We start from the raw sequence: 72,089 nt of genomic DNA on the forward strand, positions 1-72,089 counted from the left end.
ACTTTTTGTTACACAGTGGAACTTTGATTCATTTCAGTTGGACCAATCGAAAATTCGCCTTATCTCAACATAACAATCATAAAACACACTCGAGAAAGCTAAATTGAGTACTCACATATCAGCACACTCGTGACTTGAGGTAACTAAATTAGTAAGCAACTTGAGAATAATTGGGTAATTAGGTTTGATTCATTAAGTTCTAATCGAACAAGTTTTATCTTGGAAATGAGTTTTGTTTCTGGACCATTGGGACACTTCAGTTGTCCACCTTTCCACCGAAGGCTCACTCTGGTCCAGCTGAACCTCGATTTTCTTTGTTTCCTATGCCAAGATAGGACAGCTCTACTCTTGTTCAATCAAGTGTCGGAAATTGCGAATAGCAATTTCCCGCTGCTAAATTTCACCACCTTCCAGCGCTTGTAATTCGCTCGTTCTGATTTTATTTTTATGAGATTTTCAGTTGTCGCGAGAAAGTTGAGCATGACATGTGCAATTCGAGTTTTTGAAAAATTCAATTTGACCCCAAAATCATGTTGTTCGTATCGCTTAAGGTCAAACTTCCAAATATGACCGACTGGCACACATAACCAGCCCCCCTTCTAACCTCCCCCCTCTTTAGCCCCCCCACTTAAGCCGAAATTTAGCTTAAGCGCCGGGTGCTAAACCTCTTGAGAGAAAACCGTAGAACCTGTTTCCAGACTCTGCTTGAGTAAAGACGTTCTTCAAAACTGTGGGGTTCGGCTTATCCAATTTCACACTTATATCCTATAAAGTAATGTGGATTTTAACGATACCCGTTCTGAGCAACTTGAGAACACCCCTGCGCGTCCTCATCTGGTTGATCTGGTTACGTGCTGGCTGTCTCCAGTGTCATACACCTGTCACCAGCACCATTTTCCCACTTGGCTGGTCACCTGTTCCAGTCAAGTCTCCTAGTGGTTCAGCTAAGTTCCCTTGAACCACTTTCCTACTCGGCTGGTCACCTCTTCCAGTCAAGTCTCCTAGTTGTCCAGCTAAGTTGCAAGCTATCTGAAAACCCTTAACAACGCCCCACACTCGGGCACCTTTTTGAATTGCTAATTTAATCGAAACGATCGGTCTTGTAAAAACAAAATGGGTATACTATTTAATTAATATAAAGGTTTGATCCAACTGATCTGGTGTCAAAGTCACTGTCTTTTTTCGTTTTATGGTTTTTGTTTCTTTTTCTATTCTTTTTTGTTTTTGTTTCGTTTTTTGTCTTTTTGCTCGTGTTTTTGTCCCCCTAGTTACCCCCTTACTCGGTTAGCTAAGCTTCGTTCGGAGAGCGTACCAGGGAGTTTTCTTCGAGTTTTCCCAAAAAGCTATCACGGTACAACCGGAAGGTCTACACGTTCCCGCTGAACCGTACCACTGGTACTCTAGAATGGGCATGTATCCCGGAGCTGTGTCAAGTGGGTTCGACTCCGTAGTCATGATGTCGTAAAATCACCCAGGAGAGCCATAAAAACACAATGTAACAGTCGCCTACTTAAGTCAAATATGAGGTTAGAGAAAAATAGGCCCTATAACTATTGGCTCAAGAGTTAGGGATACTATTTCTTGTGTTTTTCCACCTCGAACGGTCGGCGCCAATTCGGTTCACTTGCGCTATGAGACTAGAATCCTTGTTACAGCTTGAAGGCCACTACCAAAACACCCCCACTCTATAAAAAAAGAACGTCCCCATATATAGGTCTCAAAATACCCAAAATACATGAACGCCGTTAAAAACAGGGTCGAACAGTCAGTACAATTACTTTTTATTAGACAGAGGAACTTTGATCCATTTCAGATGGATCAACCTGAAACTGGCCTTACCTCAACATAACAATCATAAAACACACTCGAGAAAGCAAAATTGAGTACTCACATATCAGCACACTCGCGACTTGAGGTAACTAAATTAACGAGCAACTTGAGAATAATTGGGGAATTAAGTTTGATTCAATAAGTTCTAATCGATCAAGTTTTATCTTGGGAAATGAGTTTTGTTTCTGAACCATTGGGACACTTCATTTGTCCACCTTTCCACCGAAGGTTCACTCTGGCCCAGCTGAATCTCGATGTTCTTTGTTTCCTATGTCAAGATAGGACAGCCCTACTCTTGTTCAATTAAGTGTCGGAAGTTGCAAATAGCAATTTCCCGCTGTTAAATATAACCACTTTCCCGCGCTTGTAATTCGATCGTTCTGATTTTTTGCTTCTGAGATTTTCAGTTTTCGCGAGAAAGTTGAGCTTGACATGTGCAATTCGAATTTTTGAAAAATTGAATTTGACCCCAAAATCATGTTCGCATCGCTCAAGGTCAAACTTCCAAATATGACCGACTGGCACATTAACGGCGTTCGTGTATTTTGGGTATTTAGAGACCTAAGAAGAAGAAGAAGAAGAAGAAGAAGAAGAAGAAGAAGAAAAAGAAGAACAAAAAGATACTTTATTAGTGAATGATACTACAAATAGAAGTGAAATTTTGAGTTTGCGTAAATCAAATTTTGAGTTAAATTGTTAATGTTCAGGAACGACATGTATTGCAACGGCGTTGTTGCAACAGAAAGTGCATGGGTTGTCGAGATTGAAGGTTGATTGAAGTTGCTGTTAAAGGAAATTGAAGAGTAGAGTCTTGGTTTGTGAGACTGTAGTTGTAGAGTTGATGTCGGCTTTTGCTAAAAAACTATTGACGCTATGAATTATTCTTTGGAAAAAGCTCCCAAGAGAACAGAATTTGCGGGTAAGAGGTACAGAGAATACCATTCTCTGACTGGATCTGTTTCCGGGTCTCGATTCACTAACAGTAACAAATTATTAATATCGAAGTCGTAAAAGTTATGTAACAGTTTGAAGAAGAGAAGACTATCAGTAAAAATAGTTTGATAGCAAATAGGCAGTATGTTTAATATCACAAGACTGTCAGTATAATTAGTGGAACCAATTATCCACTTTATTGCCTTTTTCTGGAATTTTTCCAAATCACGTAGTTTTGATAAATTTGGGTACTAAATACAAGAGTTATAAAGTAAAACGGACCTCACACAACAAATATACTTTTGAAGCTTAGTTTTAACAGGTGAGTTTAAAGGAACATTACGCTTTAAATCATGAAAACACTTTGAGGCTTTACCAAGTTTTGCAGAAACATGGTGATTCCAAGACAAAGTAGGCGAGATATAAATACCCAAGTCTTTGATATGATCAACAGAGCACATTTCTGACCCGTTAAGATAAAGGTTGAAAATAAAGCTATTGTTTGAAATGAATTTAGTTTTGTCGGGATGAAAATCAAGACCGCTTTGGGTTGCCCAGGTCTCTACCAAATCTAAATCCGACTGAAAGTTGTCATGACAGTTGTCTCGTTAAAGCTGTTTCAGGTCATCAGCAAATAAAGACGGTGAGGAATACTCGACAACATCCGGGAGGTCATTAATATAAATAAGGAATAAAAGTGGTTCTAAAATGCTTCCTTGTGGTACACCGCTAGAAATGTATCCTTCGTAAGAAAGAATATTGTTAATACGTACCTTTGTGGGCGATTGGAAAGATAAGATTAAATTAACATGATAAAATTTTCGTCAAAACCAAAAGAAGACAGCTTGTTCAGCAACTGTTTATGTGACACAGAGTCAAAAGCCTTTTGAATGTCAAAATATACAGGACAGAAATTCTCATTGGCATCAGTACATTTGTAAATATTTTCAACATATTCCAACAATTGTGTAAACGTGCTGCGCTTTTTAACAAAGCCATGCTGTCTACGAGAAAGTTTGTGTCGAACATTAGAATAAATGAAATTAAAAAGCAGTTTTTCCAAGCAAAGCGATAAGCGCGGTAAAATACTAATTCCACGATAATTTGTAATGTCAGATTTTGGCCCGGACTTATGAAAAGGCATGATAACCGCCTCTTTCCAAAAATTGGGCCAAATACAACAGGTAACAATTTGACTGAATAGAATATATACCATAGGCGTGAGTGCATCAGCATTCAATTTGAGAACAAATGATGGAATGCCATCAGCTGCAACTGCTGTGGTATCTGGTACCTTCTTAAGTAACTTATTTACATCACTTTCACCAAACGATAATTCGCACAAGTTAATGGAAGTATTATGAGAACAACCATTATACGTAAACGTTTCGCTTTTGTACACAGAACAGAAAAAGTTATTAAACAAATCGGCTTTGGTGTTATCAGTAGAAGCACATGAGGCTCCCAAATTAAAAACAGAAGGAATTGGTGTGCTGCCAGAAAGTTTGTGAAGTAACTTGAAACAGTCGTTAGTATCAAGTGAATGAAAAGAAGACAGTAATGTAATTTTGTCTAGCTCAATCGAGTTACTCAAATCTCGTTGAAGATCAGACAACAATGTTGAATAGAACAAATTGAATTTCGCCAATTTACGCTTCTCAGTAGAGACTTTGTTACTGAGATGTACGGTATGGCTAGAAAAATAGAATGGTAACATAGATCTTTTCTTGCGTTTCAGGCAAATTGAAGTCTGAACCGACTTTATTATAGCATCATACCACGCAAGATAAAAATCAGTAGGAATCATTTGAAAATAAACATGGAAAAGGCAATCAAGTATAACTAAAGAATTCATGAAAACATCGACGTTAAAAGCGTTTTTAGAATAAATTGGAATGTAATTAGGTAAATCAGAAACGATGCTTTCAGAATAAGACACATGGAAAATAACTGTAACAGGATAATGATCGGATGTAAAATAGTCTGGTTGCTCATTCACTGAGCACAGCTCAGGTCGATTTGAAACAAAAATATCTAGTGTGTTGCCGCTAATATGCGTCGGCTCAGTCACCAGTTGGACACAATTCAATGAATCGAAATTGTCGATCACAGCCTGTGAACTAACGGTAGTGGCAGAGTGTGATATCCAACACGCGTCTGGCATATTGAAATCACCAAAAATAGAAATAATACCACAGGGAAATCATGCAGAAACTTTGAAGTGTATAACTCCAGACACTGAGATAAATGTATGGATGATACTCTATAATTTGATGTGGCGGGGGGATTATATACCGATAAGATAAAGGTTTGAGGATCTGTACTTAAGACAGTGCCGCAAGCAAAATCAAAATCAGGTAAAGTGCAGTCCCAAGTCGCCAGGTTCAAACCATCACGCACAAGTATTGCAACTCCGCCGCGATTGCCATTTATTCGGGCAGCTTGTGAATTTGTGTAATAACTTGTATCAGGTAAAATATTTGTGTCATTGGAGCTTAACCAAGTTTCGCATAAACACAAAACATCAGGAGACATGATATGTAAAAGTTTGATACAGGATAAACGTTTGTCAAGGCTGACCAAACTACGAGCATTCCAAGATACAACTGTTACACTGGTCAGTCATGCAGTAATATCCACGACAATGTCTTTGTGAAAGAGTTGTAAATTCCGAATTTTCAGATCTTGCTTTGGAGTTCCGCTATTGATTAATTCCCAGCGTTTCTTGAGAATTGGTTTTTCCAATGCAAGTTCATCACTTGTTAGAGACTTCGATATAAACACTGATGTGCGAAATTCTTTGAGAAGTTGTGCTTTTTCAGAACTTTGCTAGCAGTCCATTCATTGGAAAATTTCAGCAAAACAGACCGTGGTTTTGTATTAGTGGATTTGAAATGCCACGTGATGATCAGCTGACCCGCACTTTGCACATGATCTACGTTTGTCCATGTCATCTCTGGGCTTGTACCATGACGACCGTTGTGGTTGACTCCCCCCAAGTTCCTGTTCTCTGAGTACGAATACTTTTTGGGTTTCATCAGCATGTACTCCCTTGACTTTTGTCTAAACTCTTCTGGAGTCGGTGCATTATGATTCGACAGTGTATAGTACGTTGCCAACATTGTTCTCAAGTCGTCACTTTTTACCCAATCAATGAACTTCGAGGCAATGCTAAAGTTCCTTCTGTTTGTCGACTCCTCAGGATCACTCCTTTGTCTCAAGCTCTCAAGATCATCCACGAACCGATCAATTGATTCATCGTCCCTTTGCCTTCTCTTTTCAAATCTCATCATCGCTAGGTGACCCTTAATGCCTGACCCGAATCGATTCAAAAATATCTCAAAGATCTTGTCCGCAGTGTCGCGTTCCTCTTCCTTCTTTGCAACTGCTCATTTTACCGCTGCGCCTTCTAGGTTGCTCAGTATCGCCGTGCAGACCTGCCTCTCGTCGTTCAAGTTGTCTTGCTCCAGATGTAGTCTCATGACTTCCACCCACGTGTCGATGCATCCATCTGAGACATCTTTGAATTCTTTCGGCTTCTTGAAGGTTTTCCTTGATTTGCCACCTCATCTTTCACTCGAGTCGGTGTTTCTCGTGGCGAACGCGTCTAATATCCTATTCATCATCTCCCAGGTGCTAGCCCACGTCATGGCATCTGGTCCTACGTTTTTGTTCGTCGTTGATTCCCCGTGGACCACTCGTCGTATTTGCTGTTCCACTCTTCATAATTGTCTTGCCCCCTCCCCCCCCCCGGTGCTGTGCTTGCTGCATCCCGGGTTAACGGTAACGGTGTTGACTCCCGTTTGTTCCGTTGTGGTTCCACGAAATCGACTCTGTTGCCTTGTGTTGGTTTTGTTACCAGATTGTCTTGTGTTAGAAAGTTTTTCAAGATGACATCCAGTTTGGACTGTATGGCACACGAACTCTCCGCCTGGTCTCTACTCATTGTGTCCATCCTCGTCTCCAGACTCTCTAGCTTACTGTTCACGGTGTCATACCGCTGCTTCATTTCTTACATGTCTTTTACGATGTTCTTCTAGCGGTCTTTGCCAGTGTCCTCTTTTATCTGACATCTGCTGAAGCTTTTCCTCCGTCGCCGTTGCCAGATTAAAGTAATTGTCCAGATACTCGTTTTTGTTGTATCTCAATTCTTTCTTTATCACTTCTCGGTCCTCCTCACTGCACTTCAATTTTTTGTCGATTTGATCTAACTTTGCCATTAAGTCGCCCAATTGTTCTTCAGCATTCGGCATCGGTGTTGACTCCGTCGTTTCCTTCACCCCATCAACACTCTGATCTGGTGTCTCAAGATCAATTTCGTCTTGTTTTCTTTTGTGCTTCTTGTGTTGACCATGCTCACTGAAAAGTACTTTCTTGTTACTCTTGGTCCAACGGTGTTGCCTTTCGTTGCGACGAGTTATGATTTGTCTTTGACTCTATAACCCTTCTTTCCGCTATCGGTACCCTACTTCGCCTCATGATTTTTATTTACAATTAATGCTATTTACAATAATATTATTTACAAAATTCTATTCTATGGATAAAATTTAAAAAAAAAAACGTTCCTATTCCTTTTCAAATCGTGATCTTAATAGAATGGATTATTCGCGAAACTTTGCTTTTATTGATAGCTATTTCGCACTCTCCCAGGACCTTTTAGAACCGTCACACCAAATTCTTGTACCGTCCCAAGACTTCTCTTAACTGTCCCAAGACTACTGTCCCAAGACTTCTCTTAACTGTCCCAAGACTACTGTCCTAAGACTGCACTGTCCCAAGACTTCCTCGGTATTGTCCCAAGACTGTTCTGCACTGCAACCAAGTGTCTGGACAGTAGGTTTTCTTCTTCTTCGTTTTCGGGACTCTTGGACTACTGTACTGTGTACCTCCACTTGAGCTGTTGTAAAAATTGTTCCCAAAAAAAAACAATCTTATTGGCCAAAAGTTTCAAATACTGATGCCCCTGTATTTATCTCCCTTTTATTGAAAGTTGAAACCCAATTTGTTCCAGGTACCTTGTGATCACCTGTTCGCTAAAAAACCGACAAAAAATTTTACAAAAACTTAAAAATTTAAACAGAAAAAATTAATAAAAACAGAGAGATGAACCCACCTAAAATTCAAAGGTGACAGATGTCAACCTTTACTCGAAAAACGCCTGGTACCTGATTGCCACGCGTTTCCCTCCCCCCTGTTAATGATCTTATAGAGTATTTTCTTTCCGTGTCTTCTTCCGTGCCCCCCACTCGATCCGATCAGGGTACCTACCTTAATTCAACCTTAAACTCGGGTATCCTCTTCTTATAATTCAAGCATGTAAGATTCTAATAGATCTTCATCGCATGTTATCATTGTTTTCGTATAGATGTTTATCCCATCTATATTTAGCATCACCTCGTGCGGACCATAAGCTTCTGTGTACCTGTTGTCAACTCGGACTGCCTTGCTACTCCCTCTTATAAGTAGGGCTCGTACTGCTCTAGAAGTCGTTTGTGGACTTATACCACTCAAGTAGTCGGCGTACACATCAATGTGCATTATTGTCTGGTCTCTCGGTTCGCTCAAGTTTCTGGTCACTTGTGAGACTGTAGTTGTAGAGTTGATGTCGACTTTTGCTAAAAAACTATTGACGCTATGAATTATTCTTTGGAAAAAGCTCCCAAGAGAACAGAATTTGCGGGTAAGAGGTACAGAGAATACCATTCTCTGACTGGATCTGTTTCCGGGTCTCGATTCACTAACAGTAACAAATTATTAATATCGAAGTCGTAAAAGTTATGTAACAGTTTGAAGAAGAGAAGACTATCAGTAAAAATAGTTTGATAGCAAATAGGCAGTATGTTTAATATCACAAGACTGTCAGTATAATTAGTGGAACCAATTATCCACTTTATTGCCTTTTTCTGGAATTTTTCCAAATCACGTAGTTTTGATAAATTTGGGTACTAAATACAAGAGTTATAAAGTAAAACGGACCTCACACAACAAATATACTTTTGAAGCTTAGTTTTAACAGGTGAGTTTAAAGGAACATTACGCTTTAAATCATGAAAACACTTTGAGGCTTTACCAAGTTTTGCAGAAACATGGTGATTCCAAGACAAAGTAGGCGAGATATAAATACCCAAGTCTTTGATATGATCAACAGAGCACATTTCTGACCCGTTAAGATAAAGGTTGAAAATAAAGCTATTGTTTGAAATGAATTTAGTTTTGTCGGGATGAAAATCAAGACCGCTTTGGGTTGCCCAGGTCTCTACCAAATCTAAATCCGACTGAAAGTTGTCATGACAGTTGTCTCGTTAAAGCTGTTTCAGGTCATCAGCAAATAAAGACGGTGAGGAATACTCGACAACATCCGGGAGGTCATTAATATAAATAAGGAATAAAAGTGGTTCTAAAATGCTTCCTTGTGGTACACCGCTAGAAATGTATCCTTCGTAAGAAAGAATATTGTTAATACGTACCTTTGTGGGCGATTGGAAAGATAAGATTAAATTAACATGATAAAATTTTCGTCAAAACCAAAAGAAGACAGCTTGTTCAGCAACTGTTTATGTGACACAGAGTCAAAAGCCTTTTGAATGTCAAAATATACAGGACAGAAATTCTTATTGGCATCAGTACATATTCCAACAATTGTGTAAACGTGCTGCGCTTTTTAACAAAGCCATGCTGTCTACGAGAAAGTTTGTGTCGAACATTAGAATAAATGAAATTAAAAAGCAGTTTTTCCAAGCAAAGCGATAAGCGCGGTAAAATACTAATTCCACGATAATTTGTAATGTCAGATTTTGGCCCGGACTTATGAAAAGGCATGATAACCGCTTCTTTCCAAAAATTGGGCCAAATACAACAGGTAACAATTTGACTGAATAGAATATATACCATAGGCGTGAGTGCATCAGCATTCAATTTGAGAACAAATGATGGAATGCCATCAGCTGCAACTGCTGTGGTATCTGGTACCTTCTTAAGTAACTTATTTACATCACTTTCACCAAACGATAATTCGCACAAGTTAATGGAAGTATTATGAGAACAACCATTATACGTAAACGTTTCGCTTTTGTACACAGAACAGAAAAAGTTATTAAACAAATCGGCTTTGGTGTTATCAGTAGAAGCACATGAGGCTCCCAATTTAAAAACAGAAGGACTTGGTGTGCTGCCAGAAAGTTTGTGAAGTAACTTGAAACAGTCGTTAGTATCAAGTGAATGAAAAGAAGACAGTAATGTAATTTTGTCTAGCTCAATCGAGTTACTCAAATCTCGTTGAAGATCAGACAACAATGTCGAATAGAACAAATTGAATTTCGCCAATTTACGCTTCTCAGTAGAGACTTTGTTACTGAGATGTACGGTATGGCTAGAAAAATAGAATGGTAACATAGATCTTTTCTTGCGTTTCAGGCAAATTGAAGTCTGAACCGACTTTATTATAGCATCATACCACGCAAGATAAAAATCAGTAGGAATCATTTGAAAATAAACATGGAAAAGGCAATCAAGTATAACTAAAGAATTCATGAAAACATCGACGTTAAAAGCGTTTTTAGAATAAATTGGAATGTAATTAGGTAAATCAGAAACGATGCTTTCAGAATAAGACACATGGAAAATAACTGTAACAGGATAATGATCGGATGTAAAATAGTCTGGTTGCTCATTCACTGAGCACAGCTCAGGTCGATTTGAAACAAAAATATCTAGTGTGTTGCCGCTAATATGCGTCGGCTCAGTCACCAGTTGGACACAATTCAATGAATCGAAATTGTCGATCACAGCCTGTGAACTAACGGTAGTGGCAGAGTGTGATATCCAACACGCGTCTGGCATATTGAAATCACCAAAAATAGAAATAATACCACAGGGAAATCATGCAGAAACTTTGAAGTGTATAACTCCAGACACTGAGATAAATGTATGGATGATACTCTATAATTTGATGTGGCGGGGGGATTATATACCGATAAGATAAAGGTTTGAGGATCTGTACTTAAGACAGTGCCGCAAGCAAAATCAAAATCAAGTAAAGTGCAGTCCCAAGTCGCCAGGTTCAAACCATCACGCACAAGTATTGCAACTCCGCCGCGATTGCCATTTATTCGGGCAGCTTGTAAATTTGTGTAATAACTTGTATCAGGTAAAATATTTGTGTCATTGGAGCTTAACCAAGTTTCGCATAAACACAAAACATCAGGAGACATGATATGTAAAAGTTTGATACAGGATAAACGTTTGTCAAGGCTGACCAAACTACGAGCATTCCAAGATACAACTGTTACACTGGTCAGTCATGCAGTAATATCCACGACAATGTCTTTGTGAAAGAGTTGTAAATTCCGAATTTTCAGATCTTGCTTTGGAGTTCCGCTATTGATTAATTCCCAGCGTTTCTTGAGAATTGGTTTTTCCAATGCAATTTCATCACTTGTTAGAGACTTCGATATAAACACTGATGTGCGAAATTCTTTGAGAAGTTGTGCTTTTTCAGAACTTTACTAGCAGTCCATTCATTGGAAAATTTCACCAAAACAGACCGTGGTTTTGTATTAGTGGATTTGAAATGCCACGTGATGATCAGCTGACCCGCACTTTGAACATGATCTACGTTTGTCCATGTCATCTCTGGGCTTGTACCATGACGACCGTTGTGGTTGACTCCCCCAAGTTCCTGTTCTCTGAGTACGAGTACTTTTTGGGTTTCATCAGCATGTACTCCCTTGACTTTTGTCTAATCTCTTCTGGAGTCGGTGCATTATGATTCGACAGTGTATAGTACGTTGCCAACATTGTTCTCAAGTCGTCACTTTTTACCCAATCAATGAACTTCGAGGCAATGCTAAAGTTCCTTCTGTTTGTCGATTCCTCAGGATCACTCCTTTGTCTCAAGCTCTCAAGATCATCCACGAACCGATCAATTGATTCATCGTCCCTTTGCCTTCTCTTTTCAAATCTCATCATCGCGTGGTGACCCTTAATGCCTGACCCGAATCGATTCAATAATATCTCAAAGATCTTGTCCGCAGTGTCGCGTTCCTCTTCCTTCTTTGCAACTACTCATTTTAACGCTGCGCCTTCTAGGTTGCTCAGTATCGCCGTGCAGACCTGCCTCTCGTCGTTCAAGTTGTCTTGCTCCAGATGTAGTCTCATGACTTCCACCCACGTGTCGATGCATCCATCTGAGACATCTTTGAATTCTTTCGGCTTCTTGAAGGTTTTCCTTGATTTGCCACCTCATCTTTCATTCGAGTCGGTGTTTCTCGTGGCGAACGCGTCTAATATCCTATTCATCATCTCCCAGGTGCTAGCATCTGGTCATGGCATCTGGTCCTACGTTTTTGTTCGTCGTTGATTCCCCGTGGACCACTCGTCGTATTTGCTGTTCCACTCCTCATAATTGTCTTGAGGTTCCACGAAATCGACTCTGTTGCCTTGTGTTCGATTTGTTACCAGATTGTCTTGTGTTAGAGAGTTTCTCAAGATGACATCCAGTTTGGACTGTATGGCACACGAACTCTCCGCCTGGTCTCTACTCACTGTGTCCATCCTCGTCTCCAGACTCTCTAGCTTACTGTTCACGGTGTCATACCGCTGCTTCATTTCTTAGATGTCTTTTACGATGTTCTTCTCGCGGTCTTTGCCAGTGTCCTCTTTTATCTGACATCTGCTGGAGTTTTTCCTCCGTCGCCGTTGCCAGATTAAAGTAATTGTCCAGATACTCGTTTTTGTTGTATCTCAATTCTTTCTTTATCACTTCTCGGTCCTCCTCACTGCACTTCAATTTTTTGTCGATTTGATCTAACTTTGCCATTAAGTCGCCCAGTTGTTCTTCAGCATTCGGCATCGGTGTTGACTCCGTCGTTTCCTTCACCCCATCAACACTCTGATCTGGTGTCTCAAGATCAATTTCGTCTTGTTTTCTTTTGTGCTTCTTGTGTTGACCATGCTCACTGAAAAGTTCTTTCTTGTTACTCTTGGTCCAACCGTGTTGCCTTTCGTTGCGACGAGTTATGATTTGTCTTTGACTCTATAACCCTTCTTTCCGCTATCGGTACCCTACTTCGCCTCATGATTTTTATTTACAATTAATGCTATTTGCAATATTATTATTTACAAAATTCTATTCTATGGATAAAATTTAAAAAAAAAACGTTCCTATTCCTTTTCAATTCGTGATCGTAATAGAATGGATTATTCGCGAAACTCTGCTTTTATTGATAGCTATTTCGCACTCTCCCAGGACCTTTTAGAACCGTCACACCAAATTCTTGTACCGTCCCAAGACTTCTCTTAACTGTCCCAAGACTACTGTCCCAAGACTTCTCCTAACTGTCCCAAGACTACTGTCCTAAGACTGCACTGTCCCAAGACTTCTTCGGTATTGTCCCAAGACTGTTCTGCACTGCAACCAAGTGTCTGGACAGTAGGTTTTCTTCTTCTTCGTTGTCGGGACTCTTGAACTACTGTACTGTGTACCTCCACTTGAGCTGTAGTAAAAATTGTTCCCAAAAAAACCAATCTTAATGGCCAAAAGTTTCAAATACTGATCCCCCTGTATTTATCTCCCTTTTATTGCAAGTTGAAAACCAAATTGTTGCAGGTACCTTGTGATCACCTGTTCGCTAAAAAACCGATAAAAATTTTTACAAAAACTTAAAAATTTAAACAGAAAAAAATAATAAAAACAGAGAGATGAACCCACCTAAAATTCAAAGGTGACAGATGTCAACCTTTACTCGAAAAACGCCTGGTACCTGATTGCCACGCGTTTCCCTCCCCCCTGTTAATGATCTTATAGAGTATTTTATTTCCGTGTCTTCTTCCGTGCCCCCCACTCGATCCGATCAGGGTACCTACCTTAATTCAACCTTAAACTCGGGTATCCTCTTCTTATAATTCAAGCATACAAGATTCTAATAGATCTTCATCGCATGTTATCATTGTTTTCGTATAGATGTTTATCCCATCTATACTTAGCATCACCTCGTGCGGACCATAAGCTTCTGTGTACCTGTTGTCAACTCGGACTGCCTTGCTACTCCCTCTTGTAAGTAGGGCTCGTACTGCTCTAGAAGTCGTTTGTGGACTTATACCACTCAAGTAGTCGGCGTACACATCAATGAGCATTATTGTCTGGTCGCTCGGTTCGCTCAAGTTTCTGGTCACCTCATGGCCGCCCACGGTGATTATCGACATTATTCTAGCCCCGATTATCGTTATGCCGAATGGTTTTCCCGTCACCATTTTCACGGTGTTGCAGTTTCCGCTCTTTGTCGACCCCGCTACAGCCTCTGATGTTGACTTCGAGCAAGCCAATGCCTCATTGAATTTCTGTCTATCGATTTCCTGTTTTAGTCGTTGTTCTATTTCTTTTGCCGCCACATCCTGCTTCACCTTGTTGATAGCTTCCGCCGCCGCTTTCTCATAATTTATCTAGAGTGTTCCTGGCTGTTGCTTCTAATGCACTATTAACTTGCGTTACAGCTTTCACTGTTTTCGTTGGCAGTTCCGTGCTCGGTGCTCCTAAGTTTTTAGATTCAAACTCGTTTTGTCTATTCCGCTGATTCTGCACCGCCGCTAATGCCAATTTATGTTTGGGGTGACTCTGGTCCTTGACCGCCTCCCAAATCAAGGGACAACCATTCTGAAGTGCCCTTCCTGATTGCAGAAGAAGCATCTTGCACCTATCTTGATGATTAGGCCACTATAGTACTCGTGTTCCTCCATCTGGCTCATGTCTTCCTCATCTGGTGCGTATCCCAGACTCTTCATGCCCTGTTTATATGTTGTGCAGTCAGCCACGTGATGATCAGCTGACCCGCAGTTCGCGCATGATCTACGTTTGTCCATGTCATCTCTAGGCTTGTACCATGACGACCTTTGAGGTTGACTCCCCCCTTGAGTATTCCTGTTATCTGTATATGAGTATTTCTTGGGTTTCATTAGCATGTACTCTCTCGACTTCTGTCTCATCTCTTCTGGGGTCGGTGCGCTATCTTTCGACAATGTGTAGTATGTTGCTAACATTGTTCTCAAGTCATCACTCTTTACCCCATCAATGAACTTCGAGGCGATGCTAAAGTTTCTTCTGTTTGTCGACTCTTCAGGGTCACTCCTTCTTCTCAAGCTCTCAAGGTCATCTAGGAACCGATCAATCGATTCATTGTCCCTTTGCCTTCTCTTTTCAAATCGCATCATCGCTTGGTGACCCTTCATGCCCGACCCAAATCGATTCAACAATATTTCGAAGATTTTATCCGCGGTGTCGCGTTCTTCTTCTTTCTTTGCAACCACGCATTTCAATGCCGTGCTTCTAAGTTGCTGAGTATCGCTGTGCATGCTTGTCTTTCATCATTCAAATTGTCTTGTTCTAAATGTAATCTCATAACTTCTACCCAAGTGTCAATGCATCCTTCCGAATCGTCCTTGAATTCTTTCGGTTTTTTAAATGTTTTCCTGGACTTGCCCCATCCTCTATCACTCGAGTCAGTGTTCCTCGTGGCGAAGGCTTCTAGGGTCCTGTTCATCATCTCCCAAGTGCTTGCCCACGTCATGGCATCTGGACCTGGGTTGCTGTGAGCTGTGGAGTCCCCTGGACCACTCGTTGTATTTGCTGTTCCATTCTTCATAATTGTTTTGGCAGCTACTGGTGCTGTGTTCGCCGCCCGGGTTAAAGGCAACGGTGTCGATTGCCGTTTGTTCCGTTGTGGTTCCACGAAGTCAACTCTGTTGCCTTGCGAGCGATCCGCTGCCGGCTTGTCTTGTGACGTAGAGTTTCTCAAGATTGCATCCAATTTCGCCTGTATTGCACATGAACTTTCAGCCTGGGTCCTGCTCATTGCTTCCATCCTCGTTTCAAGACTCCCCAACTGGTTGTTGACATCATCATATCAGTTTTTCTTTTGTTGCAGATCTTTTTTGATGTTCTTCTCTCGTTCTTCGCCAGTGGCATTTACCTCATCTGACATCTGTTGAATCTTTTCCTCAGTTGCCTGGCCAGGTTGAAATAGCTATCCAGGTACTCGTGTTTGTTGTATCTTAATTCTTTTCTTATTACTTCTCTATCCTCCTCGCTGTGCTTCAATTTCTTGTCGATCTGCTCTAGCTTTGCCATCAAATCGCCCAGCTCAAGAGAAGTTGTTTCATGGTCCACTGTTGCCCTGTTGTTGTCTGCTTTATCCTGTCTGGCTTGTTCTTTGCTTTGGTCGGCGTCTGTCGTCTTCGTGAGAACTGTCCCAAATATTCGTGCTCTTTCAGTTTTCGGTTCTTCAGCTGTGTTGTCCCTCGACTTCATTCCAACCATCATCGCCAACTTTTTCGTAAAAGACGTTTTCTTTACTTGAGAGTCGTCTTTCACCGTTTCTGGCGTGTTGCCTGTTGTGTTTTCCAAAGCGTCTATTGGCGAGAACTCCATGGTGTTTGGATTCTGATCTTCCACATTAGGCATCGGTGTTGACTCCGTCGTTTTCTTCTCCACCTCATCTACGCTCTGGTCTGGTGTCTCTAGATCGATCTCAATCGCAGGCTCAGTCTGTTTTTCTTTAGCACCGTCTTTCGTCTTGTTTTCAGTGTTTGGGGTGACTCTGGTCCTTGACCGCCTCCCAAATCAAGGGACAACCATTCTGAAGTGCCCTTCCTGATTGCAGAAGAAGCATCTTGCACCTATCTTGATGATTAGGCCACTATAGTACTCGTGTTCCTCCATCTGGCTCATGTCTTCCTCATCTGGTGCGTATCCCAGACTCTTCATGCCCTGTTTATATGTTGTGCAGTCAGCCACGTGATGATCAGCTGACCCGCAGTTCGCGCATGATCTACGTTTGTCCATGTCATCTCTAGGCTTGTACCATGACGACCTTTGAGGTTGACTCCCCCCTTGAGTATTCCTGTTATCTGTATATGAGTATTTCTTGGGTTTCATTAGCATGTACTCTCTCGACTTCTGTCTCATCTCTTCTGGGGTCGGTGCGCTATCTTTCGACAATGTGTAGTATGTTGCTAACATTGTTCTCAAGTCATCACTCTTTACCCCATCAATGAACTTCGAGGCGATGCTAAAGTTTCTTCTGTTTGTCGACTCTTCAGGGTCACTCCTTCTTCTCAAGCTCTCAAGGTCATCTAGGAACCGATCAATCGATTCATTGTCCCTTTGCCTTCTCTTTTCAAATCGCATCATCGCTTGGTGACCCTTCATGCCCGACCCAAATCGATTCAACAATATTTCGAAGATTTTATCCGCGGTGTCGCGTTCTTCTTCTTTCTTTGCAACCACGCATTTCAATGCCGTGCTTCTAAGTTGCTGAGTATCGCTGTGCATGCTTGTCTTTCATCATTCAAATTGTCTTGTTCTAAATGTAATCTCATAACTTCTACCCAAGTGTCAATGCATCCTTCCGAATCGTCCTTGAATTCTTTCGGTTTTTTAAATGTTTTCCTGGACTTGCCCCATCCTCTATCACTCGAGTCAGTGTTCCTCGTGGCGAAGGCTTCTAGGGTCCTGTTCATCATCTCCCAAGTGCTTGCCCACGTCATGGCATCTGGACCTGGGTTGCTGTGAGCTGTGGAGTCCCCTGGACCACTCGTTGTATTTGCTGTTCCATTCTTCATAATTGTTTTGGCAGCTACTGGTGCTGTGTTCGCCGCCCGGGTTAAAGGCAACGGTGTCGATTGCCGTTTGTTCCGTTGTGGTTCCACGAAGTCAACTCTGTTGCCTTGCGAGCGATCCGCTGCCGGCTTGTCTTGTGACGTAGAGTTTCTCAAGATTGCATCCAATTTCGCCTGTATTGCACATGAACTTTCAGCCTGGGTCCTGCTCATTGCTTCCATCCTCGTTTCAAGACTCCCCAACTGGTTGTTGACATCATCATATCAGTTTTTCTTTTGTTGCAGATCTTTTTTGATGTTCTTCTCTCGTTCTTCGCCAGTGGCATTTACCTCATCTGACATCTGTTGAATCTTTTCCTCAGTTGCCTGGCCAGGTTGAAATAGCTATCCAGGTACTCGTGTTTGTTGTATCTTAATTCTTTTCTTATTACTTCTCTATCCTCCTCGCTGTGCTTCAATTTCTTGTCGATCTGCTCTAGCTTTGCCATCAAATCGCCCAGCTCAAGAGAAGTTGTTTCATGGTCCACTGTTGCCCTGTTGTTGTCTGCTTTATCCTGTCTGGCTTGTTCTTTGCTTTGGTCGGCGTCTGTCGTCTTCGTGAGAACTGTCCCAAATATTCGTGCTCTTTCAGTTTTCGGTTCTTCAGCTGTGTTGTCCCTCGACTTCATTCCAACCATCATCGCCAACTTTTTCGTAAAAGACGTTTTCTTTACTTGAGAGTCGTCTTTCACCGTTTCTGGCGTGTTGCCTGTTGTGTTTTCCAAAGCGTCTATTGGCGAGAACTCCATGGTGTTTGGATTCTGATCTTCCACATTAGGCATCGGTGTTGACTCCGTCGTTTTCTTCTCCACCTCATCTACGCTCTGGTCTGGTGTCTCTAGATCGATCTCAATCGCAGGCTCAGTCTGTTTTTCTTTAGCACCGTCTTTCGTCTTGTTTTCAGTACTACTCTTCGTGCTGACCATGCTAACTGAAAAGTTCCTCTTTGTTATCTTTGGGCCCATTGATGTCATTCTACGTAGCGACGAGTTATACTTCGTCTTTGATTCAGTTGATCTTTTTTCAGCCACCGGTACCTTACTCCGTCTCATTATTTTTATTTACAATTGTTCCTATTTACAATATTACTATATACACAATTATATTCTAAGAATAAAATCTCTTGCTAAAAAATTATTGAAAGGAAATATACAAAGTGATAAAAACAATGTTCCCAGTTCTCTTTCAAATCTTTTGAAAAACCTTCTTTATTTCTGATCACAACCGTACCGGGTTCCGACTAGTCTTATTCTGTTTAGTTCTGTTTTAAAACTCTTATTGTAGCTTTACCCCAATTTTTATACCGTTCCAAGACTTCCAGTTACTGTCCCTACTCTTCTTTGTATCGTCCCAGGCTTTCTTTTTTCTGTCCCAAGACTGTTCGGTACCGTCCCAGTACTTCTTGTTAGTGTCCCAAGACCGTTCGGTACCGTCCCAGTACTTCTTGTTAGTGTCCCAAGACCCCTGTCCCAAGAGTACTGTCCCAAGAGTACTGTCCCAAGACTACTGTCCCAAGACTGTCCCAAGAGTACTGTCCCAAGGGTACTGTCCCAAGACTACTGTCCCAAGACTAGTGTCCCAAGAGTACTGTCCCAAGGGTAGTGTCCCAAGACTAGTGTCCCAAGACTACTGTCCCAAGACTCCTGTCCCAAGACTACTGTCCCAAGACTACTGTCCCAAGACTACTGTCCCAAGACTCCTGTCCCAAGACTACTGTCCCAAGACTACTGTCCCAAGACTACTGTCCCAAGACTACTACTGTCCCAAGACTACTGTCCCAAGACTAGTGTCCCAAGAGTACTGTCCCATGGGTAGTGTCCCAAGTCTAGTGGTCTAGTGTCCCAAGACTAGTGTCCCAAGACTACTGTCCCAAGGGTAGTGTCGCAAGACTACTGTCCCAAGACTAGTGTCCTAAGACTACTATCCCAAGACCACTGTCCGAAGACCACTGTCCCAAGACCACTGTCCCAAGACCGTACCGTCCCAAGACTATACCGTCCCAAGACTATATTGTCCCAAGACCGTACCGTCCCAAGGCTGTACTGTCCCAAGACTGTACCAAGACTGCTCTGGCCCAAGACTGTCCCAAGACTGCACCGTCCCAAAACTGTCCCAAGACTATACTGTCCCAAGACCGTACCAAGTCTTATTCTGTTTAATTCTGTTTTAAAACTCTTATTGTAGCTTTACCCCAATTTTTATACCATTCCAAGACTTCCAGTTACTGTCCCTACTCTTCTTTGTACCGTCCCAGGCTTTCTTTCTACTGTCCCAAGACTGTTCGGTACCGTCCCAGTACTTCTTGTTAGTGTCCCAAGACCGTTCGGTACCGTCCCAGTACTTCTTGTTAGTGCCCCAAGACCCCTGTCCCAAGAGTACTGTCCCAAGAGTATTGTCCCAAGACTACTGTCCCAAGACTGTCCCAAGAGTACTGTCCCAAGGGTATTGTCCCAAGACTACTGTCCCAAGACTAGTGTCCCAAGAGTACTGTCCCAAGGGTAGTGTCCCAAGACTAGTGTCCCAAGACTACTGTCCCAAGACTACTGTCCCCAGACTACTGTCCCAAGACTACTGTCCCAAGACTAGTGTCCCAAGAGTACTGTCCCAAGGGTAGTGTCCCATGTCTAGTGTCCCAAGACTAGTGTCCCAAGACTACTGTCCCAAGACTACTGTCCCAAGACTACTGTCCCAAGACTAGTGTCCCAAGACTACTATCCCAAGACCACTGTCCCAAGACCACTGTCCCAAGACCGTACCGTCCCAAGACTATACCGTCCCAAGACTATACTGTCCCAATACCGTACCGTCCCAAGGCTGTACTGTTGTACTGTCCCAAGACTGTACCAAGACTGCTCTGGCCCAAGACTGTCCCAAGACTGCACCGTCCCAAGACTGTCCCAAGACTATACTGTCCCAAGACCGTACCAAGACTGCACCGTTCCGAGACCGTCCCCAGACTGCACTGTCCCAAGACTTCTTTGGTATTGTCCCAAGACTTGTCACCAAGTGTCTGAGCGGTGGGACTTCTTTTTCTTCGTTGTAGGGACTTCTTGAATCACTGTACCTTGTACCACCACTTGAGCTCTAGTAAAAATTTTCCCAAAAAACCCTCTCTTAATGGCCAAATGCTTCAAATATTGACCCCCCTGTAATTAACTCCTTTTCGATGTTTCAAGCAACTTGAAACCAAAACTTGTACGCAGGTATCTTGTGATCACCATTTCGTTTAAAAACCAAACACAAATTCTTACCAAAAAATTTAAACCAGAAAAAGCAATAAGAACAGAGAGATGAACCCACCTAAAATTCAAAGGTGACAGATGTCTACCTTCTATCGAAAAAATGTCTGGTACCTAATTGCCACGCGTTTTCCTCCCCCTACTAACGATCTTATTGGGTATCACAAAAAATTGTCTATGTCCGTTCCCCCTAGCGATCCGACCAGGGTACCTACCTTAACTCGATGTTAAATTTGGATATCCACCTATTATGACCAACGCGTGTAAATATCTAATGTAACTAAATCAACGATGTCGATTAATTAGTTACTCTAATTTCCTCCCTTTTTACAATTTGCAACCACCAACCTCTAACCTAACCAGCCCCCCTTCTAACCTCCCCCCTCTTTAGCCCCCTTCTTAAACCTAAAATTACCTTAAGCGCCGGGTGCTAAACCTCTCGAGAGAAAACCGTAGAACTGTCTCCAGGCCTGCTTGTGTAAAAACGTTCCTCAAAACCGCGGGATTTCGCTGATCCAATTTTACACTTATCTCCTATAATGTAATGTGGATTTTAACGATACCCGTTTTGACCAACTTGAGAACTCGAGAACAGCCAAATCCTCCTTGACCACTTTCCCACTCGGCTGGTCACCTCTTCCATTCAAGACTCCTATTGGTTCAGCCCAAATCCTCCTGAACCACTTCCCCACTCGGCTGGTCACCTCTTCCAATCAAGTCTCCTATTTGTCCAGCTAAATTCCAAGCTATCTGAAAACACTTAACAACGCCCCACACTCGGGCACTTTATTGAGGTTGCTGGGTTAAATTGCTAGATAGATCGTAATGATCGAACTTATAAAACAGTATGGGTATACCATTTAATTAATAAAGGTTTGATCCAACTAATCTGGTGTCAAAGTCACTGTCTTTTTTCGTTTTATGGTTTTTGTTCCTTTATCTATTCTTTTTCGGTTTTTGTTTCGCTTTTTGTCTTTTTTGCTCGTGTTTTTGTCCCCCTAGTTACCCCCCTTTACTCGGTTAGCTAAGCTTCGTTCGGAGAGCGTACCAGGAAGTTTTCTCGAGTTTTCTTAAAAAGTTATCACGGTACAACCGGAAGGTTTGTACGTTCCCGCCGAACCGTACTACCGGTACTCTAGAATGGGCATGCAGCCCGGAGCTGTGTCAAGTGGGTTCGATTCCGTAGTCTTCATGTTGTAAAACACCCAGGAGCGCCATTAAAACACTATGTAACATTCGTCTACTTCGGTCACACATGAGGCTTAAGAAAAATAGGCCCTATAACCATTGGCTCAAGAGTCAGGGACACTATCTCTTGTGTTTTTCTACCTGAAAACGGTCGGAGCCAATTCGGCTCACTTGCGACATGAGACTACAACCGGTTACAGCTTAAAGGCTACTACCAAAATATCCCCCCACTCTAGAAATAAGAACATCCCCATACTTAGGTCTCAAAATACCCAAAATACACGAACGCCATTAAAAACCGGTTCGGAACAATCCGTTATGTTACTTTTTTTATCAGACAGTGGAACTTTGATCCATTTCAGATGGATCAACCTAAAACTCGCCTCATCTCAATATAACAATCTAAAAAAACACACTCAAGAAGATTAAATTATGTACTCACATCTAAGCACGCTCGAGAATTAGGAGTAATTAAACGAATTACTGACTCTATCATAAATATATTTGAATATAACTCAAGAAGTCTTTTAACGATGAATTCCAATCCAAGGAAGTAAGTTTTAACTCAAGAATATAGTTTTTGGATATGAACCATTGGGACACTTCAGCTGTCCAGTGTCCACCTTTCCACTGAAGGTTCACTCTGGTTCAGTTCGAATTATTGTATTCTTCTCTCGCTTCGTCTCCTATTTTTCGTCTCCTATTTCAGGATAAGACGGCTCTACTCGTGTCTTATTTTGTATCTGGAAATTGCGAATAGCAATATCCCGCTGTTTTCTTAAGTACTTTCCCGCAATTGTAATTTCGGTCGTTCTGATTTTATTTTCTCATTTTCAGTTGCTGCGAGAAAACTGAGCATGACTGGCTCAATTCGAAATTTTGAAAAATTAAACTGCACTCCAAAATTACGTCTTTTCGTGTCCCTCAAGGTCAAACTTCCAATTATGACCGACTGGCACAGTCAAAATTAGCAGAAAATGTATTAAATCAGTGGAAAATATTAGAAAATGCGTGTTACAACCGCATTACTATTCAGATAATCATCAAGATTAATGAGTTCAAAATAATAAGAATTTTTCAGGCTTGAAAACTTATCTTCTTATTATTTAATCGGTCAATAATAACACTAATGGCCTGGATTTATTTTCTTACTTTGAGATTTTTGTAAGTTATTTTGAGATTTTGAATTCTCAATTTTGATTGGCTGAAAGCAAGCTAAAATTAATTTCAAGCATTCGGTCCTTCAAGCATGAGGAACGCCACCTCCCTTTGGTATTTACTTAGGAATTGCCATCCCCTTTATTTAAAAGTAATTAAGCGCTACAGCTTTGTATTGAGAATTCTATACAAAGATTTTTGCTGCAATCTGATTGGTCGAAAAAGCGTTAATTTAATCTATTTAACAATTGCCCCCCCCCCCCCCTTAAAGAGGGCAATTGTTGAGTAGATCCAATTAATTAACAACAAGCCCGACTACTACAGGGATGCGGCCCCCTCACCAACCGAAGGGTTCCTCTTTGATTTTTTCATGACATCCATTTTTGGCAGACAAACTCTGAAATTTTTCAGTATATACCAATTTTAAATGGGAGCACGCGCTGAAAAAAGCTATTTTCTTATTAAAATTTTTCAAAAAATCCCAGAAACAGCATTTTGGGCCTGTTTTTTTTAAACACTTGCCCCCCCCCCCCCACTTGAGAAAATCCTATATCCGCCTCTGCACTGTCACTATAATTTCGGTTGGCGGCCCTTATTTTGGGCACTCAATTTGGGGGCCCTTGATAGTTTTTATATTTTTCGGCTATTCGGGAACGAATTTATTTTTCGGCTATCCGGGAACGAATTTATTTTTGGGCTATCCGGGTATTCGGCTCCGTGAGACGCCACCGAGGCTCGGCCCCCCAGAGACATTATATGGTGAAGGACTATAAAGAACTGATTTTTAGCTACTCTAATGCCATAGACATTTGAATTAACACCGGTTTTATCTGATATTTTAGAGTATGAGTAGCAAGAAACACAACCCGTATCGATTTTAAGTGAAAAAGCCTGCAACTCTTGTCATTTTCTTTTATCTTTATCATTTCCATATCTAGAAAATTCCAAGGATTTTGACTGGAATACGTGATGAAGGGACTCTTGCCTGTAACTTCGGTTACTATGATACTTTTGACCTTCTGGTTACCACGAAAAAAACTTCCAGTCAAAATCCATGGAATTTTCTAGATATGGAAGTGATAATGATAAAAGAAGATGACAAGTGTTTAAGTCCTTTTCAATTAAAGTCGATACGGGTTACGAGAGCCACGAATGCGAACCAAATCTCAGTTGGAACTTTCTACAATGTAGTTGAGAAAAACTCTGCTCAGCGAGACAGCCAGTTGGCGAGATTTGACATGAGAAATCCAGCTCCTGGTAGCAGCAGTCCAGGGCCAATTGTGACTGAGCGTGTGACTGTGCCGTCTTCCCAACATGTAGCCGAAATTGTTGGCAGACAAGGTAAGTTTTGAACTTCGGAAGTCAATCTGATTTCAAAGACTTAAATTAATTTAAGACTCGTGAACGTAGTTCAGGCTCATTTTTATTATGTCGCGATATTGTTTTTCATTGTCAGGACCAGTCTTTCAATTGGTTCATGCTAAGTTTTTTTCCTGGTTTGACTTTGATTTAAGCTCAGATCATTTTCTTTGCTAGGAATGTCAAACAATACTATCGCACTGTAAAAGTAGCAAAAAGCGTGATTGGTTTCAAGTTTCGAAAGAGTTTAATTTCAGCTTTCCGAGCGATTTACTTTTTGATCCAGTTTTCTTATTGGGTTGACTTTATCGAAAGAGTCAATCAATTATTCTTGAAATTCAGCTTTAAGACCATTTTTTTTGAAATCCTAAGTTGAATTTCAAATAGAAACAAAGGCAGTTTTTTTAGTTTGCGTTCACTGACTCTTAACTGTCTGCTGGCAATGTTCTATTTAAAAGTGTTTACCTCTAGGTTGCAAAATCCAGGCCCTGAGAAACCGGACTAATACCTATATCAAGACTCCAAGTAGAGTTGAAGGTACTTTATTCGTGATCTCGGGGCAAAGAGAGAGTGTTGCATTGGCTGTTCAAGAGATTCATCAAGCTAGTGCGCATTTCACAAACATAAGGGCTGAAAGAATAAGAGGACTCGTCATTGATAGGGTACGGCCAATTTTATATGAAGTTGTATTAATCCTAAGCATCTGCTGATGACAGTTTTAAAAGTAGCTTCAATAATTCATTTTCTATTTTTTTTTGCATTTAACAGTCTAAACAAAGTAGGTCTTTGTTTAAAGACTTTATTTTGGTTCGAGGGTTGCTGTCAAAATAAAAAAATGCTGCCATTTTTGACGGAATTTTTTTATATCGTTCAAAAGGTATTGTTGTCTTAATCTTAAATTTGAAAAGATATTTCACCTGTGATCATTTTCGTAAATTTATGAGGGTTTAAAGTTTGCTATTTTGGCCATTTTTGCTATTTTGGCCATTTTGACCAATTTGGGACAATTAACGCGCGATATAATTCGCGCTATTAACGCGTAAGCTGAGCTTTAATCCGTCTTATAAATCGTTCCAAATTGGTTGAACGAAGCTTATTTGCCATAATTGATTTGTTACTAGGAGCGAAATGGTTACATGTCAGTATTTAGACAGCCGCGTATTCATACTGGTCAGTATTTAGACAAATACTGTTTCAACCAATCAGAATCGAGACAAAGAAGAAATTAATAAATAATTATTATGTATTTTGGATTATTTATGTTTTTTCTCGATTCTGATTGCTTCATACAGTATTTGTCTAAATACTGACCAGTATGAATACGCGGCTGTCTAAATACTGGCTGCACTCCGAGCGAAATCTATTCGTTGGTACTTTATACGGTGTGTGGGGGGATGATTTTCATAAAAAATTTAAAATTAAAAAAAAAATTTCGTTTTATTTTTTTTTTCATATATTTTCTTAATGTTATTACTGCTGCTCCATAAACCTTAAAGGCATTCGGAACATTCAGGGCTTCGCCCTGATACGAGCAGTCTTGTTTGTCATTAAAACCTACTATTAGCGTTTTTAAAATTTTCAATCTTAAACTGGCGAGGGAGGTTTTAAGAAGTAACAAAACGTAAAATTTGTTTAAAAGCATACTGCGACATCTTTCTGAATGGCGAGATCATTATTTTTACACGATTGGAGATTATAACAAGATCTACGTGTCTAATTCTCAAGGGACCTGGTTTTTTCAAGGGACCACTCAATCATAGTAGTACCCGTAGTTGAAATATTCACGCTAAAATGATCAACTAGAAATGTTTGTTCAAAGAAAAAGTAAGTTTTGTATTTACATAACTTTGATCGTAATATGGAAAGTTTTGTCCATAATAATCTGACCTATTGTGAAAGACCTATAAACATTCCTCAACATCAATATAAATTATGAAATATGAAATTCTAATTTACGAAATTCCCAAAGATTTTTTTTGTCGAAAAAAATCGACAAAAAAGAACAAGACTGCTCGTATCAGGGCGAAGCCCTGAATGTTCCGACTGCCTTTTAAGGTTTATGGAGCAGCAGTAAAAACATTAAAGAATTCAATGAAATAAAATAAAAACGAAAATTTTTTTTTTGAATTTTTTTGAATGAAAAACATCCACCCACACGCCATATAAAACAGAAAAAGATAGATTTTGTTCCTTGTAACAAATCAATTATGGCAAATAAGCTTCGTTCAAGCAATTTGGAATGATTTATAAGACGGATTAAATCTCCGCTTACGCGTTAATAGCGCGAATTATATCGCGCGTTAATTGTCCCAAATTGGTCGAAATTGGAACCTGATCTAAACTACATTTTATTATTGGATATAATTTAGATATTTTATCACTATAACTTACTAAATTTTAACCAATCATGATCCATCTAACTAACAAACCACTTATCTGTAAGTTCTGAAATTACTTGTAATTTCAGCACCAGAGAGATTTGAATTTAACTTAGAAATTTTTTACCTCCAAGAGAACTTCAGCAATCGCAAAAACTCTAGTAAACTCTAGATCTTTTGAGCCTAGCAGAGACTAGTTAAACACCCTGAGACAAGTAGATATAAGAGTCAGATTAGGATCGGTATTAGACTATGAAGTTGCACGAATCTATCCGGCCGAAAATAAGATAGCGTGACGAGCAGACGGTGTACCCTATCCGAAATTACTTAATGAGTTAACCCCAAGAGCGTAACTCATCTGGTGCGACCACAAGTCTCGAATAAGACCTTAAAAAACAAGATAGCTTAGAATTAACCAAAGATAGGTTAGAAATTAGACAAAAGATTTTCAAAATGTTACTTGACAATAACTTAATTGAAATGTCTCTACGACTCAATAGATCAGAGCCGCTATTCCGTACAATACGAGAGCTACCCGGTATTGGAAGAAGACCTCGGACAAGAGACGACATACGACTACATAGAAACTTACCATTCAGTTTCATGGTCGTACGGCGAAAGCCAACACAAACTTATATTTAGAATCTTACTAGCAATGAATTTAGATTTTCATTTGCAAACATAAAATCCTTGAAGGAAATCTTCAATGATTTTTTCAGGCGCTAAATAAAAATTATTTTTGTACAATAACGATTGATAATAACATCTCAAATCGTTCCCTTCAACTCTGCAGTAAAATTTAAAAATATATCTGAAAAATATTTTTATTGAAAATAGAAATAAAAATTAGTAGCGTGACAATAAACTGTAAGTATATATAAAGCATCCTGTCATCTCCAGCTTCATCACCTAAACATAACAGCAATCATAAATTGACTAATATCACAAAAAACTAAAACTTTTTATCAATTAAATTTAAATTATTTCAAAAAGGCCTATCCTAAACTTTATTTTTCTTTAACTTAACTTTGTTTAATCTTAAAACTGACCATCAAGGCTTTCCTTGGATCTAAATTAATTTTATACTTTATAAATTTTATACTCTGATCATCAAGGCTTATCCTTGGATCAAAAAGAACAATTTCGTTCTCCCCCACCCACTTATCAAGTGTCTAACGACCTCAAACGTCGATTCACTATCCAACCTTTTCAAAAGACCCAGGACTGATAGAAATTTTTCAATCACTCTAACCATTCTATTCAGGCTAAACAGTGAAGAACTTCGGTTATTCATCCTTCACTTGAACCCTCCTCTTACCTGACCCGGGATAAATCTTAAACTGAGTAAGTTTAAAATAGTATCTAACGAACTACTTGCGTTCTAATTATACCTGAACCTTGTGGATCGATTTACTATTCTCCAACCCTTGAACACAATCACTATACCTAAGTAAGATTAAGTAAGTTAACACCTTAGCTTAGATTAGTCACGAGAAAGTAAAAATCATTCTCCGGAATCGATATACTTTTCTCTCCAACCCTGAACAAAAGACCCAGGTTAAGCTAACCAAAAAATTGCAAGGACTAACAGTCTAGGAAATTAAAATCACTAATAACAATCTTGCATGCCTCATCCTAAACCTTGTCATTGAAAAATCTAGGAAATAAACAAACAATCGTACTACACAATTTTGAAATAAACAACCAAAAATACGATCTCGTTTTTACCCCGCTTGCACAAACAGTTGGATACATTCGAACAAAACGACAATCAATAAAAAGAAAAATTATAAGTAAACAAAGACAGATCACACGAAAAAGATTTTCAAAGCGAAGAAACGCAATCTCCGAATCAGAAGTCAGTAATCTAGACGCACTATATAAACTAAAAGATTCAGTGAATAAAAATTACCCAATCCATGATCAAATATATTTTTCCGATTCAGAAGCCACGTCATACTCATCAAAAAATGAAAAAGAAGAATAAAAAAGATATACAAACACGAACCAGTACATCTATACAATTGGAATCAACCAATCATACACATTGAACATTATGTATTAACAGTCATAAAAGGAAAAACTGAGCAACACTCAAAGTGACCAAAGTCCAGACGAAGAATCTGTTTTTCCATTCATTATAAATTCACTCACTGATGATAGAGGACAAACTCGATTTTGCAAAAATTTACTCGTGAATTTGTTTGAACGAGGAATCAGCCCATGTTAAGCAGAATTCCCAGCAATAAAAATCAAAAGACAAATTATAGAACATTATTTGAAAGAAGTATGTAACCTAACACAACAATGGAATCTACACCATAGAAATCAGTACACCAAGAACATCTCATGGTAAATATGTTATCCAAACAGACGACTTTGATTTAGAATTTTCAAAGGTATTCACAGAATATATCAAAAGCATACAATATCAGAATTCACAGAGAGCAAACTCAATATTCACTAACGATGTTTTTCAATAATATATAGTTATTTATCTATACTAGAAAGAACAGAAGCTCAAAGTACATCACCAGTTCAAACACGAAGAAACCCAAAAGTAAGAAATGAAATTGCCGCATTTTCAACATTTTTAATCACAATCCGTGAAAATTTTACCAGTAATAATGTCTCACAAAACGCTAAACAAGACTTGCAAAAAATTCTAGCATGGTTTATTATTGTTTATTTTACACATAATATCGATTTAATTGAACAGGCAAGAAAAACTTTCAGACCTCAAAGTACCAATGACGATACTGTCATTGCAGAACAATCAGATTACGTTTGGGACCCCGAATGGTCTCATCCACTATTTCTAAATTTCCCAGTAGATATCTCAAGTCAAGCAATAAGTACAATATCTTTTCACAAAGATTATGTAAAAGTATTTGCACTAACAATAGATGCAACACCTTTAAACTATAATTCATTCCTACCCGATACACAAAATAATAGTTTAAATTCAAATGTTATACAACAGGAAAATCTAATTGGAACTAAAAATCTTACGCAACAAGATATTCAAACACCATCACATTTTATAAATGAAGAGATAGTTCAAACAACAGCAAAAACTACACAACAAAGTATTTCACCAATACATCCAAATCTCACAACACCAAGAAATAAAAATCCATTACTATCACAAGTAACATTTCAATCGACGGTTAAACCCTCGGTTGCTCCAAAATACTCACATATGGACTATCAAACATATAGACCAATGACAAAACCATCAAAAACACGAAAAACTTTCACGAGAAATAATTTTGCAGAACACAATTATAATTACGTAAATCCATCAAAAACAAATCAATCTCCTCGAAAAACATGCAGAATCATGTATATTCTCAATATTGGAATCTCCCATGTACATCAACCAACTCAGTAAATTTTCAAGATTATCCACATCCTCCACAGGATCATAGCGAAAATTACCCATTTTTCAACAAAATAGGAATAGACAACAAACACCCTCCTACAAATTGTTTATCATCTGATGATGATGATTACTTTCAACCAGATATTTTTGCACGATACACAAGAATATCGCACACAAAGACCTCGACAATCTCAACCATCCCAAATTGTAAAGATTGACCCACAAAACCCAGCTGATATTCAGAGCCAGCAACCAATGCATATACAAAATCCAATTAATGCACAATCTTATCAACCTGTACAATCACAAAACTCAATTAGCATGCATTCCTATTAACCAACACAAATGCAAAATGAAATACCACTACCATATTATCTACAGCAACATGAAATAACTAAAAATCAACTTCCCAACATGTAGCCGAAATTGAAATTCAGCTTTAAGACCATTTTTTTTTGAAATCCAAAGTTGAATATTAAATAGAAACAAAGGCAGTTTTTTTTAACTTGTGTTCACTGACTCTTAACTGTCTGCTGGCAATGTTCTATTTAAAAGTGTTTACCTCTAGGTTGCAAAATCCAGGCCCTGAGAAACCAGACTAATACCTTAATCAAGACTCCAGGTAGAGGTGAAGGTACTTTATTTGTGATCACGGGGCAAAGAGAGAGTGTTGCATTGGCTGTTCAAGAGATTCATCAAGCTAGTGCGCATTTCACAAACATAAGGGCTCAAAGAAAGAGGACTTGTGCCTCCAGCTCTCGAGGGACACGTCATTGATAGGGTACGGCCAATTTTATATGAAGTTGTATTAATCCTAAGCATCTGCTGATGACAGTTTTAAAAGTAGCTTGAATAATTCATTTTCTATTTTTTTTTTGCATTTAACAGTCTAAACAAAGTAGGTCTTTATTTAAAGACTTTATTTTGGTTCGAGGTTTGCTGTCAAAATGTTTTGAGCAACTGCGTACTTGACTACTATGATGGTGGTCCCTCGATAAAGCAACTATGATAGACAGGTCATGCATGCATTTCGCATTTCATAATTTAAAACTTATTTCTGTGTAAATTGTTTCTTGAAAAATCTCGCGGAAATATGAGTCAGCATCTTTTTAGATTAAAAATTATGATTTCGGGTTCCTCTTAGATTTTTTCATGACATCCATTTTTGGCAGACAAACTCTTAATTTTTTCAGTATGTACTAATTTTAACTAATTTTAAATAAGAGCACGCGCTGAAAGAAGCTATTTTTTTATTAAAATTTTTCAAAAAATTCTAGAAACAGCATTTTTTTTAAACACTTGACCCCCCCCCCCCCACTTGAGAAAATCCTATATCCGCCTCTGCACTGTCACTATAATTTCGGTTGGCGGCCCTTATTTTGGGCACTCAATTTGGGGGCCCTTGATAGTTTTTATATTTTTCGGCTATTCGGGAACGAATTTATTTTTCGGCTATCCGGGAACGAATTTATTTTTGGGCTATCCGGGTATTCGGCTCCGTGAGACGCCACCGAGGCTCGGCCCCCCAGAGACATTATATGGTGAAGGACTATAAAGAACTGATTTTTAGCTACTCTAATGCCATAGACATTTGAATTAACACCGGTTTTATCTGATATTTTAGAGTATGAGTAGCAAGAAACACAACCCGTATCGATTTTAAGTGAAAAAGCCTGCAACTCTTGTCATTTTCTTTTATCTTTATCATTTCCATATCTAGAAAATTCCAAGGATTTTGACTGTAATACGTGATGAAGGGACTCTTGCCTGTAACTTCGGTTACTATGATACTTTTGACCTTCTGATTACCACGAAAAAAATTCCAGTCAAAATCCTTGGAATTTTCTAGATACGGAAGTGATAATGATAAAAGAAGATGACAAGTGTTTAAGTCCTGGTGAAGACCTGTTGAAGACAAGTGTTACGAGAGCCATGAATGCGAACCGAATCTCAGTTGGAACTTTCTACAATGTAGTTGAGAAAAACTCTGCTCAGCGAGACAGCCAGTTGGCGAGATTTGACATGAGAAATCCAGCTTCTGGTAGCAGCAGTAATTTTACGACATGAAGAATCAAGTGCTTGATAAACAGTTTCGTTGAACTTGTCAATGAACTCATTATGACAGTTTGAATGCAAGATAGAGTATAAGGGCGATATAGCCCGACTGAAACTTTCTGAATTAAGACTACTTTTTGAGTAAGTGACAGATCGCTTCGTAGTGAAATGTGAAACTGAACTTGCAGCAAATACATGCGCAAAAACAGGAAAATGATCAGAATAAGCAGTGGCACCTCGAAAAACTATGAATCGATGAGGATCTGAAACGCAGAGCAAGTCAAGGATGTTGCACGAAACTATGGTGCTGAAATCAACAATTTGAAGCAAGTCAAGATCATCTAGTGCTGTCAAAAATTTGTTTGAATAATCAGAAGTAGCAGTGTGTGAGCTCCAGCAGACATCAGGAAGGTTGATGTCACCGAGAACTGCGGTAACAACTCGGTTTTTCGCAACTTTGCGACCGAGACATTTTACAACCTCATCACGGTGGTTAAACATAACCTCAACAAGCACAGAAGAATCAACTCTGAATAATGAAGTTTGAGGTGGATTGTAAATCAATAAGAAACTATAAAATGCTTTATGGAAATCAATAATGATAGAACAGCAAAAATCAGAGTAAGAAAAGGATGATGAAATACTGAGTTCCAGGCTCAGACGGACAGCAATAAGCACTCCTCCATGTGCTCCTGAAGTTCTGTCAAGTCGCATGAGGACGTGATAGCCAGAAGCAGGGAAGATTCCGTGATTCTCTATCTCATCATAGAGCCAGGTTTCGGTGATAAACAGTAAATCAATGTTGTTAGAAAGCAGAAAGTTGCATAGCTTGAGACGTTGAGTACTTGTTATCAAGCTTTGGGCGTTGATAAGACACAACCTCAAATCCGCTAGTCATTCAGGTAACGGAATTTCCACATTATTATGGTAAAGTTTCAGGTTTTTTTCTCTTGAGATCGCTCTTTGGAATGTTGTCTTTGGTGGAAACATCAGTCCTCAGTTTCAATATTTTACGCAATTTGATTTGGTCAGTAGGAGACAGAGATTTTGAAATATAAATGGGAGATTGAAAGGATTGCAGTTTGTAAGCACTAGATAAAAGTTTGATGCAGTCAAATTGGGAAGTAAATTCAACAAGTAAGGTGCGTGGGCGTGTACTGGTAGCAATACGTTTTCCCAGGCGCTTGAAAAATTTAACTTTAACAAAAGAATCCTCACCTAGGTGAGTCAAAATAGCAGTAGTATGGTGAATATCGGATTCAGTTTGCGATTTGAAATCACCTCTGTTTTCGGATATACCATCAATTTTCAATTCACGAGTCCAAGTATTATCGACAGGAGAAGGGGGGTTTGGTAGTAGCCTCCAAGCTGTAACAAGGGTTCTAGTCTCATGTCGCAAGTGAACCGAATTGGCTCCGACCATTTGAGGTGGAAAAACACAAGAGATAGTGTCCCTGACTCTTGAGCCAATGGTTATAGGGCCTATTTTTCTTTAACATCATATGTGACATGAGTAGGCGACTGTTACATTGAAAAGTTTCTACCAATCAAAATCGCTAAACGTTTCTATTGGCAGAATGTCTTTCTCACAAAATCGAAGTCAAAATTAGCAGAAAATGTATTAAATCAGTGGAAAATAATCGAAAATATTACAAAATGCGTGTTACAACCGCATTACTATTCAGATAATCATCAAGATTAATGAGTTCAAAATAATAAGAATTTTTCAGGCTTGAAAACTTATCTACTTATTATCTATTCGGTCAATAATAACACTAATGGCCTGGATTTATTTTCTTACTTTGATATTTTTGTAATTTATTTTGAGATTTCGAATTCTCAATTTTGATTGGCTGAAAGCAAGCTAAAATTAGTTTCAAGCATTCGGTCCTTCAAGCATGAGGAACGCCACCTCCCTTTGGTATTTACTTAGGAATTGCCACCCCCTTTATTTAAATAAAAATTAAGCGCTAGAGCTTTGTATTGAGAATTCTTCACAAAGATTTTTGCTGCAATCTGATTAGTCGAAAAAGCGTTAATTTAATCTATTTAATAATTGCCCCTACTCCTTAAAAGAGGGCAATTGTTGAGTAGATCCAATTAATTAAAAACAAAAGCCCGACTACTACAGGGATGCGGCCCCCTCATCAACCGAAGTGTTCCTCTGTGATTTTTTCATGACATCCATTTTTGGCAGACAAACTCTGAAATTTTTTCAGTATATACTAATTTTAAATGGGAGCACGCGCTGAAAAAAGCTATTTTCTTATTAAAATTTTTCAAAAAATTCTAGAAACAGCATTTTTTTTAAACACTTGACCCCCCCCCCCCACTTGAGAAAATCCTATATCCGCCTCTGCACTGTCACTATAATTTCGGTTGGCGGCCCTTATTTTGGGCACTCAATTTGGGGGCCCTTGATAGTTTTTATATTTTTCGGCTATCCGGGAACGAATTTATTTTTCGGCTATCCGGGAACGAATTTTTTTTGGGCTATCCGGGTATTCGGCTCCGTGAGACGCCACCGAGGCTCGGCCCCCCAGAGACATTATATGGTGAAGGACTATAAAGAACTGATTTTTAGCTACTCTAATGCCATAGACATTTGAATTAACACCGGTGGTAGTTTAAAGTAAAAATTATCTGAACTTTTTAATAATTTTTTTTCACCTGGCAAAATTAATTGAGCATTGGCATTTGCGCCCGAAGGGCGCATTGCTAATGCGAATGTGTAGAGTCCAACGTCTTTGCTTGAGGCCATAATTTAGACGCATGACCATATTGTTTTGGTTCCAGAAAACACTAAAAACAAAAATCAAGCCACTAGTACCTGCTTGTGCTAGGAAATAAACAAACAATCGTACTACACAATTGTGAAATAAACACCCAAAAATACGATGTTGTCATTACCCCTCATACACAAACAGTTGGATACATTCGAACAAAACGACAAACAATAAAAAGAAAAATTATAAGTAAACAAAGACAAATAACACGAAAAAGATTTTCAAAGCATAGAAATGCATTCTCCGAATCAGAAGCCAGTAATCTAGACGCACTATATAAATTAAACGATTCAGTAAAACAAAATTGCCCAATCCATGATCAAAGATATTTTTCCGATTCAGAAGCCACATCACACTCATCAAAACAAGGAAAAAGAACAAAAAAAAGATATAAATACAAACCAGTACATCTATACAATTGGAATCAACCAATCAGACACATTGAAAATTATGTATTAATAGTCATCAAGCGAAAAAATGAGCAACACTCAAAGTGACGAAAGTCCAGACGAAGAAGCAGTTTTTCCATTCATTATAAATTCACTCACTGATAGAGGACAAACAGGATTTTGTAAAAATCTGCTCGTAAATTCGTTTGAACGAGGAATCAGTCCATGTAAAGCATAATTCCCAGAAATAAAAATCAAAAGACAAATTATAGAGCCTTATTTGAAAGAAATATCTAACCTAACACAACAATACGGAATCTACACCATAGAAATCAGTACACCAAAAACATCTCATGGTAAATATATTAACCAAACAGACGACATTGATTTAGAATTTTCAAAGGTATTCACAGACTATGTCAAAAGCATACAATATCAAAATTTACATGGAGCAAACTCAATATTCAGTTTTTGCAATAATATATAGTTATTTATCCGAACTAGAAGGAATAGAAACTCAAAGTACATCACCAGCTCAAACATCAATACACACAAAAGTAAGAAATGAAATCGCCGCATTTTCAGCATTTTTAAACTCAATCCGTGAAAGTTTTACCAGTAATAATGTCTCACAATATGCTTAAAAAGATTTACAAAAAATACTAGCGTGGTTTATAATTGATTATTTCACACATAATATCGATTTAATTGAACAAGCAAGAAATACCTTTAGACCACAAAGTACTAATGACGACACCGTCATTGCAGAACACCTTCATTGTTTATGTTTGGGACCCTGAATGTTCTCATCCAATTTTTCTAAATTTTCCAGTAGATATCTCAAGTCAAGCAATACGTAGAATATCTTTTCACAAAGATTATCTAAAAATATTTCCTAACAATTAATGCAACACCTCTAAATTATACTTCATTCTTACCTGATACACAAAATAGTAGCTCAAATTCAACTTTTATACAACAGGAAAATCTCAATGGAAGTAGAAATCTTACACAACAAGATATTCAAACACCATCACATTTCATAAATGAAGAAATAGTTCAAACAACAGTAACAACTACACAACAAAGTCTCTCACCGATACATCCAAATCTCACAACACCGAGAAATAAAAACCCAACACTATCACAAGTAACATTACAATCAACGGTTAAACCCTCGGTAGCTCCAAAATAATCACATATGGACTAACAAACATATAGACCAATGACAAAACCATCAAAAACACGAAAAATGTTCACTAGAAGTAATTTTACAGAACATAACTGTAATTATGTAAATCCATCAAAAACAAATCAACCTCTTCGAAAAAACATGCAGAACAACGTATGTTCTCAATATTGGAATCCTCCAAATACTTCAAATAACTCAGTAAATTTCCAAGATTATCCACATCCTCCACAGGATCATAGTGAAAATTGTCCATTTTTTCAACAAAACAGGAATAAGCAACGAACACCTTATCATACAATTTATTTATCATCTGATGATGATGATTACTATCAACCAGATTTTTTTGCACCATACACACAAGAATATAGCACACAAAGGCTGCGACAATCTCAACCATCCCAAAATGTGAAGATTTACCCACAAAATCCAGCAGATATACAAAGCCAAGAACCAATGCATTTACAAAATCCATTTAATACACAATCTTATCAACCAGTACAATCACAAAACCCAATGAGTATGCATTCCTATCAACCAACACAAATGCAAAATAAAATACCACTACCATATTATCTCCAACAACATGAAATAACGAAAAATCAACTTACAAGTTTCTCACAAATACCAAATGCCGCAGAATCCATTCAAATGACGATGAATCCATACCTAATGGGAGGATCGTCAATAAAATCCCATAAACCATTAATGGTATTTACAGCAACAGACCCTGAATATTCAGTAGAAGATTATTTAAATGCAGTCACAGCAAATTTAATCTTAAATATAGGACCCGAACCAATCAATACGCCACTTCAGCAACATTGGATACATAGACGCACAGCGTTAATACAAACGACACTAGATGGCGCAGCTCAAAATTGGTTTTCAGTTCTACCTATAGATATAAAATCAGATTGGAAAAGATTCACTCAAGAGTTTTCAAAAATGTTTGATTCTGTAAGAAACAAACAACATCAAAGAGTTTTATGTAACGAAATTCGCAGATTACCAAATGAAACAATTAAACAATTGGCAGTTAGAATCGAAACACTAGTTCGAAAAGCATATTCACTCAACACACACGATTACAAAAACACGAAAATGACAGAAATTTTAATGATGATCTTAACACCTCAATTTAAAAAATAGCTTTAAAAAAGAGAGCATTTCATCCTTCTTCAGTTCGAGAACCAGATTTAGATTTTAGAAAACAAGTTGATAAACTAGAACAAGCAGAAATCACAATGAAACTTGAGGAAGCAGAAAATCTAAAATTACAGTATGTTAATAGGATAGAAACAAATACTACACATATAAATAACATACAAGAATCAGATATAGATCTGACTGAAAAAATCACTGAAATTCTAAACATATACAGAAAAACCCAAATTTAAAAGGTAAACTACCTTTCAAAAAATAGTGTAACTATTGCCGACGATACGGACACATTATTGCCGAATGTAGACAAAAATAACAAGATAATCAGAGTAAACCTCAAAAGCACAGAACCAAATAGATCTTTCTACCAATACATGAAAAAAGATCAAAATCTACCTAACAAAAACATACCCAGTAATAACAGCTCTAGAAAACCACTTCCAGGCAATTCGAGTTACTCAAAAAACCAATTACCGTATAACTCAAATTATAGAGGTAGATCGCCAGAACAAAGAAATTCACGAAATTTCTCTTAAAATAGATACAGTCGATCGAATAGTCAAAATAAGCAATATCGAAATAACTATTCACGATCAAGATCAAACAGAACAGAATTTGTTTCTGCACCCAGTTCCCATTCAAATCCAAGGAGTAGACAATAGATCACGAAATTCATCATACAACAGAAGTAAAAACTATTCTAACAAAAGGAATAGAAGTTATTCAAACCATCGAAATCAGAACTATCCCAATAATAGATCAAGAAACAACTCATACAATAGATCAAACTATCAAAGACCCAATGATAACTATCAAAATAAATCATGAATTAATTCACAAACTCGAAATTCAAGCTATAACAATAGATACAGAAATTATTCCCTATCTCCCCATAGGAATAATAGCCGTTACCCCGATTCTCGACATAGATCCAGAAGTAACACACCAAAGCATCAAAGACAAAGCTATCAAGTTCAAACAAACGAAGAAACAACTTAAAACCCCCCAGGTATCGATAACACAGACAATAACGCATTACAACTAAACCATATTCATTGTGAATCAACAGATACTGAAAGCGATATAGATAATACCATCTCGGTAAATATGATAACAGTCGAAAATGACTATGAACCTATCGTATATGAACAACCCTTCAGTTCACATAAATACGAAAATCAATTGGAACTTCTCAATAATTATTACACTAGACCCATTGATAATAATCAAATTACACAAAAACTAAATGAACATAACACTGTAACTAAACCTGACAAAAAAGACGAAGTACAATGTTCAAAACAAATCATATTTATCAAAACATACATAAAGAACAACCAAAAGAAAAAATTTGGACAATCCCATTTCTCTTAGAGAGCCCAAGAAGCAAGGAATTTCAACCACCAGATCTTGAAATAGATTTTTTAATTGATTCAGGAGCAGAATCAAATATCGTTAATATTCCCACATGGAATGAAATCAAAACACTGCATCCAATATTAACACCTCTCAAAACAGATAGTAAATTAGCAGCAGCACAAGGATCAACATTCGTCAATTATGGAAAAATCCAAGTTTTCCTTGTTCCCACAAGAACAATGGAACAAAATAAAATTTTGAACAAACCAATTAAACAAACATTTCATATCACTGATATTAAGCACAATATCATTGGCATACCGTTTATAACTAAATATAACCTAACGATAAACTTCTTAAATAGTAAAATCCATATAAAAGACAAATATACAAGAATGAAAAACACAGCTTCAACATTCTTTCAAAGATTGAACAAACAACAACCAATTTTCTCAAAATTCTACCTTATTTATAATCAAGAACGAAAATATCTGAAACCACTATCAGGAAATGTATATAATTTTTCAATAAAACAAGTTCACCAGTATGATAAAAATCAAAACTAAACAACTTTTTATGTCAGATTTTGAATTTAAACCCATTCATAATTTTTTCGAATAACAATTTCATCTATAAAATACTTGAAAAACACAATTTCCGATATTATTTCACTACACCTGTATAATAATGCACCATACCAATTAACATTACTCATAGGACTCTTAGGATATTGTGAAACAAATGCTACAACTTCACCTATAAACGAAGTAGCGTATCGAGTCAATAATATATTACAACTATTAGATATTTGTCACTCAACAATTCTTGATGAAGAATTATCCATAAATAATATATAAAGTAACGAAAAAAGAAACACGGACTATTTCACAAAAACATCATATTTTAAACCGACATTTAATATAACAAATTACACAGAAGAACAACAAAAATTCTTAACAATGTTTAATTTCCAACATTCTCAAATCACACAAAATGAATTTGACAGATCACCAAATGAAACAATTAAGCAATTGGCAGTTAGAATCGAAAAACTAGTTCGAAAAGCATATTCATTCAACACACACGATTACAAAAACACGAAAATGACAGAAATTTTAATGATGACCTCAACACCTCAATTAAGAAAAATAGCTATAAAAAAGAGAGCATGTTGTTGTTGTTTGTAGCCGCTATATCTCTGTGTCGTCTTCCAGTCTGAGAATGCATCAACCTTCAAATCAGTGGGGTTTGCCGCGCAATCGAAAAGGTGCTGGGTTGTGTGGCCGTGATTATTGTAGTTTGGGCAGATATCTTCCAGTTTTTCGTCTATTCTTGACATATAAGAGTTTAAAATACGACAGTATCCGTTTCTGAGTTGTGCCAGGCGTGTTCTGCAGACCCTTGATAGTGAACGTTCTGTTTCGTGTATTTCAGGAGGTGCGCTTCCGTAAACAGGGTTCGGTCTGAGACTGCTGCTGACTTCGTTGACGGTCTGTGTGTGCAGGACTTTTTGTAGTCTTTTGGCTTCTTTTTTTCAATTCTTTGATTCGGTAGCTGATTTTCATATCTGTAGAAAAGGTCAGGTTTCATCTGAGGTCGGTGCGGGAGAGGTCTTGTGGTCAGAGAGTGACAGGGGTGTCTCGGGTTGTAGCAAGTGATGGCGTACTGTTTGGCGAGAATGTAGGTGTGTTCTTTAATGGGCAGAACGCGTGCTTCATTGTGCAGGTCGTCTATATTCGTCATGTTGTAGCAACCTGTTGTGATACATAAGGCTTTATTCTGTGCCAGTTGTAGTCGTTTCTAATGGTAGTCTTTGATGATGGGAGCCCAGGTGGAACAGCAGTAGTTGATGACAGATCTGCTGCTAGGTTTGTACAGAGTCATGAGTGTTTCGCGGTCACTGCGCCATGCTGTACCTGCTAGAGCTTTAAGTAGCGCATTAGTCTTCTGAGCTTTGGCTGCGATGTCTCTTGTATGTGGTCCGAAACAGAGCATCGTGTCCAGGGTAACTCGAAGTAGCTTGGGCGTCTTCGCGAGTTTCAGAATGTTGCCTTGCACAAGTACCTGAGGGTGCTTGTTTGCCTGAGCAGACTGAGGAGTGAAGAGGGTGACTGTCGACATGTCTTCAGAGATGGTGAGGTTCAGTGACTGGAAATAGTTGCAGACCGTCTCAATGTATCTGTTGAGTTTGTCAACGAGATCTTCAGGGTCAGGACCCGACGTGTAGATGGTCACGTCATCAGCGTAGATGATGATCTTGATACCTTCTGGAGGCACTGGGAATTCGGCCATATAAAGGCGAGAGGACACCGCCTTGGACAATACCAGCGTGTATTTTCCGAGGCTTTGAGCACTTCCCTCTGAAATTAACTTTTGCCTGTCTGTCTTGCAGGTATTTAATCATCCAGCGTTTGACACTGTTCGGAGCTGGATTGAGCAGAATGCGCTCGGCAAGGCAGCTGTGATCTACCGTAACAAAAGCAGCGGTGAGATCGAGGGCAACCAGGATGGTCCTGTCGGCTGGCTTTTTTTGGTTGAAGCCACGAGTGATATCAGCGGCAATGTGGTGAAGGGCAGTGTTGGTAGAATGGTGCTTGCGGAAACCGTGCTGGGTTGGTTGTACCACGGAGTCAGTCTCGATGTGAGGCAAGAGGATTCTTTCCATGATCTTGGCAGTGGCGCAGAGAAGGCTGATGGGTGTCCAATTCTTACCAACAGAGTGGTCTTTGCCAGGTTTGGGGAGAGGGATGACGTTGGACTTTCTCCAGATGGTGGGGATGATGCCAGTGTTGAGAGAGAGAGAGAGAGAGAGAGCTGGAAGGTGTTGCACAAGTAACTGACGGCTAGCGGGCCTAGTTTCTTCAAATGCAGGCTGGTTATCTCATCCGGGCCAGCTGCTTTTGACGGCTTGGCGCGTTTTATCGCTTGTTCCACATCTTCGGGGTTGATGGTCGGGGCGTCGTCCAGACGGAGTTTGGCGGTTCTTCTGATCTTGCGGTGTTTGTGACATCCTTTGGGTCTGTTGCTGGGAGGGACGAACTGTTTGCAAAACATGTTGCTGAGCTGGTTCGGGTCAGTGTAGGGTTTGCCTTGGAAGTTGATATCTTGGTTGTCGGGAGTAGAAGCTTGTCCTTTGATTTGCTGAACAAACTTCCACATTTGCGCCGGCTTCGCTTGCGCCGGCTCTGGAGAGTGGTCAGGTGCTGAAGCGACGCTTTGTACCTGGTGGTGCAAGAGGATTGAGGTGGTAAAAAGAGAGCACCTCATCCTTCTTCAATTCGAGAACCAGATTTAGATTTTAGAAAACTAGTTGATAAACTAGAAAAAGCAGAAATCACAATGAAACTTGAGGAAACAGAAAATCTAAAACTACAGTATGTTAATAGGATAGAAACAAATACTACAAATATAAATAACATACAAGAATCAGATATAGATCTGACTGAAAAAATCACTGAAATTCTAAACATATACGAGAAAAACCCAAACTTTAAAGGTAAACTACCTTTCAAAAAATGGTGTAACTATTGCCGACGATACGGAAACATTTTTGCCGAATGTAGACAAAAACAACAAGATAATCAGAGTAAACCTCAAAAGCACAGAGAACCAAATAAATCTTTCTACCAATACATGAAAACAGATCAAAATCTACCAAACAAAAATATACACACTAATAACAGCTCTGGAAAACCACTTCCAGGCAACTCGAGTAACTCAAGAAAGCAATCACCATATAACTCAAATTATAGAGGTAGATCGCCAGAACAAAGAAATTCACGAAATTTCTCACAAAATAGATATAGTCGATCGAATAGTCAAAATAACCAATATCGAAATAACTATTCACGATCAAATTCAAAGAGAATAGAATTTTTTTCTGCATCCAGTTTCCATTCAAATCCAAGGAATAGACACTTTTCCAACAATAGATCACGAAATTCATCATACAACAGAAATAGAAACTATTCTAACAATAGGAATAGAAGTTATTCAAACCATCGAAATCAGAACTATCCCAATAATAGATCAAGAAACAACTCATACAATAGATCAAACTATCAAAGACCCAATGATAACTATCAAAATAAATCACGAAATATTTCACAAAACCGAAACTCAAGCTATAACAATAGATACAGAAATTATTCCCAATCTCCCCATAGGAATAATAGCCGTTACCACGATTCTCAACATAGATACAGAAGTAACACACCAAAGCATCAAAGACAAATCAATCAAGTACAAACAAACGAAGAAACAACTTTAGACCCCCCAGGTATCGATAACACAGAAAATAACGAATTACAACTAAACCATATTCATTGTGAATCAACAGATACTGAAAGCGATATAGATAATACCATCTCGGTAAATATGATAACAGTCGAAAATGACTATGAACCTATCGTATATGAACAACCCTTCAGTTCGCATATATACGAAAGTCAATTGGAACTTCTCCATAATTATTACACTAGACTCATTGATAATAATCAAATTACACAAAAAAAAAACGAAACTAACACTAACCAAACCTGTCAAAAAAGACGAAGTACAATGTTCAAACACAAATCATATTTATCAAAACATACAAAAAGAACCACCAAAAGAAAAAATTTGGACAATCCCATTTTTCTTAGAGAGCCCAAGAAGCAAGGAATTTCAACCACCAGATCTTGAAATTGATTTTTTAATTGATTCAGGAGCAGAATCAAATATCAATAATATTCCCACATGGAAAGAAATCAAAACACTGCATCCAAATTTAACACCTCTCCAAACAGATTGTAAATTAGCAACAGCACAAGGATCAACATTAGTTAATTATGAAAAAGTCCAACTATCATACACGAAATTCATCATACAACAGAAATAGAAACTATTCTAACAATAGGATTAGAAGTTATTCAAACCATCGAAATCAGAACTATCCCAATAAAAGATCAAGAAAAAACTGATACAATAGATCAAACTATCAAAGATCCAATGATAACTAGCAAATAAATCACGAAATAATTAACAAAACCGAAACTCAAGCTATAACAATAGATGCAGAAATTATTCCCAATCTCCCCATAGGAATAATAGCCGTTACCCCGATTCTCAACATAGATACAGAAATAACACACCAAAGCATCAAAGACAAATCAATCAAGTACAAACAAACGAAGAAACAACTTTAGACCCCCCAGGTATCGATAACACAGAAAATAACGAATTACAACTAAACCATATTCATTGTGAGTCAACAGATACTGAAAGCGATATAGATAATACCATCTTGGTAAATATGATAACAGTCGAAAATGACTATGAACCTATCGTATATGAACAACCCTTCAGTTCACATATATACGAAAATCAACTGAAACTTCTCCAATTATTACACTAGACCCATTGATAATAATCAAATTACACAAAAACTAAACGAACATAACACTGTAACTAAACCTGACAAAAAAGACGAAGTACAATGTTCAAACACAAATCATATTTATCAAAACATACATAAAGAACAACCAAAAGAAAAAATTTGGACAATCCCATTTCTCTTAGAGAGCCCAAGTAGCAAGGAATTTCAACCACCAGATCTTGAAATAGATTTTTTAATTGATTCAGGAGCAGAATCAAATATCATTAATTTTCCCACATGGAATGAAATCAAAACACTGCATCCAAATTTAACACCTCTCAAAACAGATAGTAAATTAGCAACAGCACAAGGATCAACATTAGTCAATTATGGAAAAATCCAACTATTCCTTGTTCCCACAAGAACAATGGCACAAAATAAAATTTTGAACAAACCATTTAAACAAACATTTCATAGCTTTGATATTAAGCAGAATATCATTGGCATACCGTTTATAACTAAATATATCCCACCGATAAATATCTTAAAAAGTAAAATCCATATAAAAGACAAATATACAAGAATGAAAAACACAGCTTTAACATTCTTTCAAAGATTGAACAAACAACAACCTTTTTTCTCAAAATTCTACCCTATTTACAATCAAGAACGAAAATACCTGAAACCACTATCAGCAAATGTATATAATTTTTCAATAAAACAGCTTCACCAGTATGATAAAAATCAAAACAAACAATCAAAACTTTTTATGTCAGATTTTGAATTTAAACCCATTCATAAATTTTTCCGAATAACAGTTTCATCTATAAAATACTTGAAAAACACAAATTCCGATATTATTTCACTACACCTGTATATTAATACACCATGCCAAATAACATTACCCTTAGGTTTCTTAGGATATTGTGAAACAAATGCTACAACTTCACCTATAAACGAAGTAGCATATCGAGTCAATAATATATTACAACTATTAGATATTTGTCACTCAACATTTCTTGATGAAAAATTATCCATAAATAATATAACGAAAAAGTAACTAAAAAAGAAACACTGACTATTTCACAAAAACATCATTTTAAACCGACCTTTAATATAACAAATTACACAGAAGAACAGTAAAAATTACAATGTTTAATTTCCAACACTCTCAAATCACAAAATGAATTTGACAGATTAGCAAAACAACTACTAAAATATTCATCAGTTTATGCATCATCAAAGTTTGACGTTGGACAAATTAGTTCATCACTACATCTTCCATTAAAACCTGACGCAGTTTTCAAAAAACAATGAGTAAGTAAAGTACCGATACACTTACACGATAAAGTAAACAGATTACTAAACATTTTACAACAATACGAAATTATGTCACCGGTAAATAAGGAAGAACAACCCAAAGGTAACACCTTCATCAACCCAGTTATCATTCTAGCAAAAAGAGAATCGTTAAAAATAGTACCAGACGCTAGATATCTCAATTCACTAATTGATGAATCAAAATTTAATTGGCCTATTGAACCAATCCAAGTTAAAGTAACAAAAATAAATGGTAAGTACTTCACAACCGCAGATATGAATAGTGCTTACAATCAAATGCCACTAGATGAACAGTCACGACGATTGACACAATTCGTTATTGGAAATGAACAACACGAATTTAATCGATTATTCTATGGAATATCCATAGGACCAGCAGCTTTTTCAGCCTTCATGAGTAAAATTTTTTGACCACTTATACTCAAGAAAAATGCAATCACATATTTAGACGATGTTTTCATGCAATCACAAACAAAAGACGAAATGTTTACAGTTTTAGAACAATACCATAAAATACTTCAAAACGAAAATCTGAAAGCAGCCCCAGATAAATCACATTTCTTAACACGCGTTAAATTTCTTGGACTTATTATTGAGCGAAACACTATCACTCCATTGAAATCACATATTGACGCAATTCAAAAACTTCAACCGCCAACAAATAAAAAGAAAATCCAAGAATTCCTTGCAATGTTGAATTTCTTAAGTAAATAGGTTTACAAAATGCAATTACACTTAAGACCTTTCTATAACATCCTGAGACAACAAAAAATTTTTGAATGGACCACAACATCAAACACGATTTGAAGAAATTAAAAAAGTTTTAACAGAGCAAATTTCAAACACAATTTCAGATCCGAATCAACCATTCTACGCAATGTGCGATGCTTCAAATTTTGGCATCGGCGCAGCATTATTACCATCACATAATGGAACAAATAAAATGAATGTTATATCAGCAAGTTCACGATTATTCACGCAAGCCGAGCTACAAAACAAACAAAAAGAACAACCAAGAGAAAAAATTTGGACAATCCCATTCCTCTTAGAGAGCCCAAGAAGTAAAGAATTTCAACCACCAGATCTTGAAATTGTTTTTTTTACTCAGGAGCAGAATCAAATACCACAAAAGGCGAGCTACGACTCTCTACCCTCATGAGAGAAGGTACAACTATAAAATACACACTTACAGAATACGAATTTCTGATACTTGGATCAAAACACCCAACAGTTTTATTCACAGATCACGAACCAATTATATTTCTTTTCACACAGAAATCAAATCCCAACCATAGAGTTTATACATTTCAGTTAATTTTAATGAAATTCCCAAACTTAAATATATTTTGGACAGCAGGAAAAAATCTTGCATTACCAGATACTTTGAGTAGAAGTACGCCACTTGAACTACTTACACGAAAAACTACAGTTGAAATAACACAAAATATCAAATTTTATCTCTCAAAAGATGAAACATCACCACGGTTAGAATGTAAATACGCAGTAAAAACTGACATCGATCAAGCACAGATAAATAATTTACAACAATTTCCACTTTATTTAGATTGCCAAAATAATCACTATGAAGTTGATTTATTAGGTACATCTACGTTTAAACCAATCCCATATTCACACTGGATCAAAAATAATACTCAACAAAAGAAAATAAACCAACAACCACATAAAAAAGACCCTTTCCCCCTAATTGAAAAAAAAATTTTAACCGATAAAAAGTTTATCGTGACCACGAACGAACGATTCAAAATACACAGTAAATCAAATTTTTGACCTTCATGACCCACTTCACACAATTCCCCTATCGAAACTAGAAGCTGATAATATTTTTTCCCACCAACAGAAAAGATTACACTAAAATTTTTACAAAAATACCAAAATTTTGACCCCGTAATTAGACAACTCAAATCATAATATAAATGCAAAACATAAATGCATCAACAATGACCATAATGTAGGAATTTCCTTCAGAGGATGGTGAAATTGGTCCTTTTGTGTCGAATGAAATTCTATGATTGAAATATAGACTTTGTCCTTTAAAATCTTGTTTCTGTGCTATTTGCATTTGATTAGGATATGGTTTGTTTGATTGACATATTATACAATCGTTGCATAATACTTTTATCCAAATTGGGGCGTTTGGAAAGTAAAAATTTTGTGTAAAATTTGAGTATGTCTTTTCTGATCCTGAATGTCCTTTTGTATTTTGTGTGTGTGTGAGATGTTGAATGCTATCAACATCATACTTAAGGGGAGACAGGGGACTTTACAATCGTCTTATTGATATTCTAAAAGATCTGTGTTTTCATTTTTTGTCGTGTTTTTGAATTTTCGAAAATATCGAAGAAGTGTTTTGTTTCCTAGAATTGTGGTATCAGCTTTTGCTGGTTTTGTTTTAGATTTGTGCCATGATTTGAGTTGTCTAATTACGGGGTCAAAATTTTGTATTTTTGTAAAAGTTGTAGTGTAATCTTTTCTGTTGGTTGGAAAATTTTTTATCAACTTCTAGTTTCGATAGGGGAGTTGTGTCAAGTGGGTCATGAAGGTCAAAAATTTGATTTATTGTGTATTTTCAATCGTTTGGTTGTGGTCCTGATAAACTTTTTCTATCGGTTAATTTTTCTTTTTCAATTAGGGGAAAAGTCTTTTTTGTGTGGTTATTGTTTTATTTTCTTTTGTTGAGTATTATTTTTATCCAGTGTGAATATGGGATTGGTTTAAATGTAGATGCACCTAATAAATCAACCTCATAGTGATTATTTTGGCAATCTAAGTAAAGTGGAAGGTGTTGTAATTATTTATTTGTGATTGATCGATGTCGGTTTTTACTGCGTATTTACATTCTAATCGTTGTGATGTTTCATCTTTTTCGAGATAAAATTTGATATTTTGTGGTATTTCAACTGTAGTTTTCCGTGTAAGTAGCTCAAGTGGCGTATTTCTACATAATGTATCTGGTAATGCAAGGTTTTTTCCTGCTGTTCAAACTATATGTATGTTTGGGAATTTCATTAGAATTAACTGAAATCTATAAACTCTATGGTTGGGATTTGATTTCTGTGTAAAAAGAAATATAATCGGTTTGTGATCTGTAAATAGAACTGTTGGGTGTTTTGATCCAAGTATCAGAAATTCTTATTCTGTAAGTGTGAATATTATAGCTGTACATTCTCTCATGAGAGTAGAGAGTCGTAGCTCGCCTTTTGTGATATTTGATTCTGCTCCTGAGTAAAAAAAAAACAATTTCAAGATCTGGTGGTTGAAATTCTTTACTTCTTGGGCTCTCTAAGAGAAATGGGATTGTCCAAATTTTTTCTCTTGGTTGTTCTTTTTGTTTGTTTTGATAAAAATGATTTGTGTTCGAGCATTGTACTTCATCTTTTTCATCAGGTTTGATTACAGTGTTAATTTCGTTTACTTCTTGTGTAACTTGTGCATTATTTTTAATGGGTCTAGTGTAATAATCATGAAGAAGTTCCAATTGATTTTCGTAGATGTGTGAACATCAGAAAGTGTAAATCATCATATGCAGTATATAGATCATACACAACAACAAAGACGAACATCCAAAGGCTAGACGATCCCATCACACTCGACCTAAAGAATGGCTAAACACAACCGACATGCCGTCCACAATCACGACTCAAATGGATTTAAAGTACGACTTGACTTCGCAGAAAAGGACCTCATTGAATCAGAACAATGACCACCTCGATGTTCAAGCTTACGTACAGATCCGAGTTACAAGGCATCTCCTCCAAACACGATCTTCACGCCATTCCCAGACGAGAGTGAACACAGACAGTTCTTTACTAAAACAGAACAACCTGACATAGCAAACCATTTTGAAATCGGATTGATTTCATTGGGGATCATAGTCGTTGTTGAATGACAGACATACAATTCCTATCCATGAATCCAACATCATGGAACGTTCTTCTTCAGGAGGAACTCTGTCGACGACTCTAGCTTCCTGGAGCCCTCTTCTCAAAGGAACGAGAAAAAGAAAATGATGTTCGCCAAATACCAACGTTCATCATCCATCCTTCAATTACAGAAAGAAAGATAAAAACTCAAAAACTCTGTAAACCCCGCATGGGTGGAACCTGATCTAAACTACATTTTTTTATTGGTTATATTTTAGATATTTTATCACTATACAATATTTAATATTAACCAATCATGATCCATCTAACTAACAAACCACTTATTTGTAAGTGCTGAGATTACTTGTCATTTCAGCACCAGAGAGACTTGAATTTAACTTAGAAATTTGTTATCTCTCCAAGAGAACTTCAGCTATCGCAATAAGCCAGTATACTCTAGATCTATTGAGCCTAGCAGAGACTAGTTAAACACCCTGAGACTAGTAGATATAAGAGTAAGATTAGGATCGGTATTAGACTAAGAAGTTGCACGAATCTATCCGGCCGAAAATAAGATAGCGGGACGAGCAGACGGTTTACCATATCCGAAATTTTTGCCGACCCTGTACATCAAGGATAACTTGAACGATATCAAGGACATGTTCAATTAGACGAAAAATAACCATATAACGGCGCACACGCACGACTAACTTATGATGTCCACGATAAATACTGGACACCACACATTGGAATAAATAATCCTTCAAACTGCGAAGCAGATACAAAAAATAAAGGATACCAAGAAATAATGTTTTTTGATTGGAAAATACGACTTGAAAAAAAAACTCACACCAGATTTAACAGTGACACCATGATCTATCAAGGAATTACATTACCTTGCAAAAACGATCAAGGCTTTTGTGACCCAACAACAAGAACACAAGCAACAATTGTTTGGTTACCCGAAGATACTTGTACAACATTTCAAGTAGCAAAAGTACACGCTCGCATCAAAAAATTCCATGAAAAATATTTAATTGAATCCATTCCACCTGAAAAAGTAAACCCCTCCGACAGAAGAAGTACAAGATTCAAAAATATTGACAATATCGATAAAAAATTAACACGATTTCAAATATATCACGAAACAGAATTTGCATGTAAATACAAAAACCCACTTTACAAAACACAATACTCTGAATTACTTGTCGAATACGAAAAAAGTTTCGACATGACAACTGGAAAAATAAAATTTGACCATTACGCAACAAGTCACCCTATTAACGAAGGCACAACATACGTCCCAGGTAACCTCATTAAAAATGCAGGTAGTCCTGGTGGAAAACTAAAACCATACGACAGTAGAAGCACAAGTTTACAAGAATTATCACTAATGAATAGCACCTACTTTGGCGCCATACATAATGATCTTCACTTAGACATGAAATAAGACTACACAATTGGTAGATATTTCCAAGAAATGTAACTTTCTGAATTAGAAACACTTCATCAACTATGCGAATTAGAACGAACACAAATTTTACAATCACTCGCTTTAGCAGTACTAAAAACACCCTATGCAGGATATTTATTATCCGGAATTAGATCAAACTTCTTTGACTATGAAGGAAACATTTTATGGTTTTATACTTGCACCAAAAAGTTCCACCAGTATACATTTTTGAAGATAAACGTTGTTATAAAACCATGTATAATTTATTCTTTTACTCTTCACACCAAAATCACATACAAAAAAGAAACAGACAAATAAAAATAAAAACTTGTTAATTTAAAATAAATTTTTTAAATCTTTAGCACTAAATAAAGTAGTAAAATTCAAACCCAATGTAGTATATTAATCTATGAATTATTTCCCCAAGAAGTAGTAAAATTAGATACCACGAAAATTTTATTATTTTAAAATTCCCCAAAAGCAGTAAAATTACTTTCTAAGCAATTATTTTGTAAAAATGAGAATACAGTTCTAACCTTTTCAATCTTTTCATTCATCCGCACAAGAAACCTATCCAAACTCGCACAGCTCGCCCACGAAGAATTGTTTAAAATAATGATTTTATGTTTCAAGTTTTCACTTATAACAACTCAACCAACTGAGTCAGTTTCCAACTTTTCTTTAACCCGGTTGCATAGGAATTATATACTAAACCAAACTAACCAACGCAGCTTACTGAACACCATAAATCTTAGTATAACAGCATGACTAAGAAAAGAAAACCAACGGTACCCAAACCGGATTAACCCAGCTTAAAACAGGATAATTTATTCTTTTGCAGACTATTACAAAGTCTGAGAAAGAAATTATAAAAAAAGAAGTCGCAAAATACACCCAAACCAAAAACAATTTGATTTTTGAAAAGGACACAACCAAAGTACCATAAGAAAAAAAGAAAAAACGCAACATAAAAGGTTAACACAAAACAGGACCTCTCAAAGAAACATCATGAAATCATACTCCCACTCCTGGCCTAACCCACCAGAGAGGACGTCCTGAGCATGCTTATAGCCGGCCTGACCCACCGTACTACACCCACGCTTTGTGACCACACCATTATTTTTAATAAGAGGTACTCAAGGGTTAGTAACTCTTCAGAATAACTGAAATAAAACAAAAACGCTTTTGCGAAAACAACTAACTAAGATCATAACTAAAAAACCAAATTCACCAAATTTCATAAAATATAAAGCATATTATGCAATATATAGGTCATACACAACAACAAAGACGAATTTCCAAACGCTTGACGATCCCATCACACTCGACCTAAAGAATGGCTCAACACAACCGACATGCCGTCCACAATCACGACTCAAATGGATTTAGAGTACGACTTGGCTTCGCAGAAAAGGACTTCATTGAATCAGAACAACGACCACCTCCATGTTCAAACACAGTACAGATCCGAGTTACATAGCATCCACTCCAAACACGATCTTCACGCCATTTCCAGACGAGAATGAACACAGATAGTTCTCTACTAATACAGAACAACCTGTCATAGCAAACCATTTTGAAATCGGATTGATTTAATTGGGGATCACAGTCGTTGTCGAATGACAAGCTAACAACTTCATATTCATGAATCCAACATCATGGAACGTTCTTCTTTAAAAGGAACTGTGTCGACGACTCTAGCTTCCTGGAGCCCTCTTCTCCAAGGAACGAGAAGGAGAAAATGATGTTCGTAAAATACCATTGTTCATCATCCATCCTTCAATTGCAGAAAGAAAGATAAAAACTCAAACTTTGAAAACCCCGGATTGGTGGAATCTGATCTAAACTACATTTTATTATTGGATATAATTTAGATATTTTATCACAATAAAATATTTAATATTAACCAATCATGATCCATCTAACTAACAAACCACTTATTTGTAAGTGCTGAAATTACTTGTAACTTCAGCACCAGAGAGATTTGAATTTAACTTAGAAATTAGTTACCTCTCCAAGAGAACTTCAGCAGCCGCAATAAACCAGTATACCCTAGATCTATTGAGCCTAGCAGAGACTAGTTAAACAACCTGAGACTAGATAGTATAAGAGTAAGATTAGGATCGGTATTAGACTAAGAAATTGCACGAATCTATCCTCCGAAATTACTCTGAGATAAGCCTAAAACTTAACTCAGTAATGCATAGTCAAATCATAGGCTAATAGAAGGTCTTGTCTAAATTTTTAATGATATATTTAAATATGATTTTTAAATTTATAACTCTTGAAGTTATCTTTTGTAGAAAAAAGGGATAATTGAAATAGCGATACAGTGGATATTCGTCTTGTGGTTATTTTGTCTTGAAGTAGATTTTCTGGCTCAAAACGAGACGCCAATTAAGTAAAGGGTTCGCATAATGACTAAAACTTTTATTTTTTTGAGGCCCCTGTATAATAGTTATCCCGCTGAGATGCAGAAAGTAGAAGGATTGAATGGGAGCTAAATTGAATGCACTATGTAAACATTTTTATATCATTCGAAAGGTATTGTTGTGCTGAGCTCAAATTTGAAAAGATATTTCATCTGTGACCTTTTTTCGTAATAATCATGAAGAAGTTTCAATTGATTTTCGTAGATGTGTGAACATCAGAAAATGTAAATCATAATATGCAGTATATAGATCATACACAACAACAAAGACGAACATCCAAAGGCTAGACGATCACATCACACTCGACCTAAAGAATGGCTAAACACAACCGACATACCGTCCACAATCACGACTCAAATGGATTTAAAGTACGACTTGACTTCGCAGAAAAGGACCTCATTGAATCAGAACAATGACCCCCTCGATGTTCAAGCTTACGTACAGATCCGATTTACAAGGCATCTCCTCCAAACATGATCTTCACGCCATTCACAGACGAGAGTGAACACAGACAGTTCTTTACTAAAACAGAACAACCTGACATAGCAATCCATTTTGAAATCGGATTGATTTCATTGGGGATCATAGTCGTTGTCGAATGACAGACTAACAATTCCTATCCATGAATCCAACATCATGGAACGTTCTTCTTCAGGAGGAACTCTGTCGACGACTCTAGCTTCCTGGAGCCCTCTTCTCAAAGGAACGAGAAAAAAAATGATGTTCGCCAAATACCAACGTTCATCATCCATCCTTCAATTACAGAAAGAAAAATAAAAACTCAAAAACTCTGTAAACCCCGGATGGGTGGAACCTGATCTTAACTACTTTTTATTATTGGTTATTTTTTAGATATTTTATCATATAAAATTTTTAATATTAACCAATCATGATCCATCTAACTAACAAACCACTTATTTGTAAGTGATGTAATTACTTGTAATTTCAGCACCAGAGAGATTTGAATTTAACTTGGAAATTAGTTACCTCTCCCCGAGAACTTCAGCTGCCGCAATAAAACCACTATACTCTAGATCTATTGAGCCTAGCAGAGACTAGTTAAACACCCTGAGACTAGTAGATATAAGAGTAAGATTAGGATCGGTATTAGACTAAGAAGTTGCACGAATCTATCTGGCCGAAAATAAGATAGCGTGACGAGCAGACGGTGTACCCTATCCGAAATTACTCTATGAGCTAAGCATAAAACTTAACTCAGTAATGCATAGTCAAATCATAGGCTAATGTAAGGTCTTGTCTAAATTTTTAATGATATATTTAAATATGATTTTTAAATTTATAGCTCTTGAAATTATCTTTTGTAAAAAAAAGGGATAATTGAAATAGCGATACATTGGATATTCGTCTTGTGGTTCTTTTGTCTTGAAGTAGATTTTCTGGCTCAAAACGAGACGCCAATTAAGTAAAGTGTTCGCATAATGACTAAAACGTTTTTTTTTGAGGCCCCAGTATAATAGTTATCCCGCTCAGATGCAGAACGTAGAAGGATTGAATGGGAGCTAAGTTGAATGCACTATGTAAACATTTGCTTTCCCGTGACCCATAAGTAAATACCGGAACTTGCTAAGTGGCTTTTTAACAACATGACCATGAAGCAGTTTAGTTCAATTATCTTGTTATTTGGCGCAATGGCCTCAATTAATTGGTATTAATTCTTAAGTGATCTTAACTGTAAGGGAATGTGATTAACTTCTCATCCAGCTGCAACTGTCGAGCAAGAATTGAGAATAGTTACGGGGTAAAAGGAAAGTATTAGTGATTTCAGTTTTGCTTCCCAGGTGCAAGTACCCTACAGACACGTTGGCTTAGTCGTGGGACCGAGGGGACAGAAAATCAAACAAATCCAAACCAAGACTTCTACCTTGATTATTACTCCAATCAGGGAAAGCGAACCTATCTTTGAAATAAGCGGTCTGCCGGAAAATGTTGCCAAGGCCCGAGAGGAAATTGTGAGCCACATCACGGTTATTTTGTCCTTGGAGGAAAGGGCCGTTAGACCGCTGACTTTCAACGATGTTTCAAACAGTGTGAGTTTGACTGGCAAGATTCCGACTGGAATCTGGAATTCTTCCAAACAGGATGTTGATGAAAGCGTATCTGACGCTTTGACAAGTGCAATGAGCGGACTTTATGGAGACAGTATGATCGCAAGAACTACACAAGCAAATGTGCGGCCGTTCACTGGAAGACCCATCACAACTTTAACTAATGCGATCGTTTCTTCTTCGGGAGTTAGGACCTCGGCGGGGTCGAGGCGAGAAAACCGAGATCCTCTCAGAAGCACCGAGTTCAGGGCTGCGACTGAGTCGATCTCGAATCTGCTGAAAAGCCCAATGCAATTGCAAGACTTGAACATTAACACCTACAAACCTTTCAATTTGGACAGCGGAGCCTGGCTGCAGCAGAGAATCAACAGGAATGAGTCACCGGCAGAAAGAGGAGAACCGTTGTCACAAAACTTGGGAGCGGATTTTGACTTGGCAAGCATGCCTTTCAGATTGAATGATGATGGAGCCAAACTAAGCCCACTAAGCAATGACCCAAGCAGCGAGTCCAGTGGAACTAGTCGGGGGTTCGGCAATGGGAGTCCATCCGGTTTGCACCCAACAGTTTCTCGGATTGCCGATCCAGTAGCGAGCAGCTTCGGTGTTTCCATGTCATTCGGCAGTGAAGTTAGCTCTGCTTCTGGACTGCATGACGCTATTGGAGCCAACACGTGGGTGCTGTCTCCTCCCAGGCTGACCTCACAAGTGCGGAAATCTCCGCATGCTAGCAAGTGTAGTATCGGAATGTGCAACGCGAGAATTAACTCCACCTTTATTCCGTGCGGACACAAGACGCTGTGCTATGGCTGTGCCAAGGAATACATTGGACTGCCATGTCCCTCCTGCTACGACATCGTGTAGCCAGCCTTGAGATCCGGAACAACTTTTTAGTCACTCCTTTTGAAGTGTATTTGAAATCTTGATCTTGAACTGAATCTATTTAAATGCTGCTTTATGTATTTACGTTGCATATAGTTTTCTGTTTGACATTATTGTTCCGACTTTCGATACGAAAGTAACGGACTATTTGTGCTCGGGGTGGGTTTTTTTCTTCAGACAAATTTCGACTTCTTAACTAGCCATTTTTGACGGAATTTTTCTTATATCATTCGAAAGGTATTGTTGTCTTGAGCTCGAATTTGAAAAAATATTTTGCCTGTGACCATTTTCGTAAAGTTACGGGGGTTTACAGATTGCCATTTTGGGCACTTCGGGACAATTAACGCCCGGTATATTTCGCGCTATCAACGCGTAAGCTGAGAGTTAATCCGTCGTAGAAATCGTTCCAAATAGGTTACAAGAAGCTTATTAGCCATAATTGATTTGTTACAAGGAGCGAATTCTGTCCATTTGTACCTTAAATGGCGTGTGGGGTGATGATTTTCATAAACAAATTTCACATTTTAGAAAAAAAACTTTTCTTTGTTTTATTTCATTGAATTTTTTAAATATTATTACTGCTCCATAAACTTTAAAAGGCAGTCGGAACATTCAGGGCTTCGCTCTCATACGACCAGTCTCGTTTGTGTCTGCAATCAAAATTTCTTATTCAAAGCCCAGAAAAGGCTGCAGTATCAAGTGCCTTAAATTTGTACCTTATTAAAGAACGGATCTACTTCATCAAATCAGTGCTATTTCTGTTGTACGTAAATTAAACCTCACTATTCCTAGCTATTCATAAAAGCTTCTATGTTATTTTCTGTTATGTTGATACGAAATTTTTCATATTTTCCAAATTAAATTTCTGTTGAAAATGAAACGATTGCTATTATTGCGAAGTTTGTATTTATGCACAAGTACTTGATTTGAATGTGAAGTCATGTCCATATAAACCACTGTTGAATCTTAAAAATCTGCCTTAAATGAACTTTTACCCTACTTATATTGAATTCAAAAGTGATTTTCCAAAAACTTTTTGAATCAGCATTGAAAAAAGATTTCAAGCTCCAAACTCGGTATTTGGGTCATCTGTGCTCACCAACACCACATGTACACAAACTCCCCATATCTACAAAGTGTAACATATAAACGAAATAATTTCACTGTCAACATCGAAAAATACATGCCATCATAAAACCTCAAAAGCTGGTTATGTTATCGGTTACCGTAGATAATCTTCAGAAAAACTAAATTACAGTAGAGACGAAAAAATACAACTCCAGGTTAGGTTCCCGAACGTTGCCAACCTATTTAGTTGACTGAAACTAAAACTAAGTAGACTCAAACTAACAGTTGAAACCAGTGACTTCAAAACGTAGGTGTGCACGCAATTGATTTTCCAAAAAGTTTGGAATAGTTACTTGCACAAACCAAATTTGTCGCAGCAAATACAGTCTATGTGAAATTATTATGGTCACTGTAGTAACAAAAAATGAGGCTGAAAAAAAAAACAAACAAATAAAAATATTAAAACAGTTGCCTGGCTACCGAAACAGGAAAATTTTCAATAAATGTAACATTTTTTTTCAACCAGCTATTGTTACACTAAATTTTGTCTATTTCAGCCGTTTTCTTAAAAAGAAATCTAGGGGATTAACACAACGAAAACCAACCCCAGAAATATCTACAAGCTGCCTACATAATTTTTTTAGATCTGGTGGCATAGCAAAAAGTTCTCCTTCAATTTACCTGATTTTTACGTTCGTGCGCTTGGTGATAAATGTCTATTTAAATAGAAAACTACGCTCTTTTGCGGACTTCCGAAAAAAAAAACAAAAGGTGAGCACTGGAATACTGAGGTCAATCATACCTTCACAATTTCAGGTTGTTTAGGGCTAAGAAATTATTTTCATTAAAAGTATCGAATAATTGAAAGGTCATGTTTTAACACAGGTTTTAGGCAGCAACTAATAGTAATTCTTTGGATATAATTTACGGTTCAACTAAGAAATCTATGTCCAACAATGACAAAAGAGCTGACTATATTGAAAAACATCAGGAATTTTGTTGAAGGACACTATCAATTGTCTTGCTACGAAAAGCATGCTTCCCCACAAATAATTGTTCACATGCCGAAAAATAGTTAAAAACTTGAATCAACAGGCAGCAAAAGAATGATATCGCGAAGGAAAATTAAAACTAAAACTGTTTCTACTATTTTTCTTGGCCAGTCCTTGATATTAAATCTGATACCAAGCCTGATTTTTTGAACAATTTATCTTGCGTTAAGCCCCGCTTCAGTGAAAACTTTCGCCCTGTCTGCAGACAGAAGCTATGTTCATGCTTCGTTAAAGTCGATCGTAGAGAAAGACGTTTCCTGCGTTACCTGTGGTACACTAAAAGAAAACTCGGGACCCACGACAATGCGTGTCACATCTTCAGAGCTACAGACCCAACTTGTGTTGCGTGCTTCTCACATTGAAGATGAATATCCGCTCGTAGCCAAACTTGTTGGCAGAAATTTTATTATGGAAGATTTGTTCATCTCTACATCATCGCCAAAAAAAATCCGATCAAGTCGGAAACTCAAAAGTTTGTCTTCTCCGGAAGGTTTAACCTCACAAAATGGAATTTCTTTGATCAACCTTCGCATGAAATCTTTTGAATCCTTTCACGTGCGTTAAAAGCTCAATGACGGAGCCGAAAAAAAAGATCTGAAGATCTCCGCGACTTCATCGACGCCTCAAATCACAATTGGAGCTTTCGGCAGTAGCGTGTCTTAAGATACATACAAGTCCACAACGTTTCGGTAAAAAAATTTATAGATACAGCGAGAATCGCTCCACAAAACCGTTTGACGATAACTAACTTGGAGAAGCAAGATGCTGTCTACGGAACTACAATGGCTCAATTAAATGTGGAAAAATCAGATTACAAAGTATGCAATCAACAGAGATGAAGTCAGACAGCACTACTGTTCTGTATGGGATGAAAACGCCTCAAATTGACACAAAATCTTCCTTACAAACCGAGTCGCAAAGACTTTAGACTTCTGCAACCCTTAAAACAAAAATACGTTCCTATAATATAAAATCCTACCAATGACGGCCCTCGGGGTTGTGCGGTTAAAGAAACAAGCGCTCAATATCCTTGGTTGCAGTGACCACCTTTTTTTGAAAGAATTAAAATCAACGGCCGTAACCAGGTCTAATTCAGCTAAATCAAACCTCAGTGCGGATGATGCTTACTAGTAATCCTACTGTTCAAAGCTGGTACAGGCACAAACTGCTCAAGTTTAGCAAATTGAACAGACTCATTCGCTCTGTTGCTTTTTCCATTTGGTCGTCGACAAGTTTAGTAAGCGCAGTTTTGATCTACAGTTGGCTCAATTGGCGAAAGTTTTCGTACATTTACTTAGAAAACGGTAAACTTCACGCCCTTATATCGACCACAACGAACATATTTGCGCTCGTGGTTGATTGTTCAATGCACCACTCTTGTTAAGCTCAAAATCTAGCTTCATTCTAGATAAATCCAAGTACGTCGTCAAACTGGAAACAAACAAGCACAGAACACTTGCATGGAAAACTTTTACTCTTTGCTGTTGTTTCTATATAACGCAGAGTGTATGAAAAAGCTGGTCGAATGCCGAAAAAAATTTCCGCTTCGCTTATGGCAGTTCTCTCAAAAAATCAGTTACTCAAAAAAAATTATTATCGATGTTACATTAATGGGTTGTACTCTATAGAACTTTTCCTAAAATTCTCAATATAATTTTATATATTTATTTCTATTGTCTTCAAAGTCATACAGAATTCATATGGGAAAATGCGTCTTTTTAGTCATTGCGAATAAAGTTCTTAAGAGCTCACTGAAAAAAATTATCTGAAAATACTGATTTCAAAGACATACTATCGCTCATGGAATAAGATACGGAATGGTTTTTCAAACAGCCAGCCGCGCGAAGCTCTGGTGGCAGCTGGGAAAGAGTACGAGTAATTTAAATCTTCAAGTTGTCGCTGTGTTTTTGATTCGCAACCACTGCATGATTACACGCTGAAACACTTTTTTTGTGAAATCTAATCCAGTAAGAACTCACGTCCATTAACAAACATTCATGCGGACTTCAATGACGCATTGCGTCTCACTCCGAATCTTTTCCTTTGAGGCAGGTCATCAACTAATGTGCGCCCTGGAATGTTTCCATACAAATCAGTCACTTTTTCCTTGTCATGAAAAACGCGCAATTTCTCGCGTAACAATTAAGCAACCGTGATTGCCTTCCAGAAAATCAAACTGGAAGCAAGTGGAACCTGGTTTCTGAGAGCTTGGCACTCGGTGACAAAATCACGAGGTCTTTGGTCCCTGGCTAAGGTTCTCGTGGTTCACTCAACCAAATTGGTGACCCTCCAGACTCCTCATGGTAAAAAAGTAGAGCTAGTAATTAAACTGTCTAAGGTCTTCACCAATGATTAATTTCCATTGACATCATATCTTGTTTTGCACTGTCAACAAGCCCTTTTATTTAATTGCCATATACTACAAAGTTTTTTATTAGCCATGTTACTTACCTGAATTAAAATAATCAACAACGTTTCCCAGCATAGCTTACTTCAACAGTTGTATTCACCAGAAAACATTGTTTGCTTCACTTGGAAATTGGGCGACATTAATACGTAGCCAAGATTTTTAGCTTCTGTTTACTTGTTTTGCACGTTCTTAATTTAGATGTTATATATGCTGAATTGGTTAGAAACTTATGCGGTTTTGCCAACTTTCGTCAAAGTGAACTCCATCCAAAAGCAACAAACGAATTATGAGCATTGAAGTACGGACAACAAACATACCGTTCTTTACAATTTCAATAAGTTTATTGAAAGGAAATTAACCTTCTTGAAAGTACGGAGTTATTGAAATATGTTAAAAAATTAGGATAGGGGTTAATTCTGTTTGAACTTAAACTAAGACTAGTTAAAGACGGTTCGGGTTAAGATTTCTACAATTTGAGTAGGCTTTTATTTAAGACTAAATAAAATACTAAGGTAACTACGCTAAGATTAAGAGATAATAAAAAAGTTGAATTAAGATTCAGTTCACAAGAGTGGTTGCATATCAAAAAGTAACAATGAACAATCTCTCCAGATCTACCGAAAGCCGTTGCGCTTTTGACAGATGTCTTTGAATTAGCATGGTCATAGGTCAAAGCTTAATATAACTTAGAGGTTATAATGTTAGCATAGCGTCTCAACTTTGACATTCCCCGCGAAAAATTGGTTATACTATACTTTCACAACACAGAAGGAATGTTCGGACGCGGGATAAATAGGTGAGTGCACTGGTCGGGAAAACCCCGCACGAATGCCCGAAGGCCGAGATAATAGCATGATAATAGCATGATACTAGAGTAGTTCGAACTGAATACGATCATTCCGCGTTAGCACCTGATGGGTGAATTAAACTAACTAAAATATATACTTTTCGTTAAACACAAAATTGTTCGAACTCGGGAATGTATAAGTGAGTACGCTGATCGGAAGAAGGCCCAGCAGTAGGACTCCTTGGGGAGATGATAGCACTCAATTTAACGTGAGTTTATCCCACGGTAGCACCCGATGGGTGAGATAAAGTTTGTAGGTGGATAAATGTACTGTTTTATGACTCATGTTACAATTTAAGGTAGCTCGGGATAATCCGTTTGTGGCGTATTAGGCCGGTAGTGCGATGAATTTTAAAACTATAACTAATTCATAATGTTAAGCAATATAGTTCAGAAACCAAAACAAAAAAAAAGAAAGTACTAAGATTAAAGAGTTACTGAATGAGAGATTTCTGAGAGTTTGAGTTTTAGTGACAAGGTACTACTCCTCAGCCGATCTGAACTGCGTCCCGATTTGCGGCACGACTGCTCGTCCATCTTCTAAGTTCGTCGAGCGTCATTGGCCGCCCTAAGAGTTCCATCGCCGAAATGATAGAAGGCGAATTTAGCCAGTCGAGATCAAGTACAATTGGGTTAGATACTGACTCCGTTGCTTCGATGGGTAGGCCCGATGGGTGAAATCGAGTAGTGTGAACCTCGGGGCTGAATTTTACCTTCTTGCGTGGATTACTTGGGTTAGATGTATCGCTCGAATATCCAACACTTTCTTCTAGCAAATCCACTATGGTTGGATCCGATGTCGACGGTGGTGTCGGGGTTGTTAGGTCTACCACGTCAATTTGATGGCTCTCCATTTCAATTGAGGTTGCCTCGATCGTTGAGTAGTATGGTGGGGTGTGTAATCGATGAAGAGATGGGACGTCTAAATTCTCATCCGATAAGTCTACTACACTAGTAAACACTCTCTCACCCAGTATCGTTGGGGGCTGTCTAACTCGCATGGGTCTGGTGTTATGTCGTTCGTAAGTACCGGGCAATTTTTTTGAAGGTGGTGATTTCACCGGTGATGAGGCTTTTCTCTTAGCAGTGCCGGACAATTTCGCTGTAGTCTTGATTGAAGTAACCTCTAGTTGTTGTTTCTCTTTTTCCTCGTTTGTAATCGGGTCGGCAATCTTTGCGGTTTGTTCTGCACTGGGATTTTCATGAGAAATTGGCAGTTCTTTGTCACCTTTGTCAGCTTCTTCGTGGCTGTCTAGGAAAATTAGTGGTGGAGTTAGGTGAGACGCTGTGTTATTGTCTTGGGATCCAACATCGATCAGCTGAAACTCGGTCCTTTCTACTTTCGGTTCGGTCTGATTGGTGATTTCATTTCGGCTTTAAGATCTGTTTGAACTGGTGATGGGTATTCTGTTGACTTATCTGGTTCGGTTAAAGTTTTGGTCTTTAATTCTTTCAGCGAAATTAGTTCGCTGGCGTTGTCGTCTGATGAGTTTTCTGTTGAATTGTTCGTCGTTCTGTGTTCGTTTTCCCGAGTTCTTAGATAATTGGGTTTACCCAGCGGGCTTGACTCGTGGTCGCTTTCGAGGCCAATCGGGAATCTCAATCTCTTCCGTTGCTCTTCCTCTTTTCTATGGAGTGTCTCTCGAGAACTGTTCATCGCCATGTTCCACCTCGTAATATCGAGCTCTTCGAATTTAGCCTGGAGGTTTCTTTTCTTTTGAATCGCTCTTGAACTTTTAAAACCGACATTTGTTTGAGGTTTCGTAGCCTTCCTCAGGCCCTTTGTTGCATAGAGTTCGACTAATTTGTTTCTCTTTCTCGAGCTTGGTTTCTTCAGAGCTGGTTGTCTTTTGATGGCTGAATCAGATTTACGTATTATTTTTCCATTTTCTAGAGTAATTGTGTGATCTGACTCTCTTGCCATTTCCTCCTTGAGTTCTTTATAGAATGGATCACTCTTCGATCTATCCTGAACTTTTCTATACATAGTGGTCTTACCCGGCGGGTTGTTCAATACTGAGTTTTTTATGCTCCAATTTCTTTTATGTTCCAATCAAGGTTATCTGAGGATGAAGATTTGACTAAATTATGCCAGATAGTATTTGGGGATCTACCAAAGTGTGCTTCGAAGGGAGAGCAATTAAGCGACTGTTGTGTTGCCGTCCTTAGGCATTTTATTATCTTCAAAAATGCAGATTCTAGTGATGGTTTTGGGCGTTCTTGTGCCATAACTAAGAGCCTTTCCTTAATGGTTCTAATTAAACGTTCGACTAATACCTTGGCTCTGTGATCACCCACTGGGCTAAATATAACCTTTATGTTATGTTCGTGGCGAAATTCTCTAACTTCTTTTGAGATAGAGCCAGATCCCTGATCTGTTCTGATAGTTCTAGGTATCCCATGTAGAGCTATGTATTTGCTAAGAAAGATATATAATAGACTTTGCCGATGTGCTGGATGTTATTTGAGCAGAAGGGAATTTTGAAAAACTGTCCACGCATACCATTATGTAATTTTTTGTTCCCCATACTTGTGGTAACGGACCGGCGAAATCTAATTCCTTTTCTGGGTTTAGTTCTTCGACCGTTGGGAGTTTCCCGAGGGTATTATGGTTTGCAAGAGGTTTCAAACTTTTACCTGCTTTAACGCACTCAATAGTTTTCGCCATGAACTTGGAATTCACGATAAATTTTTGGCCACCAGATGTATTGGGTTGCCAGACTTTTCATTGCGAACTGGCCTGGGTGGGCTTCGTGTAATCGGTGGAGCATTGTCGATCTCAAATATGCAGGGATAACTAGTCGATTGTCCAAATAAAGACATCCTCCGCTGATGTGTAAATTATTCAAGTACGATTTATGGTAATTTCCCAATTGTAAAATATCTTGTTTGCGGTCTTCCTTAATTGCTTTAATTAATTTTTTAATATAGATCATGTTTTTATAATAACGACATAAATTGCGAATCGAATTCTTCTGGCCAAGAAAAAGGAAATATGTTGATTTTGACTGTTTTCTTTTCACTAGGTGATCTTTCTAAGGGATTATCCGACGGGTTGCTAGTACTGGGTGTTAAAGTATTCGTGTTATCAGTTTTTGAATGTTCTATCTGTTCAGTAAGTTCTAGTTGTTCGGCCATATCTTTCAGTGTTTTGTAATTTGTAAAAAAATCGTTGATTTTGCAGGATGAGTCACAATCTTCCGTTCGCGAGTGAGAACTTTGGCACACTGAAATGTTAGAGTAGTTGGCTATAGCTTGGAAAGTTTCAGCGGCGTTCGTAAATCGTTTCTCACGTTCTATTTCTTGACAGGTCATATGGTCTGTCGACTGGCTAATCGTATTGCAGTGTATGACGTCATGTGCTAAGAAATGTTGGGAGAAATTATTTCTTATTTGGGTCCGCGAATTTCTCAGCATCAGATGATCAAAACCTAAGAGTGTACTAATTTGATTTTTTGAGGCGATAACAAACTTTTTGTCGTCGAGTGAGATCGGTACGGGTTTGCCCGATAGGTGTCGGGATAGGTAATCAACAAATCCCATGTCTTTACCCGGTAAATGTTCGACGGTAAAGTCGAACGGTAGTAACTTGTCCGCCCAACGGGTGAGACGTGATTGAGCCGTTTCATTGTATTTGTCTTCTCTGAGTGCTCCTATTAGGGCTTTATGATCTGTTATAATTGAGTATTGTTCGCCCAGTAGATAGTTTTTAAAATGATTCAATGTCCACTTTAGACCCAGCAATTCAAGTTCATTGGTGCTGTATTTTAATTCAGCAACATTTATAAATCTACAATTTTCCAATTCCCCCGATGGTCTTGTTCGATGGACGGGCCCAGTCCCAAATGAGATGCGTCGCATTTCACTCGGGTATTCAGTTTTACATCAAAGTGATGATTCGTTGCCGTGTTGCAAATTTTTGTTCCTTATTTTTTTCAAACGCCTCAACGTGCACCGTGGACCACTTGAATGGTTTGTTTTTCTGCATCAGTACTCTGAACGGTGCTGATAAAGGCGCCAAATTTGGTATAAACTTGTTGAATTGGCTAATAGATCCCTAGATCGTTAGTGATCTTATATTTTTGATACAACTTGGTTCTTTCAGGTTTCTGATTGCGTCAGATTTATGTAATAGTGGGGTCGTCCCTTTTGCATCTATTTTAAATCCCAACCATTCTATGTTATGAGTCAAGAAGGTGCATTTCTCCCATTTCATAGGTAATCCTTCTTCGTCTAACGTTTTCAAAACGTTGATAACTAATTTTTTGTGTTCATCCTCGTTACCCACGGTAGCAATTAGGATGTCGTCAAGGTAGCAATAAGTATTTGGTAGTTTTTCCGTCAAACGGTCCATTATGCGTTGAAATTTATTAGGCATATCGCCTAGTCCATAAAATCCGGTTTTAAAACGATAAGAGCCTGTATCTTCTCCCCCCACGATGTTGAAATTACATTGGTTACTTGCCTTTTTTGAAAGCGGTATTTGGCTGTATGCGTACTTTAGATCTAAGACTAAATAAAAGACTAAGGTAACTAAGCCAAGATTAAGAGATAATAAAAAGGTTGAATTAAGATTCAGTTCACAGGATTGGTTGCATATCAAGAAGTAACAATGAACAATCTCTCCAGATCTACCAAAAACCGTTGCGCTTCTGGCAGGTATTTTTTAAATTAGCATGGTCATAGGTCAAAGCTTAAAATAACTTAGAGGTTATAATGTTAGCATAGAGTATCATCTTTGACAAAATGACTTGTTTTTACGCAGATTTTAGGCTTTTTGAACCAAATTTCCAATGCTTTGCAGATATTTTTCCGTGAGCTCTTTGTTAAGGATCTAAGAACCCACGTCATGAGAAAGAAAAACAAAAGAACTAGATCAAATAGGAAATTGAAGAAAAAAGAGAAAAGGATACAAAATATAAAAAGTCGATGATGATAATTTAAAAAAAGTTAATCTAACTTTGCACATATACAAAGATTTTACATTTAATATTCAGCTCAAATATATCAAGCTACTCCCTATAATCCATCCTATTATTTAAAAACTAAAAAAAAATTTTGCGTTTCTCAAAAAAAAAATTCGGACAAACACGGAAATTTTAAATTAAATTTACGCTAAATAATTCCAAAAGTTTGTTAGTAAATGCGAAACATTTTCTTTAGATCTCCTCCTTAACAATCTCTCTCCCTTTCTTGAAATTAGGGAGGTGATTATATTAGTTTTGTCAAAGTTTTGGCCAATCAGAGAACAGCAAAATCAAAACTCCAGATATAAATTAGAGGATTTAGATAAAGGAGAGGTTGTTAACTAGACCGAAATATTTCACAAAGAGGCGAAGCCGAGCTTTGCATAACTTGCAAAGATCACTTGCGATTCAACACAAACGTAAAAAAGAAGTCAAAAAGAATTCAAAATGTTGAAAATAAATAATGTCTATGAAAATTTTTGTATGTTAAAATAAAAAATAATCTGGACAAACATGATCAGAATTACTGTTGAACATTGAATTAGCAACTGAACAAATTTACTAACCAAAAAAAACAAAAAACCGTCAATCTTGGAGCAGACGTCAGTTAATCCGAAAAAATTCAATATATTTATATGAACTTTTCAAGTCCTCCCGGAAACCACAGTGGACAACTCTGACAAAACCAGAACAAATAAATGAAAAGCTGGCAGTTCTTTTTTACCGGGAAAAAATTTCAATTTCATACATACCGAAAAAAACGAAATCTCATTGGAACTCGAACTCCAAATATTAGGATGCAAATGCGACCACTTTAACTTCAGGCCAAGTGGGAACGAACACAGAGGTTGTTGTTCCGACTTTCGATAAGAAAGTAACGGCATATTTGTGCTCGGGTTTGGTTTTTCTTCTTTAGACAAATTTCGACTTTTTTATTTCCCATTTTTGACGGAATTTTTTTTATATCATTCGAAAGGATTTGTTGTCCTGAGTTCAATTTTGAAAAGATATTTCTCCTGTGACCATTTTCGTAAAGTTACGGGGGCTTAAAGGTTGCCATTTTGGGAAATTCGGGACACTTAACGCGCGGTATATTTCGCGCTATTAACGCGTAAGCGGAGAATTAATCCGTCTTAGAAGCCGTTCCAAATTGGTTAAAAGAAGCTTATTTGCCATAACTGGTTTGTTACAAGGAGCAAAATCTATCCTTTTGTACTTTACGTGTGGGGGGATAATTTTCATAAAAATTTTCAAATTTTAGAAAATTTTTCTTTTCATTTTGTTTTATTTCAAGGAATTTTATAAATGTTTTTACTGCTGCATAAACCTTTAAAGGTAGTCGCAACATTCCGGGTTTCGCCCTGATACGAGCAGTCTTGTTGTTCCGACTTTCGATACGAAGTAACGGAATATTTGTGCTCGGGGTGGGTTTTTTTTTTCTTCAGACAAATTTCGACTTTTTAACTAGCCATTTTTGACAAAATCTTTTTATATCACTCGAAAGGAATTGTTGTCCTGAATTCAATTTTGAAAAGATATTTCTCCTGTGACCATTTTCGTAAAGTTACGGGGGCTTAAAGGTTGCCATTTTGGGAAATTCGGGACACTTAACGCGCGGTATATTTCGCGCTATTAACGCGTAAGCGGAGAATTAATCCGTCTTAGAAGCCGTTTCAAATTGGTTAAAAGAAGCTTATTTGCCATAACTGGTTTGTTGCAAGGAGCAAAATCTATCCTTTTGTACTTTACGTGTGGGGGGATAATTTTCATAAAAATTTTCAAATTTTAGAAAATTTTTCTTTTCATTTTGTTTTATTTCAATGAATTTTATAAATGTTTTTACTGCTGCATAAACCTTTAAAGGTAGTCGCAACATTCCGGGTTTCGCCCTGATACGAGCAGTCTTGTTGTTCCGACTTTCGATACGAAGTAACGGAATATTTGTGCTCGAGGTGGGTTTTTTTTTTCTTCAGACAATTTTCGACTTTTTAACTAGCCATTTTTGACAAAATCTTTTTATATCATTCGAAAGCCATTGTTGTCCTGAGCTTAAATTTGAAAAGATATTCCACCTGTGATCATTTTTCCTAAAATTATGAGGGTTTAAAGATTGCCATTTTGACCAATTTTGGACAATTAACCCGCGATATATTTCGCGCTATTAACGCGTAAGCGGATATATAATCCGTCTTATAAATCGTTCCAAATTGGTTGAACGAAGCTTATTTGCCATAATTGATTTCTTCATGGAACGAAATCTATCTTTTTGTATTTTATATGGCGTGTGGGGGGATGATTTTCATTAAAAAAATTTGAAATTTCAAAAAAAAATTTCATTTTATTTTATTTCATTTATTTCTTAAAGTTTTTACGGCTGCTCCATAAACCTTAAAAGGCAGTCGGAAAATTCGGAAAATATTCTGAAAAACATTATAAAACTAGCCTAGATTTCAATGGAATCAAGCTTTGCAGCAAACACAACAGCTAGTTGTTTGGAATAAATGAGAAACTAGCTGAATCAATGTATTTTTGTTGAAACTGAAAAGGTCTCCCCTTTGCTTCTTTCCCCATTTTTGGGAATCGTCTGTCTTTGCCAGAAAAATAATCATAATAATAAATTATAAACTAGTCATTAATTAGTATTTTTAGGCACATTTTGGCTCAGCCGAAAAATACAATTCTTGGTTATTAATTAAAGTTACAAATTTTTTCAAATAATCATAAGATCATCAAATCATTATTTGTAATCGCATTCAAAAATAGGCGTAAGCAATCGATTATGACGAGTTATTTTGATGATTTGACAATTGTAATTGATTATAATTACCAAAACTAGGTGTTTAAAGGATTTATAACCGATTATAAGAAAGATATTTTCCAAGAGACTATAATCTTTTGGAATCGATTATAGTTGATTACAGTTCAAACAAAAAACACGTAAAATCAATTAAATGATTTTGTCCTATTTTGTCAGAAATTTGTTGGACCCAAAGTTCAATTTATTTATATCTAATGCATTATTATTTTTCTGTCAATAACAATATCTCTACAAGCGCGATTTCTTGTCACACTTTGGTTCATCTGAACAAAAAATTATACCAGGAAACAAAAATTTCAAAGAGGATATCCTTTCATATTAGTTGAAAGGTTCCCGTGGTATGTGCAAAATCAGTCTTCCGAGTATATCATGAAATTAAAGCAATGTGCTAATGTTTTGTTGGTTAAAAAACTCAAGATATGCATCATGAACCAGCTTCAATGAGACTTGAACTAAATAAAAATTAGAAGCTTGACAAACTCTACAAACTTTCAGTGGAATGGTAATAGTGATATTTGATAACAAAACATTTTCAGCCCGGATTCGAACGACATTAAGTATTTCAAAAAATTGTCCCAGTGTCGAGAAATATTTGCTTAAAACTTTCGAGTTTTAGTGCAATTTCGAGCAATTAAAGCAAGCGATTAGACTTTGTGGACGAATGGGCCATGGAATTTTGATTTTACTCAGAAAAAAAATATTTTGAAAAGTTTTTTCAGCGCGGTCATTAAAATTGATTGTAAGATTGGTAATTCATGATGAAAATGGTCAAAAATTATGAAATTTGATTTCAACGTAAACCGACTGTATGACCTTGTAGCAATGAAATTAAATTGATAGATAAGCTTAGTTTGAGAGCAAACAATCGTAATCGGACTCTGCACCTTGAATTTGACCTCTAGGGAGAAGAATTGAAAGAAGCGCGCAAAATCTGGAACCCCCCCCCCCCCCCCGAATTGGGAAACTGTCCGATCCTTATGAAATTTGGTGGGTGACTAATAGAGAGGATTTTAGCCGGGCATGCCAATTTCCAGGTTCCTGGGACCCCTAGGGGCGAGTGATAATGATTTCCGAAAATGCAATTATCACTTTTGTAAACCGGTAAATAAAGGTCAGAATGACTTCATATTGCAATATGTTGTAGCCCTAGGCGAGGGAAGTTTACCACCGGGATTTTGAACGCATTCGGTTATTACTTCCGGTTTTACGCCCTATGTAAACATAACCCACTTTTCGTTATTTCTCGACCCCCTGATAATGCTAGGAGGCTGAAACTTTGGGGGCTGGGAGAAAGCAAAACGATACGCGATGAATGCGAAACCACTGAACTGGACAGAACCAGGGGGAGACTTATAAACTTCAGACGGGTCCTGAGAGTGACTCGTGATTTTTTTAAAAAGGAGTTCTCGACGCGAGATTTTTAGTGAAGCTTCGTGAAGCAAAGTTGAAGAGTTGTTTAGAATTGTTTGTAAAGTAAACTGCTAGAGGCAGCTTTCCGGAACTTATCGCAGATTAAATTCATTGATACTTAATAAATTGTATTCAGGCCACTTAGCGGCCCTTATACTCGGCAATTTATATATTTGCTTCTGAATTCAATTACTGTCCATTCTCTTGCAATTCTTTCCGAGGAAGGGAACAGTCGAGAGCAATCGAACAAAGTGGGCGCAACTCAGTGTAGTTCATCGATCGACCACCAAATTCAGCCTTTCAACCGAAGGGATTGTCACCAAATACCGGATCACAGCTCACCCCTTGTTGGTTCTGGTATTTAGGGAAGGGACTTAGCGGACAATATAAAAGGGATAGATTGGGTCTAAACAGTCAAATTCCCCAAGACGACATTGGCGCTCCTGGGCGGGCTCTCTTTGGACTACAGTTGCTTGAAACGATACGTTTGATCAACTACTAGACGATACGATTGCAATGGCGATGAACGACGAAGATCGTTAACCGATGGTAGAGGCTGCGGTGGCGGCAGCAAACGCCCTCAACCGACAGCAAGGTGTGTTCGGATTTGGGACGATACGTCCGGACCGGTTTCCGTCCAGCAGCTACCAGAACTTTGCGGACTGGAGGAAGCATTTTGCGTGGGTGGCCAATGCGAACCGGCGGGACGACGAGCAAGCCCGGATGGTTCTGCCAACTTGCCTGACGGTTTGGGCACTTGACGAATTCACAAGCATGCCTGCCCACTTCTGCGAAGAAATGGAGGGATTCGAACCACCAACTTTGGCAGCGATGTTGGCTGAGCTCGATCACCGCATAATGCCGTTTCAGACACAAGCTGGGGCCCGAGCAGAGTTGAGGAACTTGATGCAGGGTGAAAAAAAGGACTCAGGGAGTTTTCCCGTCGAGTCAGATCGCTCGGCGATGTTGCGAATGGTAATGTTGGGGCTCAGGCGAGGGACGCGATGAAACGTGAGTAGTTCATCGATGGTTTTTTCGACGTCGAGCT

The 72,089-nt window shown here is 37.8% G+C and overlaps 1 protein-coding gene across 3 annotated transcripts; it reads left to right on the forward strand.

The window, feature by feature from the left end:
- Positions 1–23,622: 23,622 nt before the first annotated feature.
- Positions 23,623–56,660, forward strand: LOC134847852 (RNA-binding protein MEX3B-like). 3 transcript variants are annotated; one of them, XM_063865086.1, is made up of 4 exons: positions 23,623–23,865; positions 24,142–24,338; positions 24,828–25,018; positions 55,324–56,660. In XM_063865086.1, the coding sequence occupies exons 1-4, from the start codon at positions 23,843–23,845 to the stop codon at positions 56,449–56,451; spliced, it is 1,539 nt and encodes a 512-aa protein (XP_063721156.1). In that variant the 5' UTR covers positions 23,623–23,842; the 3' UTR covers positions 56,452–56,660. The 3 variants fall into 3 exon arrangements, with proteins under 3 accessions (XP_063721156.1, XP_063721157.1, XP_063721158.1); XM_063865087.1 differs by having other exon boundaries at positions 23,837–23,865; positions 24,125–24,338; XM_063865088.1 differs by having other exon boundaries at positions 23,860–23,878; positions 24,125–24,338.
- The last annotated feature ends 15,429 nt before the right edge of the window (positions 56,661–72,089 follow it).

The sequence above is a fragment of the Symsagittifera roscoffensis genome, chromosome 6 (assembly GCF_963678635.1).
Source record: "Symsagittifera roscoffensis chromosome 6, txSymRosc1.1, whole genome shotgun sequence".
NCBI classification, from domain to species: Eukaryota; Metazoa; Xenacoelomorpha; order Acoela; family Convolutidae; genus Symsagittifera; species Symsagittifera roscoffensis.

Excerpts from the sequence above, each read along its gene's own strand:
- LOC134847852 (XM_063865086.1), top strand. The coding sequence starts at position 23,843 with ATGAGTAGCAAGAAACACAACCC. Across the intron at positions 24,339-24,827 it reads CGAAATTGTTGGCAGACAAG|GTTGCAAAATCCAGGCCCTG; the intron begins GTAAGTTTTGAA and ends GTTTACCTCTAG. Across the intron at positions 25,019-55,323 it reads GAGGACTCGTCATTGATAGG|GTGCAAGTACCCTACAGACA; the intron begins GTACGGCCAATT and ends TTTGCTTCCCAG.